Here is a 69,776-nt window from a genome sequence, read left to right on the forward strand (position 1 = left end):
GCCCCATCTCGAAAGATCTCCAGCCCCCAGGGCCTTTTCTTCCCCCTGCCTTTGGGCCCCCGGTGGGGGGGCTCCAGGAGGGAGCAACCTCAACTACCTTCTTTCTGTTGCGGCCTTTGCAAAAGAGGACTTTGGCTGAGGTGGACTTTGAGGGCTGAAGACGGGGGTGCGGCTGTTAACCCCTCCCTCCGCACCGAGGAGCTGGCTGGAGCGGACTGCACAGTGACAAGATTGCGGAGCGGATTCTCTTGGAGTCCTTGGCCTTCTGCCATGCTCTGTTGTTGGGCCTGAGAAACACCAGGGGAAACCCTGTCCACCACCACCCCACCTTAAATGTTTTCTTTTATATAAAAGTAATTCATGAGTTTTATTAAAAAATTAAACCTTACAAAAACATAGATTAAAACAAAAGGAAAACCCTCATCTTCACTGCTGAGATAGCTATGGTGTTGAGTGGCCTTACACCTTTTCTGTGTATTTACATCCTTAACGTGTGTAAAAATATACATAAAGGCCTCATGCTACACATACCGTTTTGCAACTTGCTATTCCGTGGACATTTGTTCCATGTCATTATACTGACATTTTTAACGAGTTTGTAGTATTTCAGAATATGAATGCCTCATAATTCATTTAGCCCTCTACTGATAAACAGTTTATGCCTATGTTTATAATAATCCTTATGGTATTTTACTTTAAATTGCAAATGTGTGCTCGTTTAAATTTTTTTTTATTATTTTTAAAAGATTTTATTTATTTATTTTGGAGAGACAGGGCATGACTGGGCGTAAGCAGCGGGAGAGGGAGAGAGAATCCCAAGCAGACTCCCTGCTGAGTGGGAGACCTGGAGGTAGGGCTTGATCTCTGGACCCTGAGATCTTGACCTGAACTGAAACTAAGAATCTGCCGGCTCCACCAACCTAAACTCCCTGGCAGGCTTCAATGTAAAAAATTTCAAATAAAATACCGATAAAGGCAAAAAATAGTGATAAAGACAAAATGAAGTTCATATTCCTACCAGGTTGAGATAACTCCTTTATTTTGTAAGCTGCGCCTGACAGAAAAATTACTGTGTGCCAGATACATGCTAAGTAATTCATGGAACATCAATCTGAGCTTTAGAGAAATATCTCCTGTGAGGCTTGCCCAAGGTTACACAACTAAAAAGTGCCAGAGCCAGGACCTGCGCCCAACTTTACCTGATTCCAAAGCTCTGCTGGTCTCTTACTGTTAACATTCAGATGTATTTCCTTCTGATCTTTTTTTCTATGCAACAGGACAAAAATACATGTAAATATTCATGGCTTTTCCTCCTTCCCAGACTAAGTTCTAAGGAGTCTTTGTAAGGAGAGCAGAGAGAGAGAGAGAAACAGACCTGAGCAAGGAGAGGAGCCACCTGAGAAACTTGCTCCCAGTCCCACTCAGGAAAAGTTGCTATGGAGAGACGGAGGGGAATGAGCCGACAGAGTTTGGGTGGCCAGGAATTTGGAAAAAACAAAAAGAAAGAAGAGGTTTGGGGAGCTACTCTGATAGCGTGGAACTTTGAGGAAGAAAAATTTTGGAGATTTTGAGGTGTGCAGTGTCCTCCACAGAACTTTGGTAAAGACTTTTGTTTTCTGGGGCACCTGTCTGGGGCTCAGTCGGTTAAGCAGGTGACTCATAGTTCAGGCCAGGTCATGATCTCAGGGTCTTGGGATTGAGCCCCACTTCAGGCTCCCCGCTCACTGGGGAGTCTGCCTGAGATTCCCTCTCTCTCTCTCATTCTCTGCCCCTCCCCCTGCTCTCCTGCACAGGCGTGCTCTCTCTCTCAAATAAATAAATAAAATCTTTTCTAAAAAAAGGGCTTTGGGGGGGTGCCTGGATGGCTCAGCTGGTTAAAGAGCCTTCGGCTCAGGTTATGATCCCAGGGTCCTGGAATCAAGCCCCACACTGGGCTCCCTGGTCAATGGGGAGCCTGATTCTCCCTCTCCCTCTGCTGCTCCCCCTGTTTGTGCTCTCTTGCTTCTCTCTCTCTGGCAAATAAGTAAATAAATAATTTTTTTTTAAGATTTTGTTTATTTATTTGACAGAGAGATCATAGGTAGGCAGAGAGGCAGGCAGAGAGAGAGATGGGGAAGCAGGCTCCCCACCAAGCACAGAGGCCGATGCGGGGCTTGATCCCAGGACGCTGGGATCATGACCTGGGTCGAAGGCAGAGGCTTTAACCCCCTGAGCCACCGGCCGCCCGACCATAAGAGACTCTTAATGATAGAGAACAAACTGAGGGTTGATGGGGAGAGGTGGGTAGGAGATGAGCTAGATCGGTGTTGGATATTAAGAAGGGCACTTGTTATGATGAGCACAGGGTTTTGTATGTAAGTAATAAATCACTGAATTCTACTCCAGAAACCAATTTTTTGGCTGGTTTATGTGAACTATATGTTAACTAACAACATTTAAATAAAATAAATAAGAGACTATGTGGGTTTGGTGGTTTTCTATATCACTTGGTGTCAAATGAAGTACCGTGCATCAGTTATCAATCCCAAGAGAGCAGAGTACTGTGCACCTGTTACAAATCCCCAGGGGAGAAATCTAAACCCTTCTAACCCATCTTGTCTTGGTATTTGAGTCGCCAAAGAAAACACATGCAGTCAAGCATTGGGTGGAACGATGCTTTACTCACATAGAGAAGAGAAGGAGTGAGATCACCTTCAATCTTGGGCACTGGTCCCCATGGTCAATGGATCTCCCCCAGTGGTAGACGTGGGGCAATTTGCTTATATGCTCACATTTCTCATTCTGTGGTGGAAGGACCTCGTCCCCTTCCAGAGAACAGATAGAGCAGTGGGGTTGGCAAGATGCCATATGATACACATGCTCTAAGAAGAAACAAAAGAATACTCATTGCACTTGAGACAAGGAAAGATAATACCACACAAGGTGAAAACCCAGAGCAAGCTGTGTGCGTTCTTTGTCTCTTGGTTAGGAAGTGTCCCAGGCCTGGGATGCATTCTTATGCAGCTGAGTGGGGATCAAAAGACTACAAGCATAAGATTGTCTTTCATAACATTTGGCTACTATGACTCTTATTTCCCTTTTTGCTTTGGCTGCTAAGAGGCTCAGAACATTTCTATTTCTTCATCTGTATTTTCTCCTTGCCCCAATTTTCTTAATTATTTACTTTAATCCTTTAAAAAAAACCTCTCTATTGGGGCACCTGAGTGGTTCAGTCCGTTAAGCATCTGCCTCAGGCTCAGGTTATTATCTCAGGGTTCTGGGATCAAACCCCACATTGGGCTCCCTGCTCATCAGGGAGTCTGCTTCTCTCCCTCCCTCTGCTCTTCCCCCTCCCCAACTTGTGCTCCCTCTCTCTCTCAAATAAATAAATAAGATCTTTTTTTTAAAACCCCCAAACCAGGGTGCCTGGGTAGCTCAGTGGGTTAAAGCCTCTGCCTTCGGCTCAGGTCCTGATCTCAGGGTCCTGGGATCGAGCCCCACATCGGGCTCTCTGCTCAGCAGGGAGCCTGCTTCCTCCTCTCTCTCTCTGTCTGCGTCTCTGCCTACTTGTGGTCTCTGTCAAATAAATAAATAAAATCTTAAAAAAAAACAAAAATCCAAAACCTCTCTATTATGGAATACTTCAAACATGCATAAAAGTAGAGACAATATAATAAATTGTCATGTACCTATCACCTATTTTTAATAATTATCAGTGTTTTGCCAATCTTGTTTTAATTACCTCTCCATTTTTGCCTCTCTCTGGAGTCCTATAATGCAAATCCCAGGCATCATATCATTTCACCCAAATTATTTCAGCATATATATTTAAGAGATAAGGCTGTTTCAAACATAACTATCATACCTAACAAAATTAATAAACATTCCTTAAAATCTGGGGTGCCTGGTTGGCTCAGTCAGTTAAATGTCTGCCTTCAGCTCAGGTCACTATCCTGAGGTCCTGGGCTCAAGCCCCACATTGGGGTTCCTGCTTGGCGGAGAGCCTGCTTTTCCCTCTCGCTCTGCTGTTCTCCCCTCTTGTGCTCTCTTGATTCCTCTCTCCCTGTCAAATAAATAAATAAAATCTTTTTTAAAAATTCCCTAAAATCACTGAATGCCTAGTTCATTTCAAATTTCTTTAAAAGTTGGCTTGTTCCAGTCAGGATTCAGATAAGGTTCACACATGTCATTTGTTGCTATGTCTCTTAAGTAACATTTTTTTTTTAATCTTTTTTTTTTTAAGATTTTATTTATTTATTTGACAGACAGAGATCACAAGTAGGCAGAGAGGCAGGCAGAGAGAGAGAGAGGAGGAAGTGGGCTTCCTGCAGAGCAGAGAGCCCGATGCTGGACTTGATCCCAGGACCCTGAGATCATGACCTGAGCCGAAGGCAGAGGCTTAACCCATTGAGCCACCCAGGTGCCCTAAAATCTTTTTTATTTGACAGACAGAGATCACAAGTAGGCAGAGAGGCAGGTTGGGGGCGGGGTGGGAAGCAGGCTCCCCGCTGAGCAGAGAGCCTGACCTGGGGCTCGATCCCAGGACCCCGAGATCATGACCTGAGCTGAAGGCAGAGGCTTAACCCACTGAGCTACCCAGGAGCCCCTCTTAAGTAACTTTTACTGTGTAATAGTTTTACCTTTCTTTCTTTTTCTTTTTTTTATGCTATTTATTTGTAAGAGAAAACAGAGCATTGTCCTGAGAAGTTTCCCAAGTCGCAGAAGTTTTGGCTGATTGCTTCCTAATGGTGTAGTTTAACTTGTTCTTCTGTTATTTACATTTCAGTAAACTGAAAGTTAGATCTAGTGGCTTGATTCATTTGGGTTTAACGATTTTGGCAAGAGTAACTCCTTGGCAATGGTGCTGTATACTTATTATTAGGTCATATCTGGAGGCACATGATATTTAGTTGAAACATTTTTATTGATGGATCTGCTGGTCAGGGCTCTTGGCCTGCTCTCTTCATTGAAATCCCCATCAATGTTTTATCTATTCATTTTAACATCCACCTATGAACCATCATTTCATTAGATGTTACAAAAAATTGGGGTGCCTGGGTGGCTCAGTGAGTTAAAGCCTCTGCCTTTGGCTCTGGTCATGATCCTGCGGTCCTGGGATCAAGCCCCACATCGGGCTCTCTGCTCAGCAGGGAGCCTGCTTCCTCCTTTCTCTCTCTGCCTGCCTCTCCTCCTACTTGTGATTTCTGTCTGTCAAATAAATAAATAAATAAAATCTTAAAAAAAAAAGATGTTACAAAAAATTTTTCTTTTTAAAAAATATTTTATGTATTTATTTTAAAAGATTTATTTATTCACCTGAGAAAGATGGGTAGGGGGCAAAAGGAGAGGAAGAGAGAATCTTTTTTTTTTTTTTTTTTTTAAGATTTTATTTATTTATTTGACAGAGATCACAAGTTGGCAGAGAGGCAGGCAGAGAGAGAAGAAGCAGGCTCCCCACGGAGCCGAGAGCCCGATGCGGGGCTCGATCCCAGGACCCTGGGATCATGACCTGAGCTGAAGGCAGAGGCTTTAACCCACTGAGCCACCCAGGCGCCCCAGGAAGAGAGAATCTTAAGCAGACTCCCTACTGCCCATGATGTGGGGTGAATCTCATTTCTGGAGATCACAACCAAAGCCCAAACAAAGAATGAGACACCCAACCGACTGTACCATCCAGGCACCCCAAGTTTTTATCTAGCTCTCTATTTTATTTAATTTTTTTAAAGATTTTTATTTATTTATTTAACAGAGAGAGAGAGATCAAAAGTAGGCAGAGAGGCAGGCAGAGAGAGGGGGAGGGGAAGCAGGCTCCCCGCTGAGCAGAGAGCCCAATGTGGGGCTTGATCCCAGGACCCTGAGATCATGACCTGAGCCAAAGGCAGAGCCTTAACCCACTGAGCCACCCAGGTGCCTCAAATTTTTATTTATTTTTAAGAAATCTCTACACCCAACATGGGGCTTGAACTCACGACCGAGAGATCTAGAGTCACATGCTCTATCGACTGACTCAGGCAGCCCAAAAGGTAATTTTCCAATTCTTCATTCTTTCTTGCATTCATTAGTTGAAATTCTTACATAAAGAACTATTCCTCATTCATTATTTTATCTTCCTGAAATATGGTAGGATAAATGCTTGCTTTCTCTTATGTATGTTTAGAATTTGCCTGAACTCCTTTGTGCAACAAGATGTGAAGAAAAGGCAGGCAGAGCCGTGGAGTGGAAGGAGCACAGGCCTTGGACGCAGGCAGCATCCTGACTCCGTCACTTATCATCTGTGTGACCCTGGGCAATCCTCTGAGTCTCAGCTTCCTTGATTGCCAGTTGTGGATACTGATCCCCAACTTCCCCAAATCTTTAGTAGACTAATTTCCAGGCTGTGATCAGGCAATTCCTTGTACCAGAAGTAAAACGTATTCATTGTGGAAAATTTAGAGGATCCAGGTAAACACACAGAAGGGAATATAAGCCTTATGAAAAGCATCTAACACACGCCTGGCATAAAGAAGGTATTTTGTTTTTTGGTTTTTTGTTTTTTTAAAAGATTTTATTTATTTATTTGACAGACAGAGATTACAGGTAGGCAGAGAGGCAGGCAGATAGAGGAAGGGAAGCAGGCTCCCTGCTGAGCAGAAAGCCCGACTCAGGGCTCGATCCCAGGACTCTGGGATCATGACCTGAGCCGAAGGCAGAGGCTTTAACCCACTGAGCCACCCAGGCGCCCCAAGATTTATTTATTTATTTGAGAGAATGAGAGAGAGAGAGAATGAGCCTGAGTGGCAGGAGCAGAGGGAGAGAATCTCAAGCAGACCCCTGCTGAGCGTGGAGCCCCACATGGGTTTTGTCTCAGGACACTGAGATCACATGAGCTGGAACTGAGAGTTGGACACTTAACTGACTGTGTCATCCAGGCGTCCCTAACAGGTATTTTTGACAACTCAGTCTCGCTTCTCAGGCTGCTCGGTGTCAATATCCTCCTGGAAAAGAGTAAATTTAGTCTGGGGTGACTATAGTCTCAGCCCCAGAAAACCCCAGCAAGAGTGAGAGAGGGAGTTGCAGGAAGGAAGCAGAGGTAGCTTCCTCCGGTCTTATGTCAAGAGCTAGTGAACTAAAGTTAGGCAGATTTGCCGAAAAGTTGCAGTGAGATCCCAGGAAAGTCACTTGACCTCCCAAGCCATACCTTCTCACCTGTAAGATGGAGGTTGTCAAGGTCGACCTGTCAGAGTTGCTGGGAGCTGTTTGTTTAGACAAGGGCATGCCGGTCTCAGCGCCAGCCATTGGGAGGTGCTCATGGAATGAGTGTTAGCTGGTTCAGAGTCTAGGAGCTCCCTCTCCGAGCTTCCTTTAAAAGTGAAGTCACTCACAATTGTCTCCTGTGACTGAGGGACTGTGTGGGACCTGGCTTGGAGCCCAGCTTTGTCATAGAAGTGCTAGGTGCATTGGGTAAGCCTCTTCTTTTCTGGATGGTGCCTGGATTTCTCCATTTGTGAAATGCGATTAGGGATTAGATTAGGGATTCAAATCCAGATGCCCCCCAGGAGCAGGCAGGCAACAAGACAGTAAAACAGTTGAGACAATAGGGGGTGGTGGGGGTGTGGCTGCCTAATGAACTTGCCTGAGGTTTTTTTTTTTTTTAAAGATTTTATTTACTTATTTGACAGAGACAGAGATCACAAGTAGGCAGAGAGGCAGGCAGAGAGAGAGGAGGAAGCAGGCTCCCCGCTGAGCAGAGAGTTTATGCGGGGCTCCATCCCAGGACCCTGAGATCATGACCTGAGCTGAAGACAGAGACTTAACCCACTGAGCCACCCAGGCGCCCCAAGCTTGCCTGATTTAAGAAGGGCTACCACTCATCCTGCTGATACTTCCAAAACAGGAATGTGAGCCCAGGTTGACAGACTTTTAAAGAAGCTGGAGGGGCTCCTGAGTGGCTAAGTTGGTTAGGCGTCCTACTCTTGATCTCAGCTCAGGTCTTGATCTCAGGGTCATGAGCTGGACATGGAGCCTACAAAAGAAAGAAAGGAAGAAAGAAAGCATTTTTAATTTAAATTATTTTTATATTTTTAATTTAAAAATTTTATTGTGATTAATTATTTGTTTTGATTTTGATTTATTATTTAATTTTTATTTAAATTATTTTTATATTTTTAATTTAAATTTTAAATTTAATTGTTAAATTAAAGCAATGGCAAGTTATTTGGGTTTTTTTTTTTTAAGATTTTATTTATTTATTTGACAGATAGAGATCACAAGTAGGCAGACAGGCAGGCAGAGAGAGAGGAGGAAGCAGGCTCCCTGCTGACCAGAGAGCCCGATGCAGGGCTCGATCCCACTGAGCCACCCACTGAGCCACCCAGGCACCCCAAGTTATTTGGGTTATTTAGCAACCTGTGTGGACCAAACAAATGTAAAGTAGTATTAAGAGCATGGGCTTGGGCGCCTGGGTGGCTCAGTGGGTTAAAGCCTCTGCTTTCGGCATGGTCACGATCCCAAAGTCCTGGGATCAAGCCCCACATCGGGCTCTCTTCTCGGCGGGGAGACTGCTTCCCCCTTTGTCTCTCTGCCTGCCTCTCTGTCTACTTGTGATCTCTGTCTGACTTGTGATCTCTGTCTGTGAAATAAATAGATAAAATCAAAAAAATAAAAAAGAGCATGGGCTCTAAGGTAAGAGATGTTCACGTGCCAGTTCTACTACTTAATGACTGTGTGTCCTTGTACAAATCATTTACCCGCTCTGTGCCTCACTTTTCTTTTCTGTAAAATGGGGATAATTACTGCACTTCCTTCACAAGATTGCTGCGAGGGTTAGATGAGCAAAGATGAGACTAGGGTGAGGTTAATGAGGAATCATCTTGGACATAAGATTTAAGGGGGCACCAAAAAACTCAACAATCAAGATAACTAACGTATTAATGTAATATTTTTAAAAGTAGGGACACCTGGATGGATCAGTGGGTTAAGGATCTGACTTCAGCTCAGGTCATGATTGCAGGGTCCTGGGATCAAGTCCCATGTTGGGCTCCATGCTCAGAGGGGAGTCTGCTTGTCTCTCTCCCTCTGCCCCTCTCCCTGCCCCGCCTGTGTTCCCCCCCATCAAACAAATAAAATATTTAAAAAAATAAAAATAAACATTTAAAAAAAAAAAAAGTCAAAAGTAGGGACGCCTGGGTGGTTCAGTTGATTCGATGTCCAGCTCTTGGTTTCAGCTCAGGTCATGATCTCATGGGTCATAGGACAGCTCTAAGTCAGACTGTATTCAGTGGGGAGTCTACTTGGGGATTCTCTCCCTCTGCCCCTCCCCCCACTCTCTTTCTCTCTCTCAAATAAATAAATGCTTTAAAAAAGTCAAAAATACATTGGGGAGAGTATGCTATGTTGAGTGCTGTGAAGTGTGTAAACCTGGCGATTCACAGACCTGTACCCCTGGGGCTAATAATACATTATATGTTAATTTAAAAAAAGTCAAAAATAATGCAATAAATATTTACGATGAACAAACTATCAATATTTTAAATAAAGACAAGATCTGAACTTGCACTGCATGACTTGGCCTCACTCACTTTACCCTAATCCCAGCCCTGTGGGAGTCTGTCTTCACTTTTAAAGTGAGATGACACACAAGGAAACACCTCCAGGTCCAGTGGTTCAAGGGTAATAGAGAAAAAGCACTTGACCTTGTTCACTGCCATATTTCCAGCACCTACAATGGTGCTCACACAGGGTAGGATATTAATAAACATTTGCTGAATATCCGCCCCCCCCAAAAAAAAAGAGAAAGAGAGAGAGAGATGATGTCAAACCTTAGAACAGGGCCTGGTACCAAGTAGGTACTCAATAAAATAATAATGATGATCATGATTGCAAAGATAATGCCATTGTCTGTGGGTCTTCTTCTGTCTTCAGGTCCACGGTAAACCTAGTATGTATCTGACCCCCAGATTGGATCATTTTTTTTAACCACAACCTGACAGAATTTTCTCCAATAATAATTGTGAAACAAAACAAATAATAATGGCCAGAAAAGAAACACAGTAAAAATTTCATTTTATTGGGCGTCTGGGTGGCTCAGTGGGTTAAAGCCTCTGCCTTCGGCTCAGGTCATGATCTCAGAGTCCTTGGATCGAGCCCCGCATCAGGCTCTCTGCTCGGTGGGGAGCCTGCTTCTCCCGCTCTGCCTGCCTCTCTGCCTACTTGTGATCTCTGTCTGTCAAATAAATAAATAAAATCTTAAAAAAAAAAATTTCCTTTATTGACTTCATATACACACCCAGACAACCAAAATTAAAAAAAAAAAAAAATTACAAAACAAAAGAGAAAAAAGTAATGGACCAATATTTTTTTAGTTACATTATTATTATTTTTTTTATAAAAAGGACATGTACATATATGCAAGAAAAAGGGCCTCCAAAAGGGGCAACAGGGCAGGGTTCAGAGAATGAGCACCACAGAGAATGAAAGAATTGCAATAGCTCAAGTTTTGTTCCTTCATTTTTTACAGTCACTGTAGCATCACTGTTGATTTCAGATCTGCTTATATACAGAGACAGGGGGACCTAAACATTCTCAAAGCTACTCGAGTTGCTTCTGAGCTGCTCGAAGTCTCAAATCGAAGGCACATGCTGGGGGTCAACTGTGTAGGGGGGTAGCTTTCCAAATTAGCTCCCATTGTAGCATATATTATTTATCAAAGGTTAGGTAACATAAATGTACTAATTTGAAGCCTCCATATATATTATATTCTTAAAACTCTTAATAATCACAGCAATGATTTAGAACTTAGACCAACAGAAAGATCTCCTCAGGAGGGAGCATTTTTATCCCCGACATTGTCTGGAGGTGCCAGGGCAGGGTGATAATAAAAAGCAGACCTACCCAGTTTCATTCATGTTTTTAAGTTCTCCACAGACAATGCAAGCCTTATGTCTTACACACGGAGGACCTGCCACCACCCTTACCTGATTCACCTCAGCCCCAGGCCACCAGTTTTCCATGGCTCTTTAAGACAATCTTGAAGGCCCTTTCAAAGCTGACACTCCACTACTTTTCAATTCTGGATCTGCAAGCTGTTTCAAGCTGTGTGGCCCTGGGTAACTCAGGTAATTTCTCTAAGTCTCAGTTTCCTTGTCTGTGAAATGGGAACAATAATCCCAACCCATGCCTAATCCTTGTCAGGGCTCCATGAGGTAATGTGGGAGGAGACTCGTAGGTGGCAGGCCTTGGTGACAAAGGGACGTTCCTTTGAGGTGGTATGTGTAAGCTGTTCTTGCATTGAGGATCTGGGAGAGAAGGGGACCCAGTGGGTGCTGGAGTTTGCAGATCACTGAGTATGACTCTTTTTTTTTTTTTTTTTTCCAGGAAAAGGCTCACTCCTCTTGGCCCAGAGGCGGAGAGCTGATGACAATGACCCCAGAGCCTCTGGGCTGTAATGTAGTCCAGCTGGACTGAGTACTTCCCTTCCAGGGGTAGGTGGCTGAGACAGGAACTGGCTCCCTTACCAGATGCCCCCTGAAACCCACTTACTGTTTCCTTAACTGTCTCTCCAGAGAGAATGGAAGGTCCCAAAACAGAGGTTGACAAACTACCCCCTTCTCCCCAAAAAACGCAAAAAAGCCATTTCAGGCTCTCCAGGCCATATGGTCTGTGTTGCAACTACTCGACTCTGTTGTTGTAGTGCCAAGCAGCTCTAGACCACACATAAACGCAGCCTGGCTGTGTGCCAATAAAACTTTATTTGTGGATACAGAAATTGGAATTTCATATAAATTTCACGGGTCAGGAAATAGTCTTCTTTTGATTTTTTTCAATCAGTTAAAAAGGTAAAGACCATTCTTAGCTCACAGGCGTGCAAAAATAGTAGGTCAGGTTCTGGGGCACCTGGGTGGCTCAGTGGGTTAAAGCCTCTGCCTTCGGCTCAGCTCATGATCAGGGTCCTGGGATCAGGCCCCACATTGGGCTCTTCGCTCTGCAGGGGCCCTGCTTCCTCCTCCCTCTCTGCCTGCCTCTCTGCCTACTTATGATCTCTGTCTGTCAAATAAATAAATAAAATCTTTAAAAAAAATATATAGTAGGTCAGGTTTGGCCCGTGGGCCGTAATTCACCCACCCCTATCCTATCCTAGAGGGCAGAGAACCATCTCTGTCTCCTCCTCTGCTGTATCCCCAGCGGCCACAGCAGTGCCGGGCACATAGCTGGTTTCTGATGAGTATCTACAGATGACCCACTGCTTCCTCTTTAGTCCCTCGAACTCCAATTCCTTTTCCATCCTTTCCAACTAATAGCAGCAAGCTTCTGCCTCACCCCCAGGCTCCAGGGCAGCGGGAGAGCCCCCAGCCCGTTCTCCAGCAGACCGTCCCACCTGCACACTCCTGTTCCTCCTCTTCCTTTCTGATGACTCCATCTCTGGCCTCATTCTTTCCCTGCCTCTTGACCACGGTCATGGGAGTGCCTTTAAACCAAAGCCTCTTCTCACATCTTCATCTCACACCAGTGGAGAACACATCCAGTAAACTCTCCAAGTCCCAGCCTCCTGCGTTCCCTTCCTTTCCAGAGGGAAGAATTAGGGGGGAAGGGAGAAGGGCTATGGTTGTTTGTATGGTTTCTCTTGAGCACCTACCATGTGCCAGGCACCACACAGATATTTTATTGCCCGATCTAACTTAATGCAGACACCCCTGGCTTAGAGATGCAGAAACCAAGTTTAACTAAATGTTCCGAGTCACAGAGCTAGGAGGGGGCAGAGCCTGGATGAGAGCCCAGGTTGGTGTGGCTCCATTCATAAGTATGTTTGAGGGCTTGCCATATGCCAGATGTATCCTGGGATACAACGGTAAACAAAACAGATAAGCCCTGCCTCGTGGAACTTTATTCTACTGGGCGCAATGAACAATAGCAAACAGGTAAATGGGCAGTGCGACTGCTGCTGGTAGAGAGGCGTGCAGTGAAAACAAGATAATGTAGGTGATGCCGTTGCTGGGGAGCTGGTTTAGAAAGGGCTAGTTCTCTCTGAAGAGGTGACATTTGAGCAGAGGTATGAATGAAGGGAGAGAACCTTCCACCTGGAGGGGACAGCAGGAGAGAAAGCCCAAAGTGGGAGCTGCCTTGCATGTCAATGAGCAGGAAGGAAGCCTGGTGGCAGGAAGGCAGCGAGCAAGCTGTAGGAGTGGAGATGCCCCAGGCAGCAGGGAGCTGAGTCCTGTGGGGCTTTGCAGGCCCAGCAAAATCTGTGGATTTTGTTTGAAATGTGATGGAGGAACCACATGAGGGTTTCAAGCAGGGGAGTGATAGCACCTCCAGCCCCTAGACCTGGATGGAGCAGACGAGAGACTCTACCCCCTTCCCTGTTCACTGCTACTCGCTGTCTGTACCCTGGGTACCCCTGCGCTCCTGTTCTGGGCTGACCATGTAATGAAGTGAGTCTTTGAGTCTGAGAGAATTGGGGTCTCAGTCCAGCTGCAATACTTACCAGCTGTCTGACCATGGGCAATCCTGTCCCTTTATGTGCCTCAGTTTTTTTATCTGAAAAATGGGGACAATGATTTCAATCTCATAGTGGTGTTGGGACAATTGGATGAGCTCTTGCTTTAAACAGCTCCAAGCAAGCCCTATTGTACTCTCCCAATAAGCCCTCATAGTTGGTTATTATTATTTAAATACTTAGCCAAGCTCGGACCTCTTGTAATCACTTGTCAAAGAGGACTGCTACTGCCTTTATGATTATCTCTCTCATTGTGTTCCACGTGCTGCCAGGAGACACGTGTGCCAAGACCCTCCTCTACCGAAAGGCTAAGAAAGAATGACAGACTGTCTCCCTGAGGCAATGCCTTCTGCTCTTGATTATAGCAAGCACAAGGCCAGGCTGCATTAGAGAGACCCAAAACCCAGCCCTCAGCCCCTCTCAGTTCAGTCCCCCTGCTCCATGCCAGAAAAATCTCTCCAACAGGATACAAAATAATAACCTCATTTGTGTCCAGCAAAGCCCTTTTATGAGTCATTCGTTTAACAAACACCTCAAGTGACCGCCCAGAACAGCCTGTTCTAACACCGTTATTATTATTATTAATAATAATAGCTAGCATTTATCCACTACTCAGAGTGTGAGGTTAGACTGCCTGGGTCTGAGTCCTGGATTTACTACCATTTCATATGTAGATGATGCTGGAATATCACTTAGCCTCTTTGAGCACCTACTATGTGCCAGGCAGTGTGTCAGGTGCCAGGAAGACCATGAAGAACCAAGATGCGACCCCTGCCCTCTCAGAGCTTACTGTCTAATTGAAGAGCCAGGTGTTAATCAAATAATCACATAAACACACGGAAAGGGACAACTGTGAGAAGTATCCATTGCTACGAGTGTGTATAACAGGGAGGCAAAGGAATATGTCCTGGAGGAAGTGATTGTGGAGATACGCTGGTGTGAGGAAGAGAGAAGATAGTTTCACGTATAAGGAGCAGCGTGTTCAAAGGCCCTGTGGCAGGGCAACTGAAGGAGTTGGGGCTGGAGTCTAGAGGGAAACGGGGGAAATTGTGAGCTGAGGCTATAGCAGGATCACTGCCCTGTAGGCGATGGTTTGGTCTCCATGTCTCTCTGTTGAGTGACTGCTGTCACTACAACATAGGTAGGCAAGCTGACCTGCCCAAACTGCCCAGGCCAGGCCTGGCTGTCCTCTGGGCTTCCTCTTTCCAGCATGACCCACCATGGCCTTTCCAGTACCTTTGGGAGAGGGAACATATGAAGTGAAACTTGTTCGTGGGAAAGCATAGTCACCACTCAGTCCTTAAGCGGAAACGATGCACTTGATAGGGAATTGTTTCCTGTAAGAATCAAAAGGGAGAGGGCCAGGGGCCCCAGGAAAGGGGCAGACTGAAGACAAAATTGCTCCTGCTTTCCGCTCACTTCCTCTACTCCTGCCCGTCTATCCCATCTTCCTCACCGGGTCTTTTGCCCTGATGCTCTGGGACCTCTTCCTGTCTCACTTCCGTCCGGCTTGTCGTCAGATGTTTGGCCCCTGTGTGCCATCTCTTCTGTACCCCAAGTAGGATCACTAGATTCAGCAAATCAAAATACAGGATGCCCAGTTAAATTTGAATTTCAGAGAGACAGTAACAGTTTTTTTTTTTTTTTTTTAGGGTAAGTCAGTCCACATATTACAAGGCTAGCCCTGAGCAGCAGGGGTTGGGACGCTGCAAATGGTTCCAGGCAGCTGAACTGGCAGACACTAACACCAAGGTTAATAATGGCCACTGCCTCTGGTCCAGGCCCCCACCCTTTCCCATCAGGGACATGGAGAGTGAGTGAACAAGAGACCACACTGCCAGAGTGGTCTCAGCTCTACCATTTTTCAAGCTGGTAACCTCGGAGAGACCCAGAGAATGGGATGCCTAATTTCTCTGTCCTCAGTTTCCTCCTCTGTTCACTGGAGAGAGTAACAGCTCCTACGTGAGGATTAAATGAGTTTATACAGGTGAAGTGCTTAGAACAGTGCCTGGTCCAGAGTAAGTGCTGGGTGTGTGTTGGCTGTAATTATTTCTGTAATCACACCAGACTGAACGTCAACTCTGGGAGAGCTGGGGCTTGGTTTTGTTCATCGTTCTATCCTCAGCACCTAGAAGCAGTCCTGGGATACTGTACATGCTTTGGAAGAGGGCCTGGCATGTCGTATGTAGGCATAAATGTTTACTGATTAACACGAATGTAGGCACGCCCAGGTGGCTCAGTTGGTTGGACAGCTGATTCTTGATTTCGGCTCTGGTCGTGGTCCTCCAGGTCCTGAGATTGAACACTGAGTTGGTTTCCACGCTTGGCAGGAAGTCTGCTTGGGGATTCTCACCCTCTCCCTCTGCCCCTTCCCCCAGCTCACACACTCTCTCTCAAATAAATAAATAAATCTTAAAAAAAAAAATAGGGGCACGTGGGTGGCTCAGTTGTTAAGTATCTGCCTTTGGCTTAGGTCATGATCCCAGGGTCCTGGGATCGAGTTCCACATTGGGCTCCCTGCTCAGTGGGAAGCCTGCTTCTCCCTCTTTCACTCCCCGTGGTGTGTTTCCTCTCTCCCTGTGTCTCTCTCTGTCAAATAAATAAATAAAATCTTAAGAAAAAAACAAAAAATAAAATAAAGGTAACTGTTGTGCTCAGTACCTACCTGAAAGATTTGGATTATAATTCTTTCACAGATAGGGAAACTGTGGTTTAGCGATAAAACGTGAATTAGTTTTCCCATGTTAAGGAGGTAAAAGAGTTAGGATTCAAATCAAGATTTGTTGGGTTCTGGAACACCTGGCTGGCTCGGTCCATAGAGCATGCAAGTCTTGATTTCAGGGTTGTGAGTTTGAGCCCCATGCTGCCCATAGAGCCTGCTTCAAAACAAATTTGTTGGGGGGGGGTGGTTCCTGGGTGTCTCAGTGGGTTAATTTGGCTTAATTGGTTAATGTTGATCTGGCTCAGGTCATGATCTCAAGGTTGTGGGATTGAGCCCGGAGTAGGGCTCTGAGCTAAGCAGAGTCTGCTTGAGTCTCTCTCCCTCTGGTCACCGCCCCCCATAAAAAAATAAATCTTTTTTAAAAGATTTTATTTATTTATTTGACAGAGAGAGAGAGAGGCAGTGAGAGAGGGAACACAAGCAGGGGGAGTGGGAGAGGGAAAATCAGGCTTCCCACTGAGCAGGGAGCTGGATGTGGGGCTCGATCCCAGGACCCTGGGATCATGACCCTAGCGGAAGGCAGACACTCAAGGTCTTTTCCACTGAAAACTCAATTTACTTGCTACCCTAGGAAAGTCGTGGAATAAGGGAAGTATCTGGATTTAGGAGAAATATTCATAAACTTTGATTTCTTAAAAGTCCTAATCTGTTCTTGACCTGGTGTGTGACCTTGGGTAAATCATCTCATACTTGTGAGACGGTTTTATGATTTGTAAACTAGGTGGTGATGGGAATTCAAAGAAATCACAGGTTGTTGGAGCTGGTTCACAGAAGGTTTTTTTATTTTTGTTTTTGTTTTAAAGATTTTATTTATTTGACAGACAGAGATCACAACTAGTCAGAGAGGCAGGCAGAGAGAGAGAGAGAGGAGGAAGCAGGCTCCCTGCCAAGCAGAGAGCCAGAGGTGGGGCTGGATCCGACGACGACCTGGGATCATGACCCCAGCCGAAGGCAGAGGCTCCAACCCACTGAGCCACCCAGGCGCCCCTCACAGAAGGTTTCTGATAAACAATCCTCTCCATCACCCTGCCTTAAAATTTACTTACTTAATTTAGAGAGTGGGGGTAGGGGCAGAGGGAGAGGGGGAGAGAGTCTTACTCAAGGCAGGGCTCAGTCTCACAATCCAGAGATCATAACCTGAGCCAAAACCAGGAGAGTCCCATGCTTAACTCCCTGCGCCACCCGGGTGCCCCAACCATTCCCCTGCCTTCCAACAGCTTTGCAAATAACTAGCCATTCTTCCCCACCCATGAACCTGCAAGCCCATCCACCCCTCCACTGCCCCACCTGTGAATAAACCTCTCCGCACCTGGACCCCTAACACCTCTTTAGATGGAGGTTGAATCTCTCCAAGAGAAACCCTTTTCCCTGGACTTTTACTCCACGTCCAAGTGTCCCTCAACCCTGGGAGTTTGGTCCGTGCCCTCCTCAGAGGGGGCAACAAACATAAATCAGCCCGGGGCTGGGCCTGAAGTTGGAGAGATTCTGGGGAGATCTGGCTTGAAAGGGGTCCCCTCAAGGACAGATTACCCAAAAAATCTGGTGGCGCTATGGGTGCTGATGGTGGCAACATAATAGGAACCTACCCCGAGCTGGGGCGCTAAGATCCCGGGGGATCTCTAGGGTCTCCTGAGCTGAAGGCCTGAGGGGCATGGGGCCCAGGTTCCTTTCAAGCCCCGGCATGGGTCATTCGGTGTGAGTGCTTGCCTGGAGCGGGAAGGGGAGAGGCGGGCGGATGGGGGCTGGGGGAACAGGGGGCTTCCCTCCCGCAGGATGGAGAAGGAATATCTGGGGCGTGACTCCGCGCGAGCAGATGAGGGGAAAGCGATGACCCCGGCGTGGTCCGCACGGGGAGGACAGCGTTTTGGTAGGGAGGAGCCGGGAAGGGCTCTCGTAAGCCTAGCAGAGCACCGGCCAGGAGCTCTCGGCGGAGGCGGGGCGGAACCCTCCCGCGCGCGGGGGGCTGGGGTCCGCTCCGGGAAAGCCGCGCCGCGGGGTCTGGGGCGGGGCTTCAGCGGCCCCGCCCCTCGCGCAGGTAGCCAATGGGCGCGGCGGCGCCGGGTGACGGAGGGAGCAGAAGTGCGAGTGCCGCGGCGGTAAGGGCGGCGGACGGCCCAGCCCCAGCGCGGGGGTCTCGTGGGGGGCGCGGGGGCGCAGGGGAGCAGAGCCGGGGACCCCGGGACCCGGGAGGCGGCGCGGCCCCGGCCGCCAGAGGAGCGCGGGCGGCCTGGCGGCGGCGCGATGCCGCTCGCCCAGCTCAAGGAGCCCTGGCCGCTCATGGAGCTGGTGCCGCTGGACCCGGAGGTGAGTGAGCTGGGCGGGGGACGGGCGCCGGCGGCCGGCGAGCCTGGGTCCCCACGGGGGCGGGGCGGCTCGCGGCGCCGCTGCAGCCTGGCTGGCTCTCGAGGGCGCGAGTGCACTCCGATCTCTTGTGCCCTTCTTCGGCTCCACACCCCTATGCCCCGGGTGTGTGTGTGTGTGTGTGTGTGTGTGTGTGTGTGCGTGTGCGCGCGCGCGCGCGAGGGACAGTTCCGCCAAGCGTCCAGAACCCCCTTATGACGGGGAGGGGATCCCGCGAAGCCCTGAGATCTGGCCCCCCCCCCCGTCACCCCACACACCTAGGACCTGTACCGGGAGCTGTCGGAGCTTCCTCTATCAGCGCAGAAGGGCAGGGCTGAGGTGCCAGATGTCTGGGATTCTACAAGAGATGAGGGTCATGAGAACCCCACATCTCTTTCATGTCTCCCAGCGCCTTACCCCGAGAGCGCCCCGCTTCTCTGCTGCTGACCCTAGCAGGGTTGCCCCTCTTGACCCTTGGCAGTTGTGGGATATGGGGTGACACCACCTGTCTAGGGCTGAAACTCTTGGGGTTTTTTTGCCCCTGGGTTAGGGCCAGAGGACACATGTGTCCCCTACCCCAAGCTGTGGAGAAGACAGTGGGGAAAAGCCCTTAGACCTTGTGAGGATTATTCCAGAAGACATGGAGGACCTTGGTGCCTGCCTTCTTCCTTGTGAGCCCTCCCATAGGAAGGGCTGGGCCCCTGGGGTTTTTGGCCTCTGTCACCTAGCCTCTCCCAGAAGCAGCTTCTGCTCTCCTCTGAGGATTCTGTGGTGCCAAGCCCTAGGATGCAGAAGGCCAGCTCTTCGTGTGCCCTTTGACCCCCAGGGTCAAGGTCAAGGCCCTGAACCAGCAGATTAAGAAAACTTTCCTCTCAGCCTCATGCTGGGAAGGAGGCAGATGAAACTCCATTTCCAGAGGGGATGTGGGGGTATACTGGGAGGGTGTGAAGACCTCAGTGAGCAGGGGAGCCAAGGTGATTTTCTCTTGGCTTTGGTCCCTAGCCCCTGCCTAGCTCCCCTACTCTGCCTCCTCTTACCTGGGGCAACCACCAAGTACCCTGCCTCCCAGGGCCACAGGTTGTGCTTAGAGTGAGGACCCCAGGTCCCCAGCACCCAGGGTGTGCTACCCCTTTAAAGGGATGGTCGTAGCTGACACTGGCTATTGGATGGTGGGCGCGGCAGGATTAGGTAACCAACCTGAAGGTGCAATTTGGAGTAAATTGCTCTGGGATCCCTGCCATGGGGTTTTTACAGGCCCTGCACGGCTCTCGGAGGTTCTCTCGCTGACTCACCCTCTGAGGTGAGGAACACTGCCCTCTGCAGTACCCCCCCCCCACAAGGCCTGGGGCATCAGGGCTTGGTTGGGGGGGTGCTCAGAGATGGATGCCTTTGCCCTGGCATGCCCCTGTGACTTAGGCCTCCCTAGAGGAAGGGAGGCTGGGAAGTACTTAACCTAGGGACTTACCTTGGGTTATGCTCGCAGGAAGGGCAGACACCCAGGAGCTCGATTCCCAGTGCAGGGCACTACTTCCTGCTTCCCTTTGGGGAATCCTGGGACAGGGGACCAGGTTTAAACAGGAAACTCGACTCAGTTTTGAGTACAACTGCATCTGAGTTCTGTGAGAGGAGAAGACTAGTGTATTTCCTAGGACTGGGGGCATCGTGATTTCTGAGCTTCACCTTGGAAACACTGTGTGACCCTCAGCCGGTCCTTAGCCTCTCTGCCCCTCTGTTCCTCCGGCGGCCAGTGCTGGGTCGTAGCTTCATGCTTCCTGGGCCTGAGAGGTGCAGAGCCCTGGGCGCTGCTGCCTGTTCTCCCCCTCCCCCACTGCATGGAAGTGCCAGGCGTCTGGGTGTTATTGTTTGGGTAACAGGAGCCACGGGGCAGCCGGGGCGCCGGTTGGGCCGCTCTCACTGGAGAACAGGGCCTTGCTGTTCTTAGCCCAGGTGACATGTAAGCGATACAGTAGCCTGACCCACAGGTACAGGCGCTGCCACCGCCTCCTGGCTGGGAAAGAGGCGGGCAAGGGGCTGCTGGGGGCATTTGGCAGAGGCCTGGGGCCTGGACGGTCCTGCCCTCCTCGTGACGCTGCCGAAAATGGGCTGCTGGGAGGCAGGGCCTGGCCCGTGTGGGTGCGGATTCCGCCCTGGGCCTTCCCTGGCCCTGCTGAAAGCAGGAATGTTCTCCGGGGGCCCAGCCCTGCCCTGTACAGAGCTTCACTGTGTGCCACCGACCCTGCTTTGCCTCTGTTACCTTGTTAAAATAATTCTCTAAACAGCTTCTCAGAGTTGGGATCATTGGGGTGCCTGGCTGACTCAGTAAAGCGTGTGGCTCTTGATCTCAAGGTTGTGAGTTCAAGCCCCATGTTAGGGGGGAACCTCTTTTTAAAAAAAAGGGGGATTATTACCCCCATTTTTGGATGGGACAGCTGAATTGGGAGAACTGGCCTATGAATTCATGTTTGAGACGGGATCAGAGTCCAGATCTCTGTCTTCTAACAAGTTGGGGGGGGGCGGGGCTCAAGGATGGGGAAGGGCTGGGATCAAACTGGCCCAGGTGGAAGGGACTCCAGGAGAGGCTCCGGATGTTGGCAGACTCTTTTTGTTCCACAGGGCCTCTGTCCAGCCTTTTCAGAGGGCCGGTGGTGCCAGCCAATCCTGGCACCTGGCCCCCAGCCTCCAGCAGCGTGCAGGGCTGCCAGGGCTGGGCTCTGAACCCAGCTCCTGGGGCTGCTTCCTGCCCGTGAGGCACGTGCTGTCTTTGTCCATCTGCTGCCTGGCTTCTCCAGATGCTGCCCTGAGCCCCACTTCTCAAGACAGAGCTGCCTGGGCGAGAAGGACGAATGCCTTTTGGAATCCATCTCTGACCTCTGGGGAGGGGGCATGGTGGTCTGGGGGCAGCTGTCCTAGGAACAGTGCTCCCTGAAGAAGAGCAGGAAGAGTGGGTGAGGCCCGAGGGCCCTTCCTATGCCAGACTTTTTAGATAAGGTCTTTGACTCGGGATGCTGCAAGGTCAGCGTCATTGTCCCCTTTCATTCATTCATTTATTCATTCATTCAGCGAATATTTATTGAGTACTCATCATGTGACAAGTACTGTGCCAAGCAACAGTGCAGTTGTGAATAAGACAGACCTGGCCTTGACACAGATGAGAAAACCGAGGGTCAGAGAAGTGATGTGACAGACCCAAGGTCAGAGCAAGTGGCCGGCAGAGCCGGATTAGCAGCTGTCTTTGTGGCTGGGGAACTGTGTTCTTCCCACCTGCCTGTGCAACAGTCAGGCCAGAGGGGCACATAGACCCTGTCTTCCCAGGACCTTGGCTTTGAGGAGGAGGCTCCCCTGTGGTTTCTTCACTCCCAGTCCTTTCTCCAGGGCTGCCCATCCCTTTCTAGAAACATCGTGCATCAGCTCTTACAGGCATGGGGTTTCACGAGGCCATAGACCCAGGGCAGAGACCCTGGGACTGGAGACAGCCAGACAGGGCCTCTGTCTGGGGTCCCCTGAGCCGCCCAGATACTGCTCAGTAAGCCCACACCTCTGGGGGCATCCGAGGCCTCCTCCCCTCCCTCACTGGGGATTTAGGCTTGCAGCCTTGTGACTTCGGGTTATGGCGCCATGTCCATCACCTGCTAGGTGAGGGACCTCAGGTAAGTCCCTTAACTCTGAGCCTCATCTGAAAAATAGGAGTACTAGAAGCTGGTCTGGGCTTCTTGCTCTCTCTGCTGAGCAGCGCTTTCCTGTGACCGACGGCGTGCCGGACCCTGAGCTGGGTGCTGGGAAATGATGATGGACAAGCCGTGGCTTCTTCCTGAGTTCACCTGGGGTTTGCTCAGTGCCACTGGGGTCCAGAAGAGGGAGGAAAGGACTTGAGACCTTGTGAACAGAGGAGAGGACATTGCTGGAAGGCCAGGCGTTTGCCAGAGTGACAAGTCAGGAAGGGTTTTCTTGGTAGAAGGAGCCACCGTGCAGATAGATGCTAGGGATATGAAACAAGCTGGTCTGCCCAGGGTCCCAGGTCATTCGGTTAAGCTCAAGAATAGGACCCAGTAATGATGATGGCTGTTGTTTGTGGACCGGGTAGATTTTGTTTGCTTCTTGTTGCCTCCCAATGAGATACATTGCTTTCATGTCCGTTTCACAGATGAGGAAACCGAAGCCCTGAGAAATGAAGTAACCTCAGGGTCGTGCAGTGGTAGAAGCCAGAATTTGAACCCAAAAGGTCAGGTTCTAGAACCCACATGCTTAATTGCATGTGTTGGGCAGTTGGGGATGATGGTCTTGAATGCCGCGCCAAGGAGCTGGGACTTTATTCTGTGGGCAGTGGGAAGCCATGGAAGGATTTTGGGCTGGGTCCAGTAAGGAGTATGTGAGCGAGAGTTGATTGCTCAATGCGAGGCTCACAGTGGAGTTTGAGGAAGGACAGGGGTTTGGAATGAGGAGTGCAGGGGCAGGGTAGGGGGAGCTGGTCTGCAGGTAGGCTGTTGTGACCTACTGTGGGAATTATTGCAGGAGTCTAGAATGCCGGGTGAACTCAACATATAAAGGCATCATGGCCCCTACTCCCTACTCCCTGGCCCTGAGCCACCCAGCCCTCCCCCCAGGCTGCTGAGAGATGACAACATGTATGTGTATGTGTGTGTGGAGGGACCTGCAGAGCAGCGGGCCCTGGGGAGGGTTGGGGCATTAAAGGGGCTCAGGGGGCAGGATGTTCTGCGAACTGCAGGGAGGAGCCGCTCCAGGGGCCGGGAGATTATGTAATGGGCAGAGCACAGCTGTGCCTGCTTCAGCCAGGCAAAGCCACAGCTGCCCTGTGGACCCAGCCCCTGGCTCCAAAGTCCTGACCTGCCCAAGGCTGGGTCTCGCTAACAGGAGGAGCTGCGGTCTGCCTCCCCACACACCGGCTGTGCCAGGTGGGGTGGGGACTGCTCCTTCCTTACTTCCAAAGGCCTGGTTACTCACCTCCTATCACACAGGAAAAGGATGGGCTGGGTTTGGTATACCCCTGAGGGCAAAGTCTAGGGGCTGGAAGAAGCAGGACTGCCTAGAAATGGGCCCCAGTGGCCACCTCTTTGCAGGTGGTTCGCCCCGCTGAGGCTGGGCTCCTCTTCAACAGACCTTTCCTTGATCACCTCCGGGGTGTCAGAGTCTGGATTTTGCATCTCCACTTCCCAGTCCTGTGACCTTAGGTGCCATCGCCATGCTCCTCTGAGCCTCAGTTTCTTCGTCTGCCAAGTGGGGACAGGGCCTCCCTCCCAGGTCAGGAGGATTTAATGATGCCACAAGCAGGAGGCACCAAGCCCAGTGCCTGGCATGCAGCGGGGGCTCGGAAGAGAGCAGCTGTTAGCACCAAGGCCTAATCTCTGTCCTCCCCTCTATGAGGAAGGGCAGGCCTCTGTGTGTATAGTCCCTGCCGCGTTGCCAGTGGCACAGGGGAGGAATGCAGGGGCGCTGTGTGGCAGCCGTGATTCGGCCTGGCAGGGGCAGGGGAGGAGTCTGAGAATGGGGCAAGGACAGGGCAGCTAGCAGCTCCAGTCTGGTCACTGGTGCAGACTTGGTCTCCTTACGTCCCTGCAGCAGTTCTGGGAGGTGGGGGTAACTCTCCCCAGCTTACAGATCGGGAGACTGAGGCCTCTTGGCAGTCAATTCGTTAGCACAGACTCAGTTTTTCTCCAGCAGAGCTGGGAGCCACACGTGCCCTTTCCTTCTCCCTGGGAGGAGATGACATTTGAGCTCAGTCTTCAGAGATGAGGGCTTTGCCAGGCAGAGAGCATGAAGGAGGGAGGGGGAATTGCGGGTGAGGGGTTGCTGCAGGAGGGCCTGATACCTGTCCCTCTGCATTGAAGGTGGGGGCAGAGGGCCCTCGCCTACATGGCCTCCGTAGCTAGCTGGGGCAGCCCCCTGGGGTGAGGGAGGAGGGTTCTGGCTGGGTCTGTTTTTGCTCTCTCCCACCCTGGAAAGTTCTGTTAATATTCCCCAATCTTCCTTTCCTTCTCTTTTCTAGAATGGACAGGCCTCAGGGGAAGAAGCTGGACTGCAGCCATCCAAGGTGAGGACAAAGGCAAGCACCCTGAGCAAGGGACCGTTTGCATGGTTGTAAAGGAGGAGGGAGGACCACCCAGCTCAGCCTTCCTGTCTGGTCCACTGAGTCCTCGAGGTGACCCTGTGCACAGAGATAGCTTGCTCCAACTTTCCTCTCTCTGTTTCTTTCCTCCTTTCTTTTCTTTCTTTCCTTTCTTTTCCTTCCTTCCTTTCTTTTTAAGATTTTGTTTTATTTATTTATTTTTAAAATATTTTATTTCTTCATTGAGAAAGAAAGAGAGATGCGCACGCCGATGTGGGGCTCGATCACAGGACCCTGAGACCACAACCAGAGCCAGAGTCGGTCACCTAACCGACTGAGCCACCCAGCCATCCCTAGAGATTTTATTAAGTAATCTCACACCCAGTGTGGAGCTTGAACTTACATCCCTGAAATCAAGAGTCGCCCACTCTACCCACTGAGCCAGCCAGGAGCCCCTCAACCTTCCTATTTCTTAGGCGAGGGGACTGCGGCTGAGCCTGGGTCAGGAGCAGAATTTGGCTAGAACTCTGGCTCCTCCTCACCCAGGCCACTTCCTTGGTTTATTTCCTCATGGCAGCTGGGCTGGCTATAAGGAAAGGGCTGAAGGGGTGATGGGAGAGGCTCAGGTCAGCTGGGCATGATGAGGGCCTAGAATCTTCTGGGTATGCGGGGCTGATACATGAAGGGAGGGCACCTGGTGGCCCCCCAAGTCTAACCAGGGCCCAGGGCCTGGCACATGGCACCTGGCCGTTTCTCTGGGTTCCCACCTCCCAGCCCAGGGCTGGTTCCCTCCCCTACTGTCTTTGCTTCCCTTGGGTGCCTCCCTTTAGCCCTTCAGTCCCTGTTGCTGGTTTTGTATGTCCACAGTTGTGTGACCTTGGGTGGGCCCTTTATTCCTTCTAGGCCTGGGCTTTCTCATTTCTCTGTTGGGAAAGAGCACAGCCGGTTTTCGGGAGCTGTGAAGCCACAGAGCTGCAGGCCATTGGGGGGCGGTGGGGAGAGCTGCAGGCGGTGCGTGTGCTTGGGAAGCTGCCTAGAGAGGATGGAGCCTGGCTTCTGACATTAGGGCAGACCTGCGTTTAATTCCTGGCTCCACGCTCACTATTTGGCCAGAGGTATTCTCCCTTCCAAGTCTCCGTTTCGTCATCGGTAAATTGGGGACGATGGTGCCTGGCTCACGGGAGGGGTGCGAGGGACAGATGAGGTTGTAACTGCCCCACGTGCACGCATGGTGACTTCAGCACCAGTAGCATGGGTATGACAGTATTGCCCCCTTCCAGGGGCCACACCCTCTAGACCCGGATTGGCCTGGGAACCAGACTTGCCATGAGCTTGACCTTTGAAATAGACCTAGAGCTGGTCCCAAGGTTTGCCTTGTCTCAGCCTCCTAAGATAAGGGAGCTGAGCTGCCCGAGGTATGGCAAGGTGAGATAAGTAGGCTGTACCTTTCTTCTGATGGTCACTTTGGCCACCTTGGCCAGCAGCGGCCAGACCAAGTGCTAGAGACTGGGTCCCTTGGTTTGTCTGGGCCCGTGGTCTAGAGAATCTCCTTCCAGAGTACCTGCTTCTAGTTGCTTCGTAACAAAACCAAAGGATTCAAGGAGGAACCAGGATGTTCAGATCTTAGGGTTCAAGTTCTGGGGGTTGCAGAGAAGCTCGCAGCTTTGGGGGGATAGGTGGTAAGCTACCCCAGGAGCTAGAGAGGCCTGTTGGGAGAGGGCAGGAACTTACTCAGGCAGGTAACCTACTTTGGGTCTCAAGCCTATGTGCCTGTTCTCAAGCAGAAGACCCTGGGATGGGAAAGGAGACAAGGCTGGGGATGGATGGGCAAGGAGAGCCTTGAAGGCCACGTTAAAGAAGAGAAAGAGCTTAACCCATACGTGGCACCACTCCAGGAGCTTTGCGTGTAGTTTTCACAACACCCCTGATGTAGAGATTGTTACCATCCCCACTTTACAGATGAGAAAATTGAGGCCCAAGGTCACATAGCTGGTGCACAATGGAGTCAGGTCTTGCTTGCCTACAGAGCCCATACTTTTCCCAGCCCAGAGAATACTGCGTGCTGAACTGGGGGGAGTATTGGGTCCCTGTGACCCCCGGTTTCACCATTTCTAAACACCTGCTTATCTCTTCTGTAGCCCCCAGAACCTCACATTATCCCCCGTGCCTGCTTCTGGGCTCGGCACACCAGGGGGCGCTCAGCCTGTGGTCAGGACCTCATCACTGTGCAGTGCAATGAGCTGGGAGCAGGCCATTTTCTCCTTTGCTTCATCAGACTTTAGGGGCACTGTTCTGTGACACCGGAGGGCTCTAAAATGAGTCAGCAACCCCAGCCTCAGGTTGCTGTCAGGCTTGAGGAGAGGGTGGAGATAGATAAGCCATGCGGTGGTGGGTGCTGGGTTGGTAGAGAACATGACCGTGGGCACAGAGAATCTCCATTCTGTGCCAGGGCCCATATCGGGCAGAGAAATATACCCCTTTCCACATGCCCATATTTCTCCCAGTGACATGGTAAGGGGAGCAGTCCTGGGGAACCAGCGAGGGGCACCTGTGCTCAGGGCCAGCATGGACCATATGGATGGTTGCTGTTCCGAGTGGCAGGGGAGGAAGTGTCACGGTGGGCTCTAGGGCTCCCGGCCCCCTTCCCTGCAGAACTGGCATTCGGCTGGGCCTCCAACGGCCAGATTCGGCAGCCCCAGAGAGCGTTAGGCCTTCCAGATGGAGATGAGGCAGGGAGGGGCCCCTGGGAGTCCAGCATTCTGAGTTCAGAATCCTGCCCCTTTCTCATTTGCTATGGAACCCTGGGCAGGTGCCGTGTTCCTCTGAGGTTCTGATGCTTTTATAGCATTGGAGGATGAATAGGGTCTGCCCTCAGACCCCCCTGGGGGAGGGAATGTGATATGTATAAATTAAACAGTCCCACAAAGTTTGGTGTGTTGGGTTTGTTTTGTTCTTTTTTTTAAAGTTTGTATTTTTAAGTAATTTCTACATCCAGTGTGGAGCTTGAACTCATAACCTGAGACCGAGAGTCGCCTGCTCAACTGACTGAGACAGCCAGGCCTCCTCAAAGCTTGGTGTTTAATGCTTGCTTATTTTATTCATTTTAGGCCGAAAGGGGGATTTGGGTTTTAGCTGCCATAGTATGGACAGCAGTCCAGGCACTCCTGGGGTCCTCAGGCAGACTGGGGCTCCACTCACCCTCCCTCTCTCCATGATGGTGGACCAGGCGCCCCCAGCCCCCCCAACCCCCCCATCTCCGGAGCTGGACCCCTTTGAAGCACCGGCAGGTCTATTTTGAGAGCTGAGCTTCTCCCCCCTCCCATCCTCTCTTCCTGTTTATGAAACCCTGATCCATCCCGGATCCCTCCTGCTCCTCTGGCTGGAGCACAAGCAGGATGTCACTGTGGACTTTGGGGAGCCTTGGGGGCCTCAGGTGTTGGGGGAAACTTCCCTCGAACTGGCTGGGGTAGGCCAGCCCACCCTCCCGTGGACCTGGGACCGTGTGGCTGGGCTGTGTCCCCACAGCCTGCCGGGAGGAGACTACAGCAGTGAGATCGCCTGCCCAATCCAGGGAGAAGTCCTGCTTACAGCATCCGTTCGTCTCTGGCCCACTGTACTTGTAGCAACAACCTTCCCGGGCTGGATTTAGTTTTAACCTCTATTTTACAGAAGGGGAAACTGAGGCTCACACAGGGAGGGAAATTTGCCTGGGAGTGCTCAGCTAGTGAGTGCACAGTTCTTACCTTCGTACCCTGCACTCCCGGCCTCAGCCTCTTCTTTGTGCCGGTCTCTCTCTACAAAGAGGGTCTTTTCTCCCCTCCTTTCTGCCTGGACAGCTCCTGTTCATCCTTGGGGTTTAGCTGGGCTGCATCCTCTCTGGAAAGTCTTTTGGGACCTCACCCCTGGCAGATTGTTACTGCCCTTGGGCACCCATAATACTGGATTGTAGGATTGTAGCCACTTGTGTTTTGTTATCATGGATTTTCAGGAGTTGCCGGAGAACAAGGCCTGACTCTTAACATGTGCGCCTCCTAGTGTCAGGCTCGTAGCTTGGGGACGGGGCCGGAGGGGGTGGGTCGGGGGGGTAGCTTTGAGGATGTCCAAAGGGGAACCAGGCTCACACTGAGGGCTTGAATGTAGGCTTCAGGAGCAAACACTCTGAGGTTTTGCCCTTAGCTGTCCCCTGTTCTAGCCATGTGGCCTCAGACAAGTCACTTTCTCTCCAAGTCTGGTTTTCCTGGCTCTGAAATGGGATGACAGGATCTCTCTCAAAGTTAATACAAAGACCTGGCAGAAGCCACACCGGTAGAGGTTGAAGGAAAGAAAGGCCTTGTGCAGCACATGCTTTGTTGAGAAGGGGCAAGTTCTCATGGTCACTCATGCCGGTCCTGGCCTAGTGCAGCAGGGACGCTGGGAACTGCCCACCTCTCCTCACCTGCCCCAAGGAACCAGCAGACAGAACAGGAGCCATCTGTCCCACCGGAGGGGGTAGGCCTGGGAGGCCCTGTGTTCACTGCCACCTGGGGAAGGGACTGTGGGTGTCCGTTACCGCTGGGATTGGCAGCTGGGTTTGGGCGGCAGCTGGTGGTGGAGGGAGCCCCATGGTAGGGACCCTAGGGACCAGGGATCAGGCTGAGGGGCTCTGGGCTTCTCTCCCAGCTGCCTTGTAGGAGGAAGTAAGTAAGAGGAAGTGTCTGTAGGGGAGAATGGGGCAGGGACCAAGGGATGTGGTCTGGTGCCTGTCCTCCCCCACTCTTGCCACCAGAGGCCTCACAGTCCCAGCACAGACCCTCCAGCGAAGGCAGTTCTGAGACTGTTTCCTTCCTGTAGCCCCTTCCTGTACTCTGCTAGCCACAGAGTCTTCCTTTGCTTCTCAGGGATTTGAGGATTGGTGGTGGGGCTGGCTCCGGCCCAGAGAGCTTTGGGGCTCCCCGGGCTGTCCCGGCCTCCACAGCCCTGCCGGAGCTGGGTGCAGTGAGCGGCCTGTCTGAGGAGGCTTGTTTCCCAACCGCCAGCAGGCCATCAGCAGACTGTCGTTGGAGGCCCTTTGAGGACTGGAAGGGGAAGTCCGTGTGTACGTGGGGGCGTGTGTTTCCACATGTCTGTGGAAATGGTTTCCGATCATCGGCCTGTGTGTATCTGTGGGTGTGCCAGTTCCTGTGGGGGTACTGGTGGGACTGATGCGGCCAGGCCATGCGGAAGGGGGCTGGGCCTGGTCAGCCCCTGCCTCACTGCTACCTTCTCCTCCTCTCAGACTTTGGTGAGGCCCTCTGGCCCCCTTGCCCATCCCAGCACCCTGGCCTGGCAGGCTTCTGCCAGGCAGGGCTGGGTGTGGCAGTGCCTGCTCTGGGGGCTGCCATTTTGGGTGGGCCCAGCCGTAAGAAGGTCACTGCTGGGGAAGGAGCTTCTGCACTTTGGCCTGGGGCACTCAGAGACCTCGGCCTTGTTGAGTTCTGCCCCACATTCTCTCAAGGGGCTGTTTGCAGGTACTGGGATGTCCCAGTGTGTCAGTGCCTCATTATCTTGTGACTTTTGTCTGTGTTCTAGTCTCCCCTCCTTCGGATCAGAGGAGATGATGAGGGCTGTATCCCTGGACCGCCCCCACCCCGGAGTCATGGGCTTGGGGTCTCCAGTGTCCCCTCCTCAGCTGGGGATCCTGACCCGTCTTCTGTCCCTCCTCCTTGCAGAGGGGGAAGTGAGAAGGAGGGGGTCAGGGACCCTGCCTTCTGGGCTGGGAAGGCTGAAAAAGCAGAAGTAGAGGAGTACCGGGGCCCTTTGGCCACCGCTTGAGCCCCACCATGCAGACCCCGGCAGATTTCCCCAGGGGTGAGAGAGACTCACTCCCCTGTCCCAGAAAGGTGAGCAGAGGGTTGGTCTGCCTAGTCTCTGTCCCCATGACCCTGGGCAAGGAATGGGTTTGGGAGTGGCTCTGTCCCCTGGGGTTTCCGGGTGACTGCTTCTGTCCCCAGGGAGTGTCCTCAGAGGCAGGCGAGCGGAGGCTCAAACCTCAGGGCGGGGTGGGCAGGGGCTGCTGTGTGGCCTCGGCTCACCTCAGCCCCCTCTGAGTCAGGCTTTCTGCCTGTCCTGCCCAGGCTTCTCCTCAGGGGCCTGCAGAGCCTACAGCTTCTTGTAGCTGCAGCTTTTGTGGCTGTTCAAGGTCGCCTGAAGATGGGGCTGCGTCTGTCGGGTCCCAGACCTAGAATGGGACGTCCCTGGACTGACCCCGGTGTTGAGGGAGGGGGTGAGATCAGATGGGCAGGGCAGGGCTCTGGCTGACTTCCCTGCTCACCCCGTCCTGGCACTGAAGGCCCGCTGACCCCAAGCCAGGCAGTAACTAGGGGAAGGATTTGAGTGTCAGCCGGCTGTGCCGCCGGTCTGCTTTCAGCCTGCGTGAGTCACTGGCCTCTGGGCCTCAGCTGCCTGTATCTGCAGTGGGGATAACAGATTTGGGGAATTTGGATCAGAGACAAAGCTATCAGCTTGCACTCAGGAGATGGTCCTCTCACCCACTGCATTGGTCCTGGGCCCTCCAGAGGCCCCGCAGGGATGAAACTCAGAGGGGTGTCTGCCACAAAGATGGGACTGCTGCCCCAGATGCGGGGTGATGTCCCCTCACCTCCCCCCACCAGCCCCCCGGCAGACCAGCAAGAACCCGGAGCTCTGCCCTTGAGTCCCAGAGCTGGCTTTCTGTGTGTCTGGCCTGCATGTCTGTTGGTCTCCCTGGGCCTCGCTGACTGGCTTTCTCTTTCTGTGGCCCACCCACCTCTCTTACCAGGTCCCCATCTCTGTCTCTACCCGATGAGTGCCTGTCTTCACCTGTTGGGTACATGTCACATGTTGGGTGCCTGTTGGGTTGTGTCCCCTTCTGTCTCTGCCTGTTGAGTACGTGTCCCCATCTGTCTCCACCTGTTGGATGCCAGCCCCCATCTGTCTCTGCCTGTTGGGTCCCCATCTGTCTCTGCCTGTTGAGTTCACATCCCCTTCTGTCTCTGCCTGTTGGATGTATGCCCTGGGCCCCTCTGCCTGTTAAGTATGGGTCTCCTCCTGCCTCAGCTTTGTCGGGTACGTGTCCCCATCTGTCTCTGCTTGTTGTGTGTGTGCTCTTCCTACCTCTGCTGGCTGGGTGTGTGTCCCCCTCCGTCCCTGCCTTGTGGGCCCATGTCCCCACCCACTGCTGCCTGATAGCTGCCCACCTTCTCCCGTCTTTACCTGTGGATGCCCGCCTCTGCCTGTTGGGCATCCCCCCTCATCCGCCTTTACACGTTAGACGCCTGTCTCTGCCCGTCAGGTACCCATCTAGCCCCCAGCATCTGTGTTGGCATGGGGCTTTCCCTTTGCAGGCCCACGGGCAGGATGAGGGGGCAGGGCCAGAGGGCGGCCCGCAGGCGGTGGGGAGGGGTGGCAAGAGAGGAAGGGACCGTGGTAAGATTGTAGGCCTGGAGCTGGGAAACCACAGGCCCCGGGTGATTGGCGGCCCTGAGCTGGGCCCAGCCTCCGCCCTCACCCTGCACATCCGCCTTGGGCCTGGCCACCTCTGAGGCGGCCCCCGACGCTGCCTGCTCCTGCCATGGTGCCTCGGCCCTGCCGGGCGGATGGAGCAGGCTCCCAAGCCGCCCCGCCTGCGGCTCTGGGCCCTGCTCCCCTGGCTGCCCAGGAAGCAGCGGCCCCAGACCAGCCAGACCTCTCTGCCTGCTCCTGGCCCTGGCTCTGGCCCCAGGCGGGACTCGGTGAGTGTGCCCAGATGTCTGGTCCTGGCCTGGCTGGGGCCCTTGGAGCAGGTGCCTGGACGGCGAGTTTGGCCTCAGTTGGCTTCCGGCTCTCCTGGCCCCGGCCTGGCCCGGCTGGACAACTGGCCCCTGCCCAGACTTGCTTCCTGGGGAAGTGAGGAGGCGCTTCAGGCTCCAGGGTACCAGCGGCTGATTGGAGGGAGGGCGGGAGGGTCCCGGAAGAGCTAGGACCTGGCAAGGGGTTTTTAGTAGACTCCTGTGATGGAAGTCTCAAAGGGTGGGGGGGGAGCTCGTTGAGTCTTTGGCCTCAGCTCCCTGCCACCCCAGACTGGCACTTACTGGGTTAGTGTGGGTAGTCTCTGGTAGACTTTGAGTCCCTGTGACTCTGGGCCATCCTTCTGGCCAGAAGGATCCTATCATCCACTCTGACAGGAATAAAAGCCCAGCTCTGCCTCCCCAGTATGAGAATAAGCTCTACTTCCTCCTGTAGCAAAAGCAAAACCTTTGCAGCAGGGGGAAGGGAGTCCCACAGGCACAACCCGTGCCGTGCCCGGGCATCTCCTTGGGCATCCCCGGGCCAGAGCAGCAGGAGCGGTGGGAGCTGGGCCTCACCTGACGCGGCACTTGGTGGTTTGACCCTCCCTGGCCCTTGAGACCCTTGGGGCATTGATGAAGAGGAGGCTGGCCCTGTCGGTACAGCTGTCTGGTGTGGCCAGCAGAGCCCTGTCTCCAGGGGGGAGGGGGCTTCTATGGGCCCCCCTGTGCTCACCAGCTCTATCCCTCCCATTAGGATGAGGGCGTCCTCAAGGAGATCTCCATCACGCACCACGTCAAGGCTGGCTCTGAGAAGGCCGACCCATCCCATTTTGAGCTGCTCAAGGTTCTGGGCCAGGGATCCTTTGGCAAAGTGAGTCCTGGGCCTGCAACTGGGATGGCCGCACTGGTCGTGTCAGAGGTGGGGGTGAGGGGTCCCCTTGGGGTTCAGGATCAGAGGGCAAGGGTTGATGGGTCTCAGGGGAGGACAGGAGGTCACCTTGGTACCCAGGGAGGGCAAAAGGTCAACCTGGGGCTCAGGGAAGTTAGAGGTCAGCCCGGGGCCTGGGGGATGGGAGCTAACAGGCCTCCCCAGCTTCTCCTCTGCCTTTTCCCCATTGCATTCTCAGGTCTTCCTGGTGCGGAAGGTCACCCGACCTGACAGTGGGCACCTGTATGCCATGAAGGTACTAAAGAAGGCAACGCTGAAAGGTGAGTGAAGGTCACCTCCCTATGCAGAGCCCAGGTTGGGCACAGGATTGAGGGAAACTGCCCTATTCTCCATAGTGTCGGGTCTGATGGAGGAGATGGCTCTATTTCCAGGAGCACCTGGTCTGAAGGTAGAGAAACAGGTCTGTCCTCAGCCTCCCCTTACCCCCCTTCCACCTCATGGCAAAGACAGCATCTGTTTCAAAGAAAAGACTTTTGGGGGATTAGCCTCAACCTTCCGTTTTTTCCCGCGAGCCAAGCACCCATTGCCATAGCTGAAGATAAAGATCTGGAAGGGAGACAAGGGGTGAGTACGTGTGTTTGTGGTAGGGGTCCTCACGTGCCTGGCATTGACATGAGTTGGGAGAGCTATTCCATGCTTGGAAGGCTGAGGGAGACCTCTCAGGGTGGAGAAGGGTGTGAAGGAAGAGGCAGGGAGTCTGGGAGACAGTGAGGGAGGGTAGGGGGTAGGAGAGGGGAAGTTGAGGCAGAGCCACAGAGATGGAGAACAGGGAGGTTCAGAGGGGAGCCCAAGGCCAGATCTGGAATTCCAAGGCTCAGAAAGGGCATGATGGTGGGTGGTGGTGGATTTGGGGCTGGGCAGTGACCCTTTGAGCAGTCTGGGAACCAGAGCAGCCACACTGAGCAGCGGGTGGTGGGGGAGTGGGCCCTGGCTGGGGTGAGGTGGGGAGGATCAGAAGTGTCGACCTTCTAGACTTTAGGGGTCCTGTGGCCCGTGAAGGGTTGTTTGTAAGGTGCTGTAGCTTTGATGCCCTCATGCCACCTTGGTAGGGGTAGAAGTCATTCCCCAGGAGGGATGATGGGAGCCATGGCAGGGAGGGCGGAGGACTTGGTCACTGCTCTGAAGGCCTCCCAGGCCAGGGTGCAAGTGGCCAAGTCAAGCCTGCAGTGTGAGGCAGTTGGGGCTGTGAGTGGGAGCCCAGGGGCTGGAGGGTTTCGGCCTCACAGAGGGTAGGCTCACATAAGGAGGGGCCACCTGAGCTGTGCCTTGAAGGATGAGTTAGGAGTTCTCTAGACTAAAAATGATAGAGAAAATGTACCCCAGGAAGGAGAAGGTGTTTGCCTGAGCAGAAGTGTAAAAATGTAAGGTGTATTTGGGAAACAGTGGTTGGAATAGTCTGGCTCCAGCATGGCCCGTGCCGCGTCTGGTGAAGGAAACGAGGAAATTAAAGGAGAGGGTGAAAAGTGCTCTGAAGGGCAAGCATAAGCACTGCAGGAGAGAGGGCGCTCATTCAGTTTGGCAGTTGAAGGAAGACTTCCTGGAGGAGGCGAAGCCTGAGCTGAGTCAAAGAAGAAGCTGCTGGTGATCAGAATGCCTAGGGACTTTTATTCTTGTTTTTTTTTTTTTTAAAGGATTTTATTTACTTGACAGAGAGAGCAAGAGCAGGGGGAATGGGAGAGGGAGAAGCAGGCTCCCCACTGAGCAGGGAGCTTGTGCAAGGAACCTGCTGGGATCATGACGTGAGCCAAAGGCAGACGGTTAACCATCTGAGCCACCCAGGCGTCCTAAGGACTTTCATTCTTTTTTCTTTTTATTAAAGATTTCATTTATTTATTTGACAGAGAGAGAGATCACAAGTAGGCAGAGAGGCAGGCAGAGATGGGGGGGAAGCAGGCTCCCTGCTGAGCAGAGAGCCCAATGGGGGGCTTGATCCCCGGACCCTGAGATCAGGACCTGAGCCATAGGCAGAGGCTCAACCCACTGAGCCACCCAGGCACCCCATGACTTTAATTCTTAAAAAAAAGAAAAAAAAAATATGTGAGGGTGCCTGCTTAGGCCCATGAGTCTGAATTTTAGGCCCAAGGAAAGGAATCTGCCTAACTAGCTCCCAGGTGACTATATCCCCATCCCCCATACCGACATTAGGGATTTTTTTTTGTGCCAGGTCGGGAGGGAGCTGGTAAAAGCATCCTGCTGTGGGGAGCCTTGGGGGCAAAGGTTAAGAGCACACAGAGGACAGAACAGATTGCTCAGACTGGCTGGATTGAATGGGACAGAGATGGGGCACGAGGAATGGGCAGGGTGCCTGGGGTCCAGCCCTGGGCACTCCCATGAGGTGTGAGGAACTCGTGGAAAAGAGATCCCTGCTTAGCCAGAGCTTGGGGATGATTGTTTCGGGGGGTCAGATTCTCCATGACTGCCTTTCTCTTCTGGCCAGTGCGTGACCGCGTTCGGACCAAGATGGAGAGAGACATCCTAGCGGATGTAAATCACCCGTTTGTGGTGAAGCTGCACTATGGTGAGACCGCAGACCCTCCCTGGGTTCCCAGCCTGCCTGCCAGCCCTTGCCCTGTGGGCTGCTGCCTTTCCTGGATGTTGCCCCCACCCCCAGCAGGCCAAAGGAGCTTAGGGCAGAGGGGCAGGGCCCAAGGCCGGACTGGCTCCGCCATTGCCTTTTCCCCTCTCCCCAGCCTTCCAGACTGAGGGAAAGCTCTATCTTATTCTGGACTTCCTACGTGGCGGGGACCTCTTCACGCGGCTCTCTAAAGAGGTGAGCTGACACCCCACCACCATAGGGCCCAGGGATGGAGCTGGAGGGACGAGGCCTCTCATCCCAGAGCTCTGTGAAGAACGTGGCCAGTGTGGCTTGGACCTGGGACCATCCAGGCCTGCCCAACAGACCCTGACCTAGGAACCTACCCTGGGACAGAGCGTACACTTTGGCCAAGCCACAGAATTTCTCCCAGGGTGGGTGAGGAGGCTCAGGCCCTGTGTCTGACACCACCCTCGTTCCCGAGAGCTAAGGGGTCTTTCAGGCCACCACCTCCGTTCTTCTGAGGCTGCCCCGGGCAGGGCTGTGAGGATGGGAAGAAGCCCAGATTCTCCCGGAAATCTAGATATTTTAACATTATATCCTATGTGTGTTTGTTTTTTTTTTTTTTAAAGATTTTATTTATTTGAGAGAGAGAGCGAGCAAGCAAGCATGAGTGGGAGGGACAGAGGTGGAGGGAAGAGGGAGAAGCAGATTTCCCGTCAAGCAGGGAACCCGACGTGGGGCTCCATCCCAGGACCCCAAGACTATAACCTGAGCCAAGGGCATACACCCAACCAACTGAGCCACCCAGGCACCCCTAACCAAAAGGATTTTAGAGGACCTAAAATAATCTGAGCCAGATATAAAAGCGGGACCATTAATACGAGTCAGACTTTAGAAAAGAAGCAAACTCTAAAAGACTTTTTTAAATGTTATTTTAATGTTTGAATAGGTAATACGTTTACATGATTGAAAAGAAAAATATCATTGAGAAGTCTTCCTCCCACCCCAGTCCCTCTACCCCCCCATAGGTAAACGTTTTTATTGATTTCTTGTTTAAGCGCCCCATGTTTCTTTAGTAATACCAACCATTCTGCTACACGTTCTGAATTCCAACCCCCAGTTTCTTGCACAAAAAGTACTGCCCTGTATACACCGTTCTGAATCTTGCCTTGCTCGAGACTGCGTATCTTAGAGCTCGATCCATATCTGAACCTGGAGAGACTCCCCGTGCGGTTATGGCCACATGCGCAGGACAGAGAGTTCAGTCCAGTCTCCTGCTCCATCCCTGGGCCCTTTGCACCCTTCTGCTGTTTCAGAACAGTGCCTTGTATGTGAGTCATTTCACACTCAACCCCCTTTATAAAGAGAAGAGCGTGTAGCCCGGGGGTGTCTGAAGGTCCCCTGCCCAGCGCCCTAGCTCCTGAGGGAGAGACGCCCCCAGCTGACGCCCCTGCCCTCCCATTGTAGGTGATGTTCACGGAGGAGGACGTGAAGTTTTACCTGGCTGAGCTGGCTTTGGGCCTGGACCACCTGCACAGCCTGGGCATCATTTACAGGGACCTCAAGCCTGAAAAGTGAGTGAAGCCCGGTCTCCACACCAGCCGCCCTAGGGAGTGCAGAGGCCGGCCCTGGGGTGTTGCCCGATGGGTGGGCGGGACTCTCCCCAACAAAGTCTCTCTCTCTCTCTCTGGGTGCCCCATGAACAGATGGGTGGAGTGGGCTGGTGGTGGCAGCAGGCCCACCTCAGGGGGCTGCCGTTGACAAGGCCGGGGCTCCTCTGTGCTGGTGATTGCCTACATTTTTTGCTAATCCAGTGTGGTGTCTGAGATGCCATTACGGAAGGTCATTCCTTGTTATGATCCTCTCTAGAATTTTCCTTAATATCAGTCCTCAAACGGTAACTTGGAGGAGCCAGGGGTGGGTGCTTGGCTGGAATGACACCTGGTTTTAGCATTAGGCAGACCTGAATTCAAGTCTTATCTCCACCACCTGTTAGCTCTGTGACTGTGTAGGGTTACTTAACTTCCCTGAGCTTTAGTTTCCCCAATTGTTGCAATAGGGCCCTAATAGTACCTACGTCAGCCCGTTGTTCCAAGGATTAGCAAAGACGGCAGGCAACACCTCTGCATGGTGGCACCCGCCTGCTCCATCTGCCTCTCCTCAGATCAATCTGGGTGGGTCACCTTCTCTGGGCTAGGCCCACCCTCCATAGCCCCCCTGGTGTCACAGATCCCAAGGGCCACAGCTGAAGGGCCTGACCCCTTATCTCTCCATTACAGCATCCTTTTGGACGAGGAGGGCCACATCAAACTCACTGGTGAGTGGAGAGCCCCTGCTCCCCCTCCTCAGGTCCCAGGGGAGGGCGGGATGGGCTCTTGAGAGGCCTGGGCTGAGAACCAGGAGATCCTTCCTCAGAGGCTGTGCCACGCCCTTGGAAGTGGTTAGAAGCCCAGGCCCTAGACTTGGATGGCCTGGGTGTGAACCCTAGCTCCCCACTAGGTAGCCTTGAGCAAGTCACCTAACGTCTCAGGCCCTTAGCCTCCTCCCGAGGCTGAGGTCACGGGGGTGATGCCCTCAGGCCTGTGGGCAGGGGGGTTGGGTGTGCAGGGGTTGGCAGCAAGGAAGGCAGGAGGTTCCTAAAGATGTGTCCTCTTGCCCTCCTTGCCACAGATTTTGGCCTGAGCAAGGAGGCCATTGACCATGAGAAGAAAGCCTATTCCTTCTGCGGGACGGTGGAGTACATGGCCCCCGAGGTTGTCAACCGCCAGGGCCATACCCACAGCGCGGACTGGTGGTCCTATGGGGTGTTGATGGTGAGTGCCCAGACAGGGCTGAAGCGTTCAGCCCATGTTGCAGGCCTCAGTTTTCCCATCTGTACAGTGAGGGGGTTCATAGTGTCTATGACTTCCTTCTGTCTTCTCCCTGCCAAGCTGCCTCACCCTTCCCGCAGGCACAGGTTCCTTCCTTGGGAGGAAGGAATCCCCCAGCCTCAGCCCCCTAGCACTGCTTTTGGTGTTCTGATTGGAAGGAGAAAGAGAACTGGTCACAATTCCTGATCCGGGGGGCCCTGCCACAGTCCAGCAAGAACCCTGGGAAAGGAGCTGAGTAGCCCAGGTGGGAGGAGGTGGGGGACATGGGAGATGGAGACCAGAGCCTCACAGACCCTTGTCCTTTGCAGTTTGAGATGCTGACCGGCTCCCTGCCCTTCCAGGGGAAGGACCGGAAGGAGACCATGACGTTGATTCTGAAGTAAGCACCAGCCATGCCCTGACACTTCCAGGGCTCCCCTGATGCCGGCCCTAGCCTGGGGGCCAGAACAATGCCCTGTACCTGCCCCAGGTTTCCCCATTGAGACCCTCCTCTGGGATAAGCCTTATGCTTTCCCGGGCTTGGGAGGGGAATCCCTGAGTTAGTTGATGGTTTGTCTGGATTGAGCTGGAAATTCGACCTAGACAGAACGGGGAGGGGAGACAGGGCCTCTGGGCACGGGCTCAGCCCTGATGAGACCTGGGGGCTATTTTAGGGCGAAGCTAGGCATGCCCCAGTTTCTGAGCACGGAAGCCCAGAGCCTCCTGCGGGCCCTGTTCAAGCGGAATCCTGCCAACCGGCTTGGTAAGCAGCCCCAGCTCGGGAGGGGAGCGGGCCACAGCTGCAGCCTAGGCCACAGAGCCACATCTGGGCTGAAAGGGGCTGTTGTCCTTTGTGTGGGCAGACAATGCCGCGGGCCACCCTGCTTTCGGGCTCCATGTGTGGTGTTTGTTGCGGGGGGTGACCTGTGTGTAGGGGGAAGGCAGGAACTGAGTCATCCCCACTCTCCCTGGGGACAAGGACAGAGCCCCCCCCCCCCCAGCTCCTTCGCTAAGGCTGCTGGCACAAGAGAAAGAGCATGAGCTCAAGAGGCAGAAGGCTCAGGTCCCAATCCTGGCCCCGTGTCAGGTCCTCACTGCCCCGCACACAGCGGTCCCTCCATAAATATTTGTTGAGTGAGGGCCATTTATAAGCTAAGTGACCCAAGGCAGTTGGCTTCACCTCCCAGAGTTCCGGGTCCTCGACTCCACGGGAGATGATGCTCTCGAGCCCTGCTGACTAAGTGAGGTTGCATGAACGTGCCTGGTGCGTAGTAGAGGTTCAGTATGTCTTGGATCCTTGGCTCCTGGGTTCCTCTGGACCATGACCAGCTTTGTAAGGTCCAGTCTGGGTCCCTGGGGTTGGATGGACTGAGAGTTTGCCCAGTGGCGGGCAAGGACATGGGATAAGAGCAAAAGAGAGGAGGCCTGGCTGAAAGGGAGATGGGGGACTTTTGCAGATCTTAGAACAAGGCCAGTTTCTGTCCTGTATGGCCTTGGGCAAGTTGTCTGACTTGCTGGTTCTTTCTTCTTGTGTTAGTACCCTGGAGCTTGATCATAAGGGTCTCCAGAAAGTGGAAAATGCCGAGTGGGCAGTAGGCCTTTGGGGTGATGGCTGGGTGGATTTGGGGCAGGGGTAGCCCATTGTCCCCCATGCTCCCAGTAGACTGCTGCAGCCACTGGTCCCAGACCACGCAGGTCTGGGTCACACAGCAAACAGGATGTGTATCTGGGGGCTTGGATGGTCCAGGGGCAGACCCTTCATCTGGGCTCTTTCAGGCTCCGGCCCTGACGGGGCAGAGGAAATCAAGCGGCATGCCTTCTACTCTACCATTGACTGGAATGTGAGTGCGTCTGTCCATCCCCGAGCCCCAGTCAGGGCTTTGCCTGTGGTTGGCAGGGGGATGGGGTGGGGGGGCTTCTACCAACCAGGGCCCCAGAGGTGGAGCAGAGGGTGACAGCATGGCCTCGGAGGCAGGGCTGCCCTCCCAGGGTCCAGCAGTTGTGCCCTTCCCTGTCTGCACAGCCTGTCTCCAAGCCAGTTACCTTCTCCCACCTGAGGCTCCTGGTGGGCTGTTGGGGGTGCCGTGCTGACTGGGGTGCCCGCCTCCCCTTGTAGAAGCTATACCGTCGTGAGATCAAGCCGCCCTTCAAGCCAGCTGTGGCACAACCTGATGATACCTTCTACTTTGACACTGAGTTCACATCCCGCACACCCAAGGGTGCGTCTGTGGTCTGGTTTGTCTTGGGCTGGTGCAGGAGGGAAGCAGGGAGTCGGGGGCCCTTTGGGACAGAGGGGTGGCCAGAGACTCAGGCAGGCCTAGGCGTGTGGGCAGACCGGAGGGTAGGTCTCTGACTCTTTGTCCCTATCTTATTTGGTCTGACCCTCCCACCCCAGGGCTCTGTAGGCTCTTTGTATCTGGGTGAGGGGGTAGGGGGGTGGGTGGTTAAGGCCACAGTGGAAAAGTCAGGCTCCCTGCCCCGGGCGTCCCAGCCCACTGGGAAGACCGAACACAGGAGGCTCACATTCACGTCAGGGCTAAAGAATCCGACCCAGCAAAAACATGAGGTGGAGAGAGTCTGGCGGAGCAGAGGTGACAGCACCCACAGGTCAGGGCAAGTGTGGGAATCGCCTTTGGCTGTTCTGATCGCCGGACCTCAGTGTACTCATCTACAACATGGGCTCAGCCACAGACCCACTTGGTTCCTGGGGTTACTGCGAGAAGCCAAAGAGGGGGCTTCTGAGAGGGAGTTAGATAAATCCCAATATATTGGCCAGATACTGAGGGGGGAGTGTTAGTTCTGGAAGGATTCCCAGGTGGATGGGTTTTAGCGGAAGGAGTGGTCTTCTCACTGTGGCTTGCACATCTCTGATGTCAGGGAGCTCAGCACTTCTCCAACAGTTTGTCCCATCTCAATTCACGTGTCTGACCCATCTGTACCCGGTTCCTGCTGTGTGTGCCAGCGGTCAGCCATAGGCGGCTGGCCCTGCCTTCCCATGGCTCCGACTGTAGTTGGGGGGTGGATGTGAAGACTGCGGGGCAGTGTGACAACTACAGCTGCAGGGGGGTGGGGAGCTGGAGGAGCAGCCTCAGGCAGAGTTTCTCAGAGGAGAGCGTGACAGCTGAGCCTTGAAGGACTCAGAAGCTGTGGAGCACCCGGTTCGAGGGAATAGCTTGTGCGGGGGCTCAGGGGTTCCTTTGAGGACCTGGGGAGTCCAGTGAGGCTGAGCTGCAGAGCAGGGACAGATCACAAGGCCAAGGAGTTGGGCTTTCTTCCGAGGGTAGAGGGAAGCACTTGAAGGGTTCAGGCGAGGGGTGGATTTGTAGTTGGGACTGTCCCTCCTGGTGCTGCACAGAAGATGGGCCCGAAGGAGGAGGGCCCGAGGGAGGAGGCCTCCAGAAAGGGATGGAGTATCTTGGCTTGGGCCAGATGCCCAGTGTGGAGGGGGTTCTTTTCTGTTTCTTGTGTGTCAGGGCTGGGCTGGTCTGAACACACGTGAACTAAGGCCTGGCATGAGTGGCCTGCCCAAGCGCCCTCATAGCCAGCTATTGAGGCAGGCCCGGAAGCCCGTGGTCTCCCTCTGCTGAGCTGCTTCTGGGTCAAGGGTACCTTTTCAGGGTCACACACCCCCTCTCACCCCCACAGACTCCCCGGGCATCCCCCCCAGTGCTGGCGCCCATCAGCTTTTCCGTGGCTTCAGCTTCGTGGCCACTGGCCTGATGGAGGACGATGGCAAGCCTCGGGCCACGCAGGCACCACTGCATTCAGTGGTACAGGTGAGGGGGCAGGAGATTGCTGCTCTGTTGTCTTTTCTACCTGGAAGCCACCAGGGCAGAATGGCTGAGAGCACGGGCCCTGGAGTTCAAACCCTGACTGTCACCGCGAGTCCGTTGGGCCCCCCAACCTCCTTGGGCCCCAGTTTCTCTGCTTGGATGGCAACATGGATCAGAATTTCCCAGCACAGGGCCAGGGACGTTGTAGAGCCTAGATAAATAAATGCAAGGGGGTTCCCAGGGTGGTGGCGCTGTGGGGTGGCTGGCAGGTCCCTGACGGGGATGGGGGACAGAGAGCTCATGTTTCCTCACGTTTGTCCCGCATGAGTGCACTTTCCCAGCTCTGTGGGAAATTTAGAATTGGGAGTCCTGAGTGTAGACTCTAGAGCTCATGGCCTGGGTTCAAAGCTTCCAAGGTAAGGGACTTTGAGGGAGACTTTTACCTTCCCAGGGCCTCCATTTCCTCAGCTATAAATGGGGCTGATGAGAGGACCTTTCTCCATAGGTTGTTGTGTGTGTAGAGTTAAGGTGACTCTAATTTATTATACAACTGGGATATCTTTGTCCAAGACAAACACTAAACCAGACAGGATACAAGGACGACAGGCGTGAACCAGGACTGTCAGGGCCTGTGGTCCCTGCTGGAGGGTGCTGAGAATAGTGCCAGCCCTGTGACCAAGCGCTATAGAAGCATTTGCTATTGTTAGTGCTTCAGAACCTTAAGACGTCTCCTGACGTGGGCTCTGACACCACAGAAGGGGGAGGCAGCTCACCCAAGTTCACAGGAAGTGGCAGAGCCAGGACCTAGCTCAGGGCTCCTACGTCCCTCAGGCCTGCCCAGCTTTCTCAGAGCCACAGGCCTCTCGACCCGTGTGGGGCGGCTCTGTTGCCTGTCCCCGTCACCCCGGCCTGACCACGCCCAGAGCCCCGGCGTGTGCCCATATAGAGTAGAAAACGGAGGCCCAGTGCGGGGCAGATTCTTTTTCTTTTTTGTAAAGATTTTATTTATTTATTTGACAGACAGAGATCACAGGTAGGCAGAGAGGTAGGCAGAGAGAGAGAGGAGGAAGCAGGCTCCCTGCTGAGCAGAGAGCCTGATGCAGGGTTCGATCCCAGAACACTGGGATCATGACCTGAGATGAAGACAGAGGCTTTAAAGCACTGAGCCACCCAGGTTCCCCTGAGCGGGGCAGATTCTTGCTTGAGGTTACAGGATGCGGCCCCAGGCCTCTGGCTCTTGCCTAGTGCCACCTCCACCGAGCCAAGGCCGTGGGTGCTGGGGGACGAGCCCTGAATTCTAGAGCGGAGAGTCAACCCCACCTGTTGGTTTCCTGCAGCAACTCCATGGGAAAAACCTGGTTTTTAGTGATGGCTACATCGTCAAGGAGACGATCGGTGTGGGCTCCTATTCTGTGTGCAAGCGCTGTGTCCATAAGGCCACCAATATGGAGTACGCTGTCAAGGTGGGCTTCTTGACCGTGTCTCAGCCAAGGCTGCTGGGCTGGGGGAGGCCAGTATAGCCGTGGCCCTTTGGTGGGGGAGGATGGGTGCCTTGGGCTCTGCGGTTGGGTGAAAGGTATGTGGCTGAAACTCCCCCCAGGCCCTGCAGTGTGGGCTCTGTGGCAGGGAGGGACTCCAGAGAATGTCCCCTGATTTTGCCCACGTGCCCCCTTTCCTCAGGTCATCGACAAGAGCAAGCGGGATCCCTCGGAAGAGATTGAGATTCTTCTGCGGTACGGACAGCACCCCAACATCATCACGCTGAAAGACGTGAGTGGAGGAGGGGGCCTTGAGACGGGGATGGGGGCTGGGGCACTCACCTCTGGGATTTGTCTCAGGACTGCCATTCCTTTGACTTCTGATTCTCCTCTGCTCATGGGAGGGAAGGATCTTTGTGCCTCCAGTCTGGCTGTGCCCCAAAGCCCTCCACTTCAGACTCAGGCATTCTCTGACTGCTTTCCTGCCCCCTGGGGGACCAGTGCCAATATCCTCCTGTCTGGGGAGGACAGGGGCCCAGAGCACAGAGTAGAACATGTGTCCAAGTCTCCTGTCCTTCTTCCCCGGTCTGGTGAACAGGTAACCAGGGGGCCCAGGCCCGGCATGGAGGGGAGGGCCCTGACACTGAGCTCTCTGGCAGGTGTACGATGACGGCAAGCACGTGTATCTGGTGACAGAGCTGATGCGGGGTGGGGAGCTGCTAGACAAGATCCTGCGGCAGAAATTCTTCTCCGAGCGGGAGGCCAGCTTTGTCCTGCACACTATTAGCAAAACCGTGGAGTATCTGCACTCCCAGGGGGTAAGTCTGGGGTAGGGGGCAGCCATTGGGGGTGGCGGGCTGCCAAGGGTCTCACTGTCAGTAGAGTGCGTGAGCCAGGGGCTGGCCCAGGCAGTAGGCGTCTTCAGGCAGCCAGCCAGAGGGGAGACGAGGGATGGTGGGTGGGTAAGTAGACGGATGTAAGGAAGGGAAGGAGGGAGACATGAGGCCAGATGGTGAAAAGGAATGTTTACACAGTACTTGCTGTGTGCCAGGCACCATGCTGAGTTCTTTCCTTACATTATCTCAATTGCTTTTCACAACAACCCTATGAGGTAGGTGCTGTTATTGGCCCTACTTCGCAGGGAAGAAGAGCAAGGCTCAGAGATGTGAGGTCACTTGGCCAAGGTCACACAGCCAGGGAAGAATAGAGCCGGAGTGTCCGACTGAGGAGTGAGGTTGGGGAGCTGCAGATAGTGTGTGGGTTTTTCTGTGAGGAAGCAGCCGGGTCAGCCGGGAGCTGGATCTGGTTGTGGGTTCAGCTGCTAGGACAGAGGAACTGGATGTAGGAGGAGATGCTGCTGGAAAGACAGCAGGTGCTCGAGAAGTGTTTGTCCAAACCATACGATGTGGCCTTCATCATCGCATGCGGTGGAGGTAGAAAATTTCCTGTGGTGTGAATAAAAGCTGAGAACAGAGTTAGCATGAGTTTCTATCTGGACGAGACAAAGTTTTGGGGTGCTTCCAGACAGCATGGGGGTTAAGAAGGCAGGTTCTGGAATCCGAGGATTGGCTGTGTCCAAGTACTGTGTGTACAGCTGGGAAGGCCTCTCACCTCTGAGCCGTTTCCTCCTCTGCAAGCTCAGGATAGCTGGAGCGGCCACCTCGCTGCGCTGGGAAGGCTCCTTGGGCCAGGCAGCCCTGCAGGAAATGCTGCACTGGGAGCAAGAGGGCCAGATTGTGGCTGTGGCTTTTTTTTTTTTTTTTAATGGTAAATTATTAATGTATTATCAAAAATTTTAAACATATACAAAACTATGAGAAAAGTATAATGAACCGCCAGATACCCATCACCCAGATTAAAGAATTGCTGAGATTTTTATCTCTCTTTTTCCCTCTCTCCCTCCCTCTCTTTTTTCTTTCTTCTCTTTTCCTTCTTTCCTTTTTCCTTCCCTCTCTTTTTTTGTCGTTGCTGAAGAATTTCTCCCACCCTTTTATTGAGGAAAATGTTCCAATCTGTAGAAAAGTTAAAAGAATCTTATAGTGAAAACCATTTCCCTTCTAGTGTCATCAAATCTTAACAGTCTGCCACATTTTTTTGAATCTCTGTTTCTGTCTTTGTCTCTATCTCTATATCCTTTTCTCTGGATGTAAATGTATATTTTTACAGGTGCATTTGAAAGGAAGTTACAGACATCATGACACTTGACCCATAAATCTCTATAATTAAAGTATTTTAAAGCATATCTCAGAACTCATATTATCTCTAAAATATCTTATCTTTAAAAAAGTTATTTTCTTTCATAACAGCTCTCAAAATTAACAATTACTCGTGTTCACATGCTACCTAGTCAATAGGTACATTTCTCTATTGTCCTTTCAAAAAAATCTTTTTGCCATTATTATACTGGAATCATAATCTCTGGGAGATTTACACTTTTCATTCACTTTTTAAATCCCTTAAGTCTCTTTTCAAAAACGGAGATAAAATTTGCATACAGTAGGTCTTAAGTGTAAACCTGATGACTTTTTTTTTTTTAAGATTTTATTTATTTATTTGATAGAGAGACACAGCCAGAGAGGGAACACAAGCAGGGGCAGTGGGAAAGGGAGAAGCAGGCTTCCTGCCCAGCAGAGAGCCTGATGTAGGGCTCCATCCCAGGACCCTGAGATCATGACCGGAGCCGAAGGCAGATGCTTAACGACTGAGCCACCCAGGCGCCCCAAACCTGATGACCTTGTTGAATGTATACATCCATATAACCTCTGTAGTAAAACCTCCCTTTTTTATGCCACAGACTAGTTGAAGAGATCAATTCTGGGAAATGTCCCACATTCTGAATGTGTCTATTTGCTACCTTATGGCATCATTTTTTAAAAATATTGTTTTAAGATTTTATTTATTTTTGAGAAAGAGAGAGTGTGAGCAGTGGGAGGGGCAAAGGGAGAAGCAGGATCCCCCCTGAATGGGGAACCCAACTCAGGACTCTATCCCAGGATCCTGGGATCATGACTTGAGCCAAAGGCAGACGCTTAACCAACTGAGCCACCCAGGCTCCCTATGGCATCATTTTCATTGTTTTTTTATTGCTTCTATTCTTCTATTTCTAAAGTCTTTTTTTTTTCTGCCAGGCTGTAATTAATTGTAATTAATGCCCCACCCCTCTCCGGGCCACCAGTAGGCCAGATCCGCTGTTCCCGCACGCAGGCGCCCCCTATTTCTAAAGTCTTAATCATATCCTGCTTTAACTTCTTTTCTGAAGCAAGGAGTTAGAAAACGCTTCATGGGAGGTGCGGTGTATACTTGATACGGCATCACACCCCAAGCCCAGCGTCAGTGGGTGAGGCTGGCGGGGTGTTGTAAAGAGCCCCACCAACTTTCCGTGCAGTGTTTTCATCCTCTCAGGATCTTCGCCTGCATCAGTCATTTCACTGGGGTTTGCAAAAATGGCAGTGTCTGATTCTGTCTAGTTTATGAGGGGGTGGTTTTTTTGTAAAAGAAAAAAAAAATCAGAGCTTCACTTTGGTTACCACATGTACCGACCGTTTTAATGGTCATGTTTGAAGTGGTTTGGGCTTTTGAAATGGCCAGTGCAAATAGACTAATATTTAAATATGTCAGGTCAGATAGTAAATGTTTCCTTTTCCTGTTTTGTTCTCAAGTGAGTGCTAGTTAAAATCACCCCCAAGAAGGTTTAGAAGATAGAGCCAAAGCAGTGAGTTTCCAGTGGGTCAAGCTCAAAGCAAGGAAGGACTTTCTAGAGCAAGAACTGCCTTCTCTACCAGGGGTATATAAACTCCAAGTACAGACAGCTGCGTTGGGGGGGCGTGGCATGGGAGGGCGTTGTCTCTTTCCCAGTACCGTGAGTCTCTGGGTCTCTGAAGTTTCTGGCCCTTTCCAAATACCCGGGGAGATGAGGAGGAAATGGGAAATTCGTACTGAGGTATTTGGAGGGAGATTCTTTGAGCTGATTATGAACTGACAGTATCTGTGGTCTAGAGGCTGGGACTCTCCTAAGGGGGATGGGGAGGGGATAACCAGCAACAGGATCCCCTGGGATTTTCTATTTGTTTTAATGTTATCTTTTTATTGAAGTAGGACATAAAAACACGAATCCTAACGTACAAGTCAGTAAATTTTCCGAAAGTGAACACACCCACATAATCAGCACCCAGATCGAGAATCAAAGCTTTTCCAGTTTCCCCAAATGTGTTAATATCCCTGCCAGTCCCTGCCCCCTTCCCAGGGATGACCATTCTAAGCTGACTGCTGACAGCTTCAATTCATTTTGCCTGCCTTTGGATTTCACGTGCACACCCTCTGTCGTATCCGGCTCCCACCACATCACACGCTGTCCTGCATGTGGTTGTGTGGCCGAAGCTCCCTCATCCTCATTGCAGTGTAACTTCCACTGTGTGAACAGACAATGCCTTCATGGTCCCTTCTGCTGTTAGTGGACCTTGGGTTGTTATCAGTGTTTGACTATGACAAGTAAATAATGCTGCTGTGACATTCTAGCGCTTGTCTTTCGGTGACCACACATGTGCGTTGTGACACTGTGTGCGCACCAGCAGCGGACCCTCTGGGTTGCAGTGTGTGTGTGTGTGTGTGTGTTCATGTCTAGTAGGTGATGCCAGACAGTTTGTCGAAGCTCTTTTGCCCGCTTACAGCCCCTCCATAGCATGTGGGAGTTTGGGTCCTTGAAGATGCTCAGGCTTTTGCAAGGCTGTAATCCCAGCCCTTCCGGTAGACTAGACGGGGAGGGCTTTCTCGTGGTGGTTTTCATTTGCATTTCCCTGGTGACCAGTGAAGTTGAGCCCCTCTTTGTGTGTTTATTGCCACTTTGGACAGCCTCTTTCATGAAATGCCTGTTCAAGTCCTATGTTTATTTTTAAAAATTGGGTTGTCTATCTTTTTCATCTTATTTGCGAGAGTTCTTTGTGGAACACATGGAACCCTTTTAAGCCCAGCTTCCCTTCTGCTGCCTCCAGAAGGGTTCACTGTGCCCGGGGGAGCCTGTTTGAAAAGTCAGTAGAGAATGACACTGTGGCTTCTCTGTTTGACCAATGATTTACATAGAAGAACTTCACTTATGTGTGTGTGTGTGTATGTGTGTGTGTGTGTGTGGCTGGTCCCAGGCACCTAAACGCACATCCTCCAGTTATGGGGACTGCGACAGACATGTGGCTGCTAACAGTAGCTGGCACCACACAGCAGTTCCCACAGGCTGGACAGAGTTCTTTTTATTTTTATTTTTTAAGATATATTTATTTATTTATTTATTTGACAGAGAGAAAAAGAGACAGCAAGAGAGGGAACGCAAGCAGTGGGAGTGGGAGAGGGAAAAGCAGGCTTCCTGCTGAGCAGGGAGCCCGATGTGGGGCTCGATCCCAGGACCCTGGGATCATGACCTGAGCTGAAGGCAGACGCTTAACTACTGAGCCATCCAGGTGCCCCCTGAGTTCTAAGCACTTTACTTATCAACTCACTTAATTGTTCCAACAGACAATTGGAAGTTGGGTACTGTCAATATGCCCATTTTATAAGTGAGGGAGCTGAGGCTCTGGGAGTAAGTAAAAGTCTCCTCGCTAATCTGGCTTCCCGGTCCTCTAGTCCCTCCTTATTGTCCTTTAATCTTTAAGTGCTTCTTTTTTCTTTTTTCTTTTTTTTTAAGATTTTATTTGTTTGACAGAGTATGAGCACACAAGCAGGGGAAATGGCAGGCAGAGGGAGAAGCAGGCTCCACGCTGAGCAAGGAGCCTGATGCTGGACTCGATCCCAGGACCCCAGGATCATGACCTGGGCCGAAGGCAGACACTTAACCTGAGCTGCCCAGGCGACCCTTTAAGTGCTTCTTAACAAGCACGCACTGTATCTGAACATCCAGCACAGTGGTGGCTTCACCCCCGGAGTGCTGGAGTTACAGGGCCATTTCCCAAGCCCGGTGCTAAATATTCCTGGTACATAACTCATATGCTCCTTCCTCCCTCAGCACTATCACCAGCCCCATTTTCCAGGTGAGAAAACCGAGGCCTAGAAAGGGTAAGTGACATGCCCAAGATCACACAGCTTGTTAAAGTCAGGATTCGCACTCTGGTCTGATTGAAATCCCAGCTCTGCTAGAGGCCACAGCCTACAGCTCCTCCGTGGCTACATTTGACTGCGTCCATATTTTATTTGGCCTGCAGGCCGTGGGGTGGTTTTCTTTGCTTTAGGTTTGGTTAAGTTGGGTTACTTGGCTCCTTTTGAAACCTGGGCCTGAGGTGCTGCACGGGGATTGTGGGCTGGAATGGGTCAGGTCGCAGCTGCCCCTTTAGACCGGTTGGCCTGGCTCCTCTTCCCCCTGCACACAAACCCGGTGTCCGGGGGGATGACATCAGAATCAGCGGGGATGGGGGACTTCCTGCTGTAGTGAGCCATCATCACCTGGAGGAGTTTGGGGGCAGGATAATGATCAAAAACTTCCATATCCCAGTTTTCCAAAAGTGTCATCTGTGTCACACCAACTGCAAAGACTGTGGAATTAAGGTCAGAGCCGGGTTTAAGTTCCACCTCTGTTTTTTACTTGCATGAGCAAGTCCATTCTCTTCTCATAGCCCTGGTTTCCTTCTCTGGGGAACAGGGCCAGCAGTCCCTGCCCTGTCTGCTGACCTACGTATAACCGGCAGCCCCCTGTGAGCTCTTGGGCAGGAGAGTTCTTTGGAAACCAGGAGGATCATTCATACTGGGTAGTCAGTGTCCTCAGCCTGGCTGAGCGTCCCTGACTCCTGGGAAGCTTGGCTGGGCCTTCCTCAGGGAAGAGTCTACGTTTGTTGGGTCTGGCTCTGTCTTTGGGGCCATGTGATTGGATTAGGAAGGACAGAGCCCTAGGAGCTGGTCAGGCACGGCCCAGTCAGGGGCTGCCCAAGAGCTTGGCTACAACTCACGGGTGTCGTCCAGACCCCCCTGCCAGTGTAGCCCTCTCCTCCTTATCTCGCTGTTCCCTCTGTGGACGTGAACTGTCCTGGGCCAAGTCTACCCTCCAGCCTACCCACCCCATAGGCACCTGCTAGAGGGCTTGGGGCTCAACTGGGATTATGAAGGGGCCGTCTGATAAAGCCAGCTAATCTGTGAGAGCTAACCTTACCTGCAGGATCTCCATGTGTTTCAGAGGCGGGTTTGTTCGTTCATTGCACACAGTTCACTTCACCTTTGCTCAGTGCTGGAGGTGAGCAGCCGTTCCACAGACAGACGTGGTTATTTATGGTCGGAGGAGCTTTCATTGGCCTGAGCTTAGAACTAATGAGAGGTTGTCGCAGATAGTGAGGCTACAGTGGATAACTGAGCCTCCTACACTGGGTGGCGTACTTCGGGCTTTATCCTACAGGTAGTAGGGAGCCCCTGAAGGTTTTTGAGAACACCTTTTTAGCTCATGGGAGAAGGAGCAAGCGGGTGAGACTGAGTTTGCTGTGGGATATGTTGGATTCAAAGGTCTATGGAACATTCAGTGGTTGCTATCTGGTAAGCAGCTATACGATTCTGGACTCAGGAAAGTTCTGGGCTAGGGTCTGTGATCTGAGAGTTGTCAATAATTAGGTAACGGAGGAGTGGCTCTACACAGAACCCTGCAGAGGGAGGGGGGAGAATGGAAAGAGGAGTGGGTCAGCCCTCAGACTTCAGAGGAGCAGGGGGGCGCCAGAGGAATCATTTGCTTTGGCCTCAGTGGTGTCATTCAGCCAATAGGCTGCTCGAATACCTGCTGCGTGCTAGGAACTATTGTAAATGTTGAGATACAGCAGTGAATGAAACACTCATGAAACTTACATTCCAGTGGCTGGATTCAAAAAAACAAGTACATACTATGTCGAATGGAGGTAAATGCTATGGGTAAACATAAAGCAGGGTGAGGAGACTAAGGGGTACTGGTTGGTATTTGCTATTTTATATGGAATGGTCCAGGGAATTCCTCACTGATAAGGTAACATTTGAGCAGGGACCTGAAAGAAACAAGAGAATGGGCTAGGCAGATGCCTGAGGCAGGAATATTCCTAAAAGTGGGAACAGTGAGTGCAAAGGTCCTGAGGCAGGAGTGTGCTTGGCATGTTGAAGGGAGTGCAAAGAGGCTGGTGTAGCTGAAGCTGTGAGCAAGGAGGAGGGTGCTAGAGGACAACAGAGTGCAAGAGATGTGGGTGAGGGGCAGGGGAAAGATCAGGTGGGGCCATGTAGCATTCGTAAGGACTCTTAAAGGGGAAGCCTTGGAGGGGTTCCAGCCAGCATGACATGATCTGGCTTATATTTAATAAGATCACTCTGGCTGATGTATGTATGTATGTATGTATATATTTAAAAATTATTTATTTGATTATTTCTTTGAGAGAAAGAGAGAGCTTGCAAATAAGCAGGGGAACTGCAGAGGGAGAGGGAGAAGCAGGCTCCCTGCCGAGCAGGGAGCCCTACACGAGGCTCAATTCCAGGACCCTGCGATCATGACCCAAGCAGAAGGTGGACGCTTAACGGGCTGAGCCACCCAGGCGCCCCTGACTGCTGTATTTAGAACAGACTGTAGGGGGCAGGGGAGAAGCAGGGAGACCAGTTAGAAGGTGGTTGCTGTAATACTGGGGAGGAATGATAGTGTCCCTGGTAGGGATCAGTGTGCTGCCAGTAGAGGGGTTGAAAAGGGTTTGGGCTCTGGATATATTTCAGTGGTAGAGACAGCAGAGCTTGCTTATGCCTTGATTGAGGAATGTAAGGGAAAAAATGGAATTGAAGGGGTGCCTGGGTGGCTCAGTTGGTTAAGTATCTGCCTTCGGCTCAGGATATGATCCCAGGTTCCTGGGATCGAGCCCCAAGTCAGGCTCCTTGCTCTGAGGGAGGCCTGCTTCTCCTTCTCCTTCTGCCTGCTGCTCTCCCTGCTTGTGCCCTTTCTCTGTCAAAGAAATAAATAAAATCTTCAAAAATGTTAAAAAAAAAATCAAATAGAGTAAAAAAAGAGGAATTGAGGAGGACTCAGGATTTTGACTGAAGCCATGGGAAACATCGACGGAGTTGTCTTTGGGAAAAACTGTGATAAGCACATTTGAGGGGAAAAAAAGGCAGAAAAAGCAGAATCTGGTGTGGACACGAGTGAAATTAGGGCTGCCTCGCAGGCATCCACACAAAATTCAGGTCAGCAGTACCCTTATTACCAAGGGCCCCATTTCAGCCCCTTCCCTTCCATTCAGATTCTGGGTCCTTCTGTCCCTCTCTGAGCCCGTCTTCCTCACTCCCTCATCCCTGGCAGTAGACCTGGGTCACTAGCAGCCTGCCCACACTGAGAACTGACCAGACCCTCTGCCCCTAGGTTGTTCATAGGGACCTCAAGCCCAGCAACATCCTGTATGTGGACGAGTCTGGGAACCCCGAGTGCCTCCGCATCTGTGACTTTGGCTTTGCCAAGCAGCTGCGGGCTGAGAATGGGCTCCTCATGACACCTTGCTACACTGCCAACTTTGTGGCACCTGAGGTGAGTTGTGCCAGCCTCCTTACCTACAAGAGGAAGGGGGCCTGGCACAGGAGGCCTTGTGCCCCTTTTACAGAGGCCCCACGTGGTCCAGGATTCCAGTCTGTATGGTCTTGGCTTCGGTGCCCAGGGAGGTTGGGATCCTTGTCCTACCCTGGGGAGCAACCCGCAAGCATCTGGGGCCACTTGCCACCACCCCAGACTAACAACCCTCCCTGCCTTCCTTGCTGCCAGGTGCTGAAACGCCAGGGCTACGATGAAGGCTGCGACATCTGGAGCCTGGGCATTCTGCTGTACACCATGCTGGCGGGGTGAGCGTCCTCTCCCCTGCCCCTTCCTCCAACCCCAGTGCACAGGCGGGACTGGTGCTTGGCTGATGGGAGAGACGCAGGAAGGTCTGAAGATAGGGACGTGGCCCTGCCCTGGGGAGTATCCAGTCTAAAGGGAGAAACACAGCTTCCTACCCCCACCCCGAGCCCAGGATGGGGGCCAGAGGCTCTGGCCAAACTTTTCTGGACTTCTCTCCAGATATACTCCATTTGCCAATGGACCCAGTGACACACCAGAGGAAATCCTGACCCGGATCGGCAGTGGGAAGTTCACCCTGAGTGGGGGAAATTGGAACACGGTGTCAGAGACGGCCAAGGTGAGTCCGTGAGGCCCAGCCCATTTGTGGTGGGGAGGCAGGGTCCCATCCCGGGGCTTTTCAGCAGTTCGTGAATAGGTAATCTGCAATCTCGTTTCCGCAAGCGGAATGTTCCACAAATCCCTGTTGCTGTACTTCTCCAAGTGGAAGCTACCCAGGCAGACTGCCTTCCTGCCTTGTTTGGACAACCTGGTGACCATTCACGGCCCTTCCCATGTTCTGAGCCCTGCGTGGGGGCGGGGGGGGACAGAAGGCTGCGTAATCACAGCCCTTGCCTTGTGGGAACTTGGTGCTGGGAGAGATACAGGCTTGCATACAAGGAACAGAGATGCCAGGCCACAGAGAAAGGCAAGTCCTCCTCCAGGGCTGCAGGCGTTGGAGGCATGGAGCAGAGGTACTGACCACATCAAGCAGAGAGGCCTTCTTAGAGGAGGCAACATTTGAGCTCTCGGTATTACCAAGCTTCCAGCTATGGGAGCCTCTGTGCCAGACAAAGGGTTGAGCCCTTAATGAACAGTATCTCATATCAGCCTTATGAGGCAGATAGTGTCATTCTCCCTCTTTCTCAGAGGAGAAACTAAGGCTCAAAACATGGAAGCAATTTGCCCAGCATACTCAGTCGATCAGCAGAAGAGTTCAAGTTTTGAACCCGAGTCTACCTGATCTCAACTTTAGGTTCTCCTCACCTTCCTGCATGGCTTCTAGAAGGTGAAAGAGAAGGGAAAGAACATTCCAGGAAGAAGTCCCAAGGAAGGGCCTGTGCTTGGGGAGGCCTTGGAGCCATGTGGAAAGTGGATTACAGGGGCTGCTGGAAGGGTTCAGGCTGAAGATGGTGGGAGATGATGGAAGTTGGCCACTTGCCCATTTCTCATCAGAGGAACCCAAGTGTGTGTTCCTCCCAGCAACCCTCTTGTTTGCCGTGCCCCCAGGACCTGGTGTCCAAGATGCTGCATGTGGACCCCCACCAGCGCCTCACAGCGAAGCAGGTGCTGCAGCACCCATGGATCACCCAGAAAGACAAGCTCCCGCAGAGCCAGCTGTCCCACCAGGACCTACAGCTCGTGAAGGTATGGCCACTCCGGGCTGCTGGGCCTCAGGTGGCCTAGGCCAGGGTTCCGTGGGCAAGAACCCGGGTGGCATAGCCTACAGATGCCATATCTATCTGCCCTTAGGGAGCCCCAGTCTAATATGCAAGGGTGTCGTTGGTTCTCTGGGGGACACAGGCTCTGACCTCTGAAGCCTCCAGTCTGATGGAGGAGGCAGGAGGACAACCATGACAGACCACCAAGGCTGGCTTGGCAGGGGACTGGGCGGGTGTGGAACACAGAGCAGCCGGGGAGCACATGTTCCCGCTCCCACTTACACCCCCAACTCTTGTGATCTGACCTCCCACCTTCTCTCCCAGGGAGCCATGGCAGCCACCTACTCTGCACTCAACAGCTCCAAGCCCACCCCTCAGCTGAAGCCCATCGAATCATCGATCCTGGCCCAGCGGCGGGTGAGGAAGCTGCCATCTACCACCCTGTGAGAGGCCACAGCGTTCTGGCCACAGGGCAGTGCTAGCTTGATGGAGGCGGCATACTTCCCAGATGGAGCAGGCCTGAGTCCCAGGGCCAGAGGGAGCGGAGCCCCAAGGGGCCCAGGAAGCAGCCAGCCCAGGTCACCCCCACTGAGGGTGTGAGAAGTGCCTTCTCCTTTCCCGGGATGGACTCTTCTCGGCTCATGCTCTGCTGGTTGAAATCAGTTCACTGTACAAACTCATCTTTTTTTAAGGAAAAAATGGCATCAAACGCCATGGATTTTTTTTACAAGATCCATTTGCCTTTCTGGGAGCGGAAATAGTCAGTGCGGCCCCAGGAGGGGCACTGCGTCACACCAGGGCTCTCTGTGGCAGAGAATCCTTAGAGCTTTGGCATCTACCCCGGGGCCCCCCACGAAGGGCCATCCGTAGCCATCTGCACATACCTCCAAGGCAGTCCAGCACCACCTTCTAGAGCCCTTGGCTGTTTAGTGGAACTTGCTCTACTCGAGATCAGCTCCTTTTCCATTCTGTTCTGCTGGGGGGCGGTGGGGTCGGTCTAAACCTCTTCCTGCTAGAAGAGAGGACCAGGACCCTGTGACCTGCAGCTCAGGCACCAGCATCTACACCGGCCCCGCCAGGGGGTTCCCTGCAGGGAGATTGGGCAGCCCCAGGAGGAGGACCCAGAAAGCACTTTTGGGCTGACTCGTGTTGGAGTCTGCTCCAGACAGAGTTCACGAGAGGCCTGTGGGGCGGGCCGAAAGACGCAGGGGCTCTTTCTCATTTCTTCCTCAGCTGGTTACTCAGGGTTCATCTGTCCATGGCCTTTCTAATAAACTTGCAGTTGAGTTGAAGCACGCTTGCCTCCGCTTTTCATCCCTGAACTTCCCCTCTCTGCTACTGGGTGTTGAGGACTTTGGCAGCAACAAGAAATGGACCAGGGCCAATGAGCCCAGCTGCTTGGAGCTCAGGTCGTTTGGGGAGCACGTGGGAGTCCCACCAGCCCCTTCCTACACATTTCTGCCAGGGGATTCCGTTATGGTATTAATAAAATTAATAAGAGTAATAGTATCATTAGCCACCAGTGACCAAGTACCAGGCACTGTGCCTGGGCCTTACGTGTGTATCTCATTTAATCTTAATACAGTGAGAGAAATGCTAGTCTATTATTAACTGTGTTTATAGATGGGGAAACACAGGCTCAGAGAGGAGAATGACATTTGTCCCCAGTAAGTATTTTCTGAGCACCCACCTTGGCCCTGCTCCAGATACTGGGGAAGCAAGTAGAAAATAAGGTCATTGTTTTCACGGGTCTTTTCTCCTAATAGGGGAAATGGACAATTAACAAACTGAGGTCAGCTATGGGAAAACACATGCAGAATTAAATTGGGGTACAGGATGGCATGATCAGGAAGACCGGTCTGGGGAGGTGACCCAGAAGCTGAGACTGAATGATAAGGGGCTCTCTAAGACTGGGAGGCAGAGCAGAGTCGGGAGGAAAGCAGCCTGGGCATGCTCAGGGGGGGACCAAAGAGAAGCCGATGGGGCTGTGACAGGGCCAGGGGTTTGCATGAGATGAGGTTGGAAAGGAAGGTGGGGCTGCTCATGCCGGGCTTTGTGGCCCAGGGTAAGGGGTTTGGGTTTGATTCAGAGGAAAATGTAAGCTCCTAGTAGAACTTAAGCAGAAGAGTGACGTGATTTGATTTACATTTTTAAAAGATGGCTCTGACTAACGTGCCAGTGGCTCAGATGTGAGATGAAATGGCCTAGACTAGGACGGTGGGAGGAGAGATGGGGAGGAAGTGCACAGGTATATGCTTTATAGGTAAAACAGCATTTGTTGGCAATTTGGATAAAGAGGCTAAGAGAGAAAGGAGAGTCTTACAGTATCTTCCATATTTTTGACTTGAATAGTAGAACACTGAGGGAAATGTGGAGGAACAGGTTTGAGAATTCTGTGGGAGAGAACTTTTTTTTTTTTTTAAAGATTTTGTTTATTTGACAGAGAGAGAGATCACAAGTAGACAGAGAGGCAGGCAGAGAGAGGGGGAAGCGGACTCCCTGCCAAGCAGAGAGCCCGATGCAGGGCTCGATCCCAGGACCCTGAGATCATGACCTGAGCTGAAGGCAAAAGCTTAACCCACTGAGCCACCCAGGCGCCCCAGGAGAGACCTTTTAAATACCCAAATAGAGATGTCAGCTAAGAGTTGTAACTAGAAGTTGGAGTTCCAGAAAGAGGTCTGGATTAGAAGTATAAATCTGGGAGTCATTAGCTTGAGGAAGTTTATAGAACCGACAACCAAGAGGCTGGGCTTTTCCAAGTGTGGTCCACAGACCAGCAGCAGCAGCATCTGGGAACTGGTTAGAAATACGGAATCTCAGGCCCATCCCCAGACCAACTCAGTCAGATTCTACATGTGAACACAATCTGCATACGGTTTGTGTTCACACTGAAGTTGGAGAAGTGCTGTTGTAGGGACAGAGTAGAGAAGAGAGGGGACTGCCCTTGAGCCCTGGAACATGCTAGCATGACAGCCAGTGAGCGGGCCCTGCCAGTCTGGCAAGGTTGGAAATGAGTCCTATGAACCAGGGCCTCTGTTCCTGTTATTCTCAGCCTCCCTGCTTTATAAGTTAGAAAGCCAGAGCTTAGAGCTGAACAGATCCTGTTAGGATGGAAGGAGTTTCCGACACTAGCAGCTTAGCTAGAATTGGCCTAAGCATGTGGGTTGTGAACTAGCAGCCTCCCCACAAGAGGAAGGAAGGAGGTGTTGGAGTCCCAAGGGCTAAGCAGCCCTCCTGAACACCCACTGAGACACTGGTTAGCTCTTACTCATTCTTTAGGAAAAGTTGAACTTCCAAGAAACCGACTGGCATACCCCATACAGACTTGGGCAGTCTTCCTTTGGGATCCCCAGATAGCCTCATGGTCCATTTCTTTGTACTTCACACTGTTTCCAAAAAGCTAATGATGCCCCCCTTCCCCCACACCAGACTGTGAACCTGAGGGTATGGATTCATGTTGTACCCCAAGCACCTAGCACCAGGCCTGACACACAATATTTTGGTCCTTAGCTAGTGTATGTTGAAGGGGTCAGCACAAGAGAAAGCAGGAACAGTGAACTTGATGGTGGGTGGTACTAGAGGAAGCATAGAAACTACGTCCTCAGAGCTGCAGGGCCCTGGAAAGGCATCTAGGGAGGAGGAAGAGAAGCTAGTGCTCTGAGGCCCAGAACAGTGAGCGCCTTGTCCCAGGCACCAAAGGGAAGATTCAAGAACCAGGAATTGGTGATGGGTGGGGTGGGAGCCCACAGGTGTTTTCTCAGCAGCTAAACTCTAAAGCATGAAATAGTTCACCTCTCTGCGCCTCAGTTTCCCCACTTGCTAAGCGGGATCATAATTCATGTCCGGAGCACCTGGGTGGCTCAGTTGTTAAGCATCTGCCTTCAGCTCAGTCATGATCCCATGGTACTCAGATCAAGCCCCGTATCTGGCTCCCGGCTCAGCGGGAAGCCTGCTTCTCCCTCTCCCACTCCCCCTGCCTGTGTTCCCTCTCTCACTGTGTCTCTCTCTGTCAAATAATAAATAAAATCTTTAAAAAATAATAATAATTCATGTCCATCTCACAGCATCACCTGAAGATCAATGGGCAAGTGAATATGAATATGTTTAGGAAGTCAAAAGAGCAGCTTTACCATTAAGCTTGTTCTAATTTTCACAAAGTCAAGACAACTCCCCAGGAGCTAAGTGGACTCCAGGAAAAGTGCCCAGCTGCCAGCATCTCCGCTAGGAACTTCCTTCTCTGAGTGCTGACTCCCTGGGTAAAACCCACTAATAGAGATATCCTGGCTTGGGGGACAAATTATTGATACATATGTCCCTAAATTCTAGAGTCACTCTTCCCTATAATGCTCAATGACAATCCTCAAGCTTTAGGACACCCCTTCCCATAAGATACGTGATCCCATCTATTAAATGAATACTAGGGGCATCTGGGTGGCTCAGTCAGTTAAAGGTCTAACCCTTTTTTTTTCTTTTAAGTTTTTATTTATTTATTTGGCACAGAGAGAGAGAGAGACAGGGGAAGAGGGAGCACAAGCAGGGGGAGCAGGAGAGAGAGAAGCAGGCTGCAGGGAGCCCGATATGGGCCTCAATCCCAGGACTCTGGAATCATGACCTGAGCCAAAGGCAGATGACTAACGACTGAGCCACCCAGGCGTCCCAAGGGTCCAACTCTTGATATTGGCTCAGGTCATGATCTCAGGGTTGTGTGAATGTGAATCCTGCATAAGATTCTCTCTTTCTCGGGGTGCCTGTGTGGCTCACTTGGTTGGGCATCCAACCCTTGGTTTTGGCTCAGGTCGTGATCTCAAGAGTCATGGGATCGGGCCCCACGTTGGGCTCTGAGCTCAGATTCCGTCTCTCTGCCCCTTCTCCCCCATCCCCCTCTAAAACAAATAAATAAACAAAAACTATGTGGAGTGCTGGACACCAAGTGTATTCATGCTTTACTTCATCTGACCCTCATGTGAAGGAGGGATGATTAATTCCACTTCATACATGAGAAAATCGAGGCTTGGAGGTTGATTTGCCCAAGGACATGGATGAGTGGCAGAGCAGAACTCGAAACGAAGTCTGCGTGATTCTGAAACTCCCTCACCAAGTGTGCTGTCCCATCTCTCTCCTTCCGAGAATGCCCCAAATCTACTTAAATGTCCCACAGATCTGTCTGGTGTGGTCATAAACACTTCTATAATACTGGGGTCTGGTCTCAATTAGAGGATGTGGTTGTTCCACAGTTACATTTCCCAGCTGGCAAATAACAGAGAATACGCTGGGAAATGCGGGGAGTTTCCTATGCACAGTCTCATAAGGTAGTGAGTTCCCCATCACCTGGGCTGCACACACACAGAACTAATAAGCCTTGTCAGGATCTTCGAAGAAATTCTAGCCCCCAGCCGGGGGCTGTTTAAATGGCCTTACATGTCCCCCTCTGAGTCAGAGGCTCAGATTCTCAATTGTTGACACAGAGATCAAGGTCCCCGAGCATTTCTTACATTTTACCCACTATGTACCATGTTCTCCATGATTGTTTCTAAGATAGGCAACCTCAGAAAGAAGGCTGGTTTCCTACATATGTTAGATATTCCAACATTTGGTACTTTGGTTAACACTTGGATTTCTCTCATCCAACCCTATAAGAAAAGGCCACCAAAGGACCTGCCAATCTGTGATCGGGCCATTCGTTTAATGGCCATAATAGCAGGTATGATTTATTGAGTTCCTTCTTGACACCAAGCACATGGACACATCATCCCTAATGCAGTTATCCCCTGGTTTTCACAAGTTCACAATAGACCATTTCGCATTTATGAAAGACCAACTTATGGAGCGCCTGGGTGGCTCAGTTGGTTGGGCGACTGCCTTCAGCTCAGGTAATGATCCTGGAGTCCCGGGATCAAGTCCCACATTGGGCTCCCTGCTCAGCGGGGAGCTCTGCTTCTCCCTCTGACCTTCCCCCTCTCATGCTTTCTCTCTCTCAAATAAATAAATAAAATCTTTAAAAAAAAGAAAGAAAGAAAGACCTAGTTAAGTATCTGTTTCTGCTAACCGGAAGACACCCAAAGAGGATTTTCACTGCTGCGAAAAAGGCAAAAAATGAAAATAAAGAGCATTCCATGGCTCTCACAGAGGCCGAGCTCCCCTCAAGCAACCCGGCCAAGCTCCTCCCTGAGGAGTCCCACTCATCATCAAGCCTCCATGGCTTTTCTTTTTCTTTCTTTCTTTCTTTCTTTCTTTCTTTCTTTCTTTCTTTCTTTCTTTCTTTCTTTCTTTCCTTTTAGACTTTTAAAAAAAGATTTTATTTATTTATTTGACAGACAGAGATCACAAGTAGGCAGAGAGGCAGGCAGAGAGGGAGGTGGGGGGAAGCAGGCTCCCTGCTGAGCAGAGAGCCCGATGCAGAGCTTGAATCCAGGACCCTGAGATTGTGACCTGAGCCGAAGGCAGAGGCTTAACCCACTGAGCCACCCAGGTGCCCTTTTTTTTTTTTTAAAGTAAGCTCAATACCCAACCAGGACTTGAACTCAGGACCCTGAGATCAAGAGTCACATGTTCTACCAACCAAGCCAGCTACTACATCTCTGAACCGTGTCTGGGAGCATCTGAGCTTTATCTCAGTTTGTTCTATGCATCTGCTAGCAAGACGGGTTCTAAGGTATCAGAAAAGCCTAAGAGAAGTTATTTTGGGGGTCTCGGGAAAGCTAAAAAATTTCCCATTTTTTAATGTTAATTGCTTCTTCACTTTATGGCGGCATTTCGGCTTCTGGAAGTCTTCATAGGAACACTATGCTTTCAGACAGTGGAGGAAACCTGTACTCGAAGCAGTCTCATGAGGTGGGTATTATAATTTCCATCTTAGGAGGCTCAGAGAGAAAACCTGCCCACAGTCCCCAGCGAGTTGGTGACTGAGCCGTGTTTTAAACCCAGGTCTGTTTGGCCCCAGAGCTCACGGTATACCACCCTGACGCACAGGTGGGACTTCATCCCGCAGTGACTCACAAAAATCTCACAGTCAAAAGGGCTCTGAAAGACTTCGCCCCTGTCTCTACCCACTACAGGAATCTCCCATAGAAGGTTATCTGGTTCTGCTCAAAGACCGTCAATGACGGAGACTCCGCCACATCACAAGGTGGTCCCCGCATGGTTGGAAAGTTCCTCCACTTTGACTGAGATCTTCTGAGTGGCTTTTCTTTCTTGGGGGGTTCCCACTAACTCCAAGGGACTCAACAGAGAAGTGAATCAACAGTAGTAGGGAGATATCTGAATGAGCTCTCCCCTCGCCCCCCGGGAAGGCAGCTGCCACAGCAGGCGGAGGCTTGGTGCTAAGCCCGTGTTGCCATGAGAGGAAGACCCTGTGAAGCAAGCAGGAGGCCCTGTGGTCATGCCCCCAGCCCCCCGCCCCCAGGCCCATGCAGGCGGCCCCCATCTGTTCCCTTCTGCCTCGACTCCTGCCCAGCTCATCTGCGAGGGCAACAGTGGGTTAGTAGTGGGAACAGTTACTGGACGTTGAGTCAGACCTGTGATCACACTCCAACCCCAGCTCCCCCCAGACCTGCTGTGTGACCTTGGGCAAGTCATCGTACTGCTCTGATGTTCCCTCAACTGTCCAACAGGGCTATTGCGAACATTAAAAGAGAGGGTGTGTGAAGTGTCTACAGAGCTTTTCAGTTACAAGCAAACAGCAACCAGGATGTAAGAAGCTGTGTAGACCTGTGGTTAAGGGCAGACTCTGAGGTTAGGCTCCCCAGGTTTTGTTGTTTAACTGTTTTCTTCACATATAAGCAGTCTTGGGTTAGAATCCAATTTTGACCACTTGTCTGTGTGACTTTGGGCAAGACATTTAAAACTTTTTTTTTTTTTAATTGAGAGAGAGAGAGAGAGAGAAAGAGCACATGTGCACGCACACTCAAGCAGAGGGGGGCAGGGTTGGAGGGTGGGGGTAGGGGGAGGGGAGAGAGAGAATCCTAAGCAGTCTCCAGGCCCAACACAGAGTTGGGCAAATCATTTAACCTCTCTGCCTTAATTTTCTTTCTTTAAAATGGCTGTTAATAGTCGTGTCTGCTCCTTGGTGAAGGTGAAAGGGGTAATGCTTTCAGAAGCATATGGCCCAGGGCCTGACACATATGAAGTACTTAACCCACTCCCTCCTCCCAGAGTACAGACTCCAACCTCTCAATTCCCTCCCTCTCCTTCTCCCCAAGCCCCTTTGAAGTAGAGGGCATCACATCCAAAGCCTGGAGTGAGGCCCATCGATCTGAGCATCTCTGGCCCACAGGGAGAGGATGGAGCCCTCCCTTAAGGATCTTCTCTGCCTTTCCCCCTCCTACCCCCAGAGCCGCACTCTGAGTTACACTTCATGCTTATGACTCAGTCTGAAACTTCTTATTATAAATAATTTCCTCTGTTCCTCTTCCCTTCTTTTTCTCCACACCCACTGCCCAGGCCATGAGCCAGATTGAGAAACTGAGGGGCCGATGACACGTATTTGAACTGGATGTGAGGGCTGTACTTGCGGTGGGCCTGGAGTCACTCAGCCATCTCAAACCCGTCTGACCAGGGCTGGATTTTGTCAAAGTCATTCCTGCCATCATGACAGAACTTTAGTTATCAGACCCTTTGCACGGACTTCATAGAGCGCCTGAAGGGGCTAAATTCTGGCCTGGAAGAATGAGTAGGGGTTGGAATCAGAAGGCATGAGATTGAAGTCAAAACTCAACACCATCCATGACTAGCTCTGTGATCTTGGGCAAGTAGATTGGCCTCTGACCTTCATTTTCCTCATCTGCAAACCATCTTCAAGGGTTATAAGAACAAGGGCACCTGGGTGGCTCAGTCAGTTAAGCATCTGCCTTCGGCTCTGGTCATGATCCCAGGGTCCCTACCTTGGGCTCCCTGCTCAATGGGGAAAGGCTTCTCCCTCTCCCTCTGCCACTTCCCTCTGCCACTTCCCCTTCTCTCTCTCTCTCTCTCAGATAAAATCTTAAAAAAAAAAAGGGTTAGAAGAACAAAAGCTCTGGCAGTGATTAGGTGCAGATCAAAGGGTAGCTAAATTGCAAGATGCTTGGTAGAACCTTCAGAGCTACTGCGACCTTCCAGAATCAGAGGAGCTTAACTTGGGGTCCATAGGCTTCCCAGGAAAATGGAAATTATATGCAAATGTAAAACAGCATGCATATGTGTATTTTCCTGGAGGAGAGGGTGTAGGGTTTTCTTTAGATTTTGAAAGGAGTTTGTGATCCCCTAAAATGTTAAGAACTATTGTCTCCAGGAGAGCAGATAACTCGCGCTTTTACTTTATAAGTGCAGGACAGACTTTCTGTCCCAGCACTGGGCATTAGTTCATTCAGAAGACATACATGTTCTAGGTACTGAAGATACAAAGAGAAATCCTCCTTGCTTTTCTGCAGTACTGTGCATCAGAGAGGTTAAGTCACTTAGCCAAGGTCACCCACTTCTGAAGGAAGCCTACTGTTCGGCTTGGAACCCCAAATCTCTGACTGTGAAGCCAGCCCCTGTGTGTCTCAGCAGAGGAGCCCCCTCAGGTCTGTGGCATGCCAGAGTTCCCTGTGGTCCCCAAGACCAGCAGGGTCAGCATTCCATAAGAAAGGCCCTGGAGTCACCATGAAGGAGCCAGATTTAGGCAATGGGCACTCCTCTCTGAGCTTCCTGTGGGTGGCAGGTCACTGACTGCCAGGAGCCCTTTTGTGAGCTGACTCAGGGAGGATGGTTTCCCTTCCTAAGCTCCAGCTGGGGCTGGCTGACCAAGAAGGAATGCCACGTGTGTATTTATATCAACCAATTGGGGTTGGATTTATATACAATAAAATGCATGCACTTTGTACAGTTGAATGACTTCTGACAAACGCACACACTGGTGAAACCCATAATACTCTCGAGAGAGAACGGTTTCATAACCCGGAGTTCCCTTGTGTTCCTTTCTCAATATCCCCCATGTTAGACAGCCACAATTCTGATTTTTGTCACAACAAATTATTGTTGCCTGTTCTAGAACTGGTATAAATGGAATCATAACAGTATGTGCTCTTCTGTGTCTGATTTCTTTTGTTCAATGTGATGTCTGTGAAGATTCATCTGTGTGGTGGCCTATATCAGTGGTTCGTGCCTTTTTGCTGCCAAGTTGTATTTCTCTGAGTGAATATATCACAATTTGTTGAATCCATTCATCTGCTGATGGCCATTTCTTTTTCCCCCAGCTTTTGGCTAGTAGAAATGTTCATGTAGGATCTTTGGGCATATGTTTTTATTTGTCTTGGGTAAACATATAGAAGTGGCATTGCTACCTTACAGGTTAGATGTACGTTTAACTGTATAAAAAAATTACTGTTTTCTAAAATATATTTTACAGGGGCGCTTGGGTGGTTCAGTTGTTAAGTGTCTGCCTTCGGCTTAGGTCATGATCCCAGGGTCTTGGGATTGAGCCCCACAGAGGGCTCCCTGCCAGGTGGGAAACCTGCTTCTCCCTCTCCCACTACCCCTGCTTGTGTTCCCTCTCTCACTGTGTCTCTGTCAAATAAATAAATAAAATCTTTAAAAAAATTTTTTTTGCACTCTGACCAGCAATGTATGAAAGTTTCAGTTGCGGGGCACTTGGATGGGTCAGTCAATTAAGCCTCTGCCTTCGGCTCAGGTCAGGAACTCAAGGTCCTAGCATCGAGTCTTGCTTCGGGCTCTTTGCTCAGTAGGGAGAAGCACTCCTTCTTCTGCCTGCCTCTCTGCCTGCTTGTACTTGCTCTCAGTCAAATAAATAAATGAAATCTAAAAAACAAAAGACAAAGAAGTTCCAGTTTCTTCATACCCTTGCCAATCTTTGGTATTATTGGCCTTTTTAGCTTTAGTTATTCTAGTGAGTGGGAAGAGGTTTCCTTTTGCGATTTTAATTTGCATTTCTCTCATGACTGATGATGCTGAGTATCTTTTCATGTGCTTCCTAGTTATTCCTATATATTCTTTAATGTGTTGAAACCTTTTGCCCTATTTTAAAAATTAAGTTATCTTAGGGGCACCTGGGTGGCTCAGTGGGTTAAGCCTCTGCCTTCGGCTCAGGTCATGATCACAGGGTCCTGGGATGGAGCCCCGCATTGGGCTCTCTGCTCAGCAGGGAGCCTGCTTCCCACCTCCCCTCTCTCTCAGCCTGCCTCTGCCTACTTGTGATCTCAGTCTGTCAAATAAATAAATAAATACAATCTTTTAAAAAATTAAGTTATCTTATAGATTGTAAAAGATTTGTTGTGTATTCTGGTACACCTTTGTCAGATATATGTACTGTGAATATTTCAATCTGAGCTGTGACATTTTATTTGAAGAGCAGAAGTTTTTAAAGATTTTTATTTATTTGACACAGAGAGAGAAATCATAAGTAGGCAGAGAAGCAGGCAGAGAGAGAGGGGGAAGCAGGCTCCCTGCTGAGCAGAGAGCCCAATGTGGGGCTCGATCCCAGGACCCTGAGACCATGACCTGAGCCGAAGGCAGAGGCTTTAACCCACTGAGCCACCCAGGCACTCCAAAGAGCAGACGTTTTTAAATTTTTTTTTTTAAGATTTTATTTATTTATTTATTTGACAGACTGAGATCACAAGTAGGCAGAGAGGTAGGCAGAGAAAGGGGGAAGCAGGCTCCCTGCTGAGCAGAGAACCCGATGTGGGGCTCCATCCCAGGACCCTGAGATCATGACCTGAGCCAAAGTCAGAGGCTTAACCCACTGAGCCACCCAGGAGCCCCAGAAGTTTTTTAATTTTGATAAAATACAATTTACTTCTCAAATTCTAACTTTGATATTTTCCTATCCAAGGAGGTTTTGTTTGGTTTTGTTTTTCCTATCTAATGGTCACAAAGATGTTCTTTTAAGGGAAACCCATAACTGTAATGAAAATTGTACTAACAACTACTGAGCCCTTGGCATCAAGCACTGTGCCAAATCATCAGAGTGACCACCATGAGGCAAAAGTATCATCTCCACTAAAAAGATGAGAAAACTTAAGCAATGGGAAATTAAATAATTTACTCAAGGACCCAGAGCTTAGAGGGGACAGAATTGAGATTAAATTCAGGTCTGTCTAAGCTGGAATTCCATGCTCCTAACCTTTGCTTTCCTACCTCCATAATTTTAAACCTAAATGATGGCTAATCTGGGAATTTTAAAGAGCTATAAGATTTTTATTGGAATTGCATTAGGTCTGTAACTTAATTTGAGGAGAATTAATATCTTTTTAAAAAATATTTTGTATATTTACTTGACAGACAGAGATCATAAGTAGGCAGAGAGAGAGAGGGAGGGAAGCAGGCCCCCTGCTGAGCAGAGAGCCCGATTCGGGGCTCCATCCCAGGACCCTGCGATCACGACCTGAGCCGAAGGCAGAGGCTTTAACCCACTGAGCCACCCAGGCGCCCTGAGAATTAATATCTTAACAATACCGAGTCTTCCATTTCATGAACATGGTATATCTTCCTCTCTTGAGGTTTTATTTTTATTTGTTTATTTTAAGATTTTAACTTTAAATACTCTACACTCAATGGGGACTTGAACTTACATCCCCAAGATCAAGAGTCACACACTCCACCGACTGAGCCAGCCAGACTCTCCCATCTGTTGAGGTTTTATTTAATTTTGTAGACGTCAGTGTTCGGGTCTTGCATATCTTTTATTGACTTTATCCTTAAGAATTTGATGTTTTGAATAATGTTGTCAATGGCATTGTTTCTTTAATTTTAATTTCCAATCATGTGTTGTTAGTATATAAGAATGCAATTGATTTTTTAAAGATTTTCATTGTTTGGGGCGCCTGGGTGGCTCAGTGGGTTAAAGCCTCTGCCTTCGGCTCAGGTCATGGTCTCACAGTCCTGGGATCGAGCCCCGCATCAGGCTCCCTGCTCAGCAGGGAGCCAGCTTCCTCCTCCTGTCTCTCTGCCTGCCTCTCTGCTTACTTGGAATCTCTGTCTGTCAAATAAATAACTAAAATCTTTTAAAAATTTTTAAAAAAGTTTTTCATTGTTTATTTATTAGTTCTAATAGCTGTTTTTGTAGATTCCTTAGAATTTTCCACATAGACAACTTGTCCTCTGCAAATAAAGATAGTTTTATCTATTCCTTTCTGATTTGTATACATTTCTTTTTCTTGCTTACTGCATTGACTAGAATCTTTGGTACAATATTAAATTTAAAAACATTTTGTCTTGTTCTCAATCTTAGGGGGGGAAAGCTCTCAGTCTTTCACCTTATGTATGATTTATCAGTGGGTTTTTCTTGGATATGCTTTATCAAGCTAAAGAAGTCCCTTCTCTTTCTAGTTTGCTGAGAGTTTTTATCATGAATGAATTTCGGATTTTGTCAAATGTTTTTCTGTATCTATTGAGATGATCATATTTTTTGTTGTTTTTGTTGTTTTAATCTATTGATATAATGATTATATGGATTGATTTCAGAGGTTTAACTTTGCATTACTGAGATACACAACGATTCTGGTTATCTGTTTCTTCTCGAATGAATTTTGGTCATTTGTGTCTTTCAAGGAATTTATCCATTTCATCTTGGTTGTTGGCATCTAATTAATGGCATAAAGTTGTTCCTAATATTCCCCTAGTATTTTAATTTCTATGATATGTACAGTAATGTCCCTAGAATGTCTCATTCCAGATGTTGGAATTCATATCTTTTCTCTTTTTTTCCTGATCAATTGACTAGAGATTTATCAATTTTACTGATACTCTCAAAGAAGTAACTTTTGGCTTAACCAACTTTTTATATTGCCTTTCTGTAGTATTGCATTGAGTTGTTTTTAAAATCTACAAAGTTCGGGGAGCCTGGGTGGCTCAGTCTATTGAGCGGCTGCCTTCGGCTGGGTCGTAACCTCAGGGTCCTGGAATCGAACCCCACATCGGGCTCCCTGCTCAGCAGAGAGCCTGCTTCTCCCTCTCCCTCTGCCTGCTGCTCTGCCTACTTGTGCTCTCTATCTCTCTGTCAAATAAATAAATAAAAATATTTTAAAAAATAAAAAAATAAAATCTGCAAAGTTCATCCTGCTTCCTCCACTGGAAGCTTACTAAAATGCCAACATTGCCTCATTCTCATAAGTTGCTGGTAGAAGTGCCTGACCTTTCTGGAAGAGAGCAAGGCAATAACAAAATGTTTAAAATGTGTGTAAAATGCACATACTCTTTGCTTCTGAAATACTACTTTGAGGAACTTACATAGCGGTATACTGGAAAATATTTAACAACCGACAGGGGCAAGAACAACCCTTGATTTGTAGTCTTTACTGATTTTGTGATATAAATGTTCCCACAATGGCCATTTTCAAGCTACTAACATACATGTGTTGCTGGAAAGAGATGTCCACAGTTGGCTCTCAGGAGCCAGTACAAATAAGTTCCAGAATACCACCGACTTTATGTTAAAGAAAAAAATTAGGAATAAATATAAGAAATTACATATAAGTGTATCCCACAATGTTATTTTATTGGTAGGAAATTGGTCAAATTATACAGCAGTGAGGCAAAAAATGCATTACAATATAGCTGTATGATGGTATTTTATACAGACATGTAATATTTTATACAGACAATAAAATTTTGTTTGATATAACTATTGAGAATGTAGGGAAATTTATGATATTTCATAAATTTATGAAATTTATGATAT

General features: G+C 51.0%; 1 protein-coding gene across 3 annotated transcripts; it reads left to right on the plus strand.

Annotated features, from left to right (window-relative positions):
* The first annotated feature begins 18,355 nt into the window (after nucleotides 1-18,355).
* On the plus strand, nucleotides 18,356-56,419 carry RPS6KA1 (ribosomal protein S6 kinase A1). 3 transcript variants are annotated; one of them, XM_032863843.1, is made up of 22 exons: nucleotides 18,356-18,476; nucleotides 24,514-24,558; nucleotides 33,091-33,207; nucleotides 33,464-33,545; nucleotides 35,723-35,803; nucleotides 35,976-36,055; nucleotides 37,289-37,395; nucleotides 38,101-38,138; nucleotides 38,492-38,634; nucleotides 39,000-39,070; nucleotides 39,345-39,433; nucleotides 40,447-40,511; nucleotides 40,787-40,889; nucleotides 42,316-42,446; nucleotides 43,781-43,906; nucleotides 44,124-44,213; nucleotides 44,581-44,739; nucleotides 53,238-53,399; nucleotides 53,631-53,707; nucleotides 53,925-54,042; nucleotides 54,972-55,109; nucleotides 55,448-56,419. In XM_032863843.1, the coding sequence occupies exons 1-22, from the start codon at nucleotides 18,414-18,416 to the stop codon at nucleotides 55,568-55,570; spliced, it is 2,208 nt and encodes a 735-aa protein (XP_032719734.1). In that variant the 5' UTR covers nucleotides 18,356-18,413; the 3' UTR covers nucleotides 55,571-56,419. The 3 variants fall into 3 exon arrangements, with proteins under 3 accessions (XP_032719734.1, XP_032719735.1, XP_032719733.1); XM_032863844.1 differs by lacking the exons at nucleotides 18,356-18,476; nucleotides 24,514-24,558 and adding an exon at nucleotides 30,292-30,431; XM_032863842.1 differs by lacking the exons at nucleotides 18,356-18,476; nucleotides 24,514-24,558 and adding an exon at nucleotides 32,099-32,300.
* The last annotated feature ends 13,357 nt before the right edge of the window (nucleotides 56,420-69,776 follow it).

The sequence above is a fragment of the Lontra canadensis genome, unplaced genomic scaffold (assembly GCF_010015895.1).
Source record: "Lontra canadensis isolate GAN:19392208 unplaced genomic scaffold, GSC_riverotter_1.0 scaffold25, whole genome shotgun sequence".
Classification (NCBI taxonomy): Eukaryota; Metazoa; Chordata; class Mammalia; order Carnivora; family Mustelidae; genus Lontra; species Lontra canadensis.

What these genes read in the sequence shown, in the direction of transcription:
- RPS6KA1 (XM_032863842.1), top strand. Translation starts at nt 32,166, where the DNA reads ATGGAGCAGGCTCCCAAGCCGCCCCGCCTGCGGCTCTGGGCCCTGCTC. An exon ending in CTGGCCCCAGGCGGGACTCG is followed by an intron (nt 32,301 to 33,090) that starts GTGAGTGTGCCC and finishes CCCTCCCATTAG; the next exon opens with GATGAGGGCGTCCTCAAGGA. An exon ending in GGGCCACATCAAACTCACTG is followed by an intron (nt 38,139 to 38,491) that starts GTGAGTGGAGAG and finishes TCCTTGCCACAG; the next exon opens with ATTTTGGCCTGAGCAAGGAG.